This window comes from Camelus ferus, chromosome 16 (genome assembly GCF_009834535.1).
Source record: "Camelus ferus isolate YT-003-E chromosome 16, BCGSAC_Cfer_1.0, whole genome shotgun sequence".
Classification (NCBI taxonomy): Eukaryota; Metazoa; Chordata; class Mammalia; order Artiodactyla; family Camelidae; genus Camelus; species Camelus ferus.
This window is the reverse complement of record NC_045711.1, coordinates 27,308,801-27,380,889: the sequence shown is the minus strand read 5'-3', so window position 1 is coordinate 27,380,889 and position 72,089 is coordinate 27,308,801. Positions and strand designations below refer to the sequence as shown.

The 72,089-nt window shown below is 41.9% G+C and overlaps 2 long non-coding RNA genes across 3 annotated transcripts; one reads left to right on the top strand and one right to left on the bottom strand.

Moving 5' to 3' along the window:
* The first annotated feature begins 43,869 nt into the window (after nt 1–43,869).
* On the top strand, nt 43,870–69,781 carry LOC116656743. Its single transcript, XR_004311663.1, has 4 exons — nt 43,870–43,985; nt 45,916–46,018; nt 61,437–61,535; nt 69,529–69,781. It is a non-coding gene; the product is annotated as an uncharacterized LOC116656743 (long non-coding RNA).
* Nucleotides 52,337–67,890, bottom strand: LOC116656742. Of its 2 annotated transcripts, XR_004311662.1 has the most exons (5): nt 67,622–67,890; nt 54,217–54,328; nt 53,971–54,066; nt 53,359–53,463; nt 52,337–52,448 (listed from the first exon to the last, which is right to left on the bottom strand). It is a non-coding gene; the product is annotated as an uncharacterized LOC116656742 (long non-coding RNA). The 2 variants fall into 2 exon arrangements; XR_004311661.1 differs by lacking the exon at nt 53,971–54,066 and having other exon boundaries at nt 54,130–54,328; nt 67,622–67,889.
* Nucleotides 69,782–72,089: the final 2,308 nt, after the last annotated feature.

Below are 72,089 nucleotides of genomic sequence, written 5' to 3'. Positions count from 1 at the left end.
TCAGCATCTTGTAGAAACCTATGATGAAAAAGAATATGAAAACGAATATATGTACGTGTATATATGACTGAACTATTATGCTGTACACCAGAAATTGACACAACATTGGAAACTGACTATCCTTCAGTAAGTTTAAAACAAGAAAAAGAAAACATTCAACTCCATAACATAAGTTTACTAATTAGCCCTGGGGGATGAGGGTTGTGCTTGCTCTCAGCATCACACGTAAGAAGAGACTTCAAAGACCTGATTTGCTTCCCACCTCTCCCTGGTTGTAGGTTCCCTCCCTGAGCCCCATCTTCCTACTTTGAAAAAGGGGGATGGTAACAGTAACCTCACGGTGCGGACGATTAGATGAGTCAGTGATTGAAAAATGACTAGCACTTTACAGACCATCAATAAATATTAATTCCCTTGCTTCACCCCTGTTGATTGCATCAGATTAAGTGGTATTATCCATATTGGTCCTGATCCCCCAACAGGGGACTAGGTTTCTTCTTTCAAAAATGACCATAATTAGTTCCTAAAATGGTAGAAACTAACATGTTTTTAAAATCTACAATGAGAGAGAGAGAGATTCTACAGTCTCCCTTGGCCCATATTTCCTTCTGCTCTTCTCAAGCCCACTTGTTTTTATTCTGTCCTCAGCAACAGTGACACAACTCGTTCCTACTTTCTGCTCATAAATAATGCAGCCCTTGGCATTTTCTCCAGACTCTTCCCTCCATGTCACACGGATGGCGTTTGGGAGGCTGTTCACTGAACATATTTCTTTGCTGAAGTGTTGTTAGTGTTCATGCATTCACATCCTCCTGTCCAAGGTCATGCTATAAAAAGACTGGTTCACTGAGTCGCCATCACACATTCCTTCCCTCCACACTTTTACATCAGAAGGATGCCACGATGGCTTAATGAGGGAAATATGTCCCAAAGACTTTCACCTCTAGGCTTCTTTCTGGTGATCCCAGGCTGGGATGACAGAATGCCATTCCCATCTGATAACTGGTTTCTTGGCTTAGGTGAAACCAACGTCTAAGAGGCAGAACACCAAATTCTTGGTCAGGCCTTGGGCAGGCATTCCCTTCTGTTGTGTTCACTTGTCCAATAAACTTTCTTACTGGTGGGGTAGAGATGACTCTTGCTGGTGCCTACATCCCCAGAACAGGAACAGAAGCCTCCATAGACTTCTTTAAGCCCAGCAAGTCAAACATGCTCTGAATTCTCCCAGAACCACCAGAGATAGGAAAAAAAGTGAGTGGATGTTAAGGATTTCCTGGAGGACTCTGGAACTGGTGTGGGTTCCTTAGGTAAGATCTGCCATCAGTTTGGTTCTTGGTCTGACTCTGCTCCATCATCCGTGGGGCCTTCTCTGGGTCTTGGTTTCTTCTCCATGAAATGGAAAGGGCAGGATCCAATGATCTCCAGGGCCTAGTCAAGCTCTCAAGACCCTGTTTCCCCTTTCTCCTGTTTTCAATACTATGATGCTGCCTTTTTATCCCAGCTGGTGAATGGCACTGCAGCAGGACCTAGAAAAATATATTTTTGGTGTGTTATTAAATGTGTTTTATTTTTCAGTGCTAACTGTTCCCCTGTTTAAGTACTTCAGGCCAATTGAAGTCATTAGAAATAATGACTATTAGTCAGTCAGTGAGCGTTTATTAAGGGCCACTCTGGGCTGGATCCTTGGGCACAGGACAAAAGGCGGACAGATCCTCCCCATCCTAATGGGAGAAGACAGAAAGTAAACATGGAAATAAGAATGAGAATAAGAATAACATAATGAGTGCACTGGGGAAGACAAAATTGGGCGATCGGGAGGGCCCAATGCACTTAGAAGCACCAGCTTTTGAGAAGGAGCTTTATTGCAAGGTGGACCAGCCAGGAGACAAGACTCCCAAATCTGTCTCTGACATCCAGGTTTCATGGTGGAATTCAAGCTGACTGGCTAGTGTCGAATCAGTAATCAAGCTACTTGGGCTGCTGGAAGCCAGATTTTCCTATTGAACATTGACCTTCTCCCTTAGTAAAAAGCCATGGTGGCAACATTTCTATTCTTTGAGTTCCTTAAACTGAAGATTCTTGGTTCTAGGGTCATCCTGGAGACAGGCGTTTCAATCTTGCACATGCGCAGTGCTGTCTCTGTAAAATAACTCAAGGTTTGATTAATTAACAACCTATTTAAGGAGGCACAACCAATCCAAGCTGCTCAATGTTTTCCTGCTGGTTCCGTACCTTGGCTAGGTTGCGAGGAACAGAGAAAACTCCTCTAAGATGATGGCCTGTGAAGATTAGAGGGAAAGGAAGGTGTGTTCCAAGTAGAAGGAACGAAAGTGCTCAGACTTGCTGTGTTTGAAAGGCTAGAAGGAGTCCAGAAAGATTAGCAAGGGCCAGATCACTAAGGCTTTGTAGGCTGGGGTTAGATTTTTATTTTATGTTAATTTAATTAATTAAAAAAAATTTTTTTGGAGCAGAGAAAGATTTATTGCAGGGCCATACAAGGAGAATGTGGGGCTCATATGTAGAAGACCCAAACTCAGAAGATTCATTTAATTTGAAGGATTTTGTGATTAGACTACAGTGATGAACTGAGCTATTAAGTTCCAGAAGAACTGCATGCAATCCTAAGTATAGGTAAAGTAACATAATTTATACTCAGAGTTCAGCGGTAATCCACAGGAAGAGTGTGGCGGCTGTCAGCAGACGGAGGCCTCATTCCAGGTTAATTTGGCAAGTCGGCCTGGGAGGGCTGAGACTGGAGGAAGCGTCCCACTGAAGAAAGTCGGGGAGGTTGCTGAGCCAGAGTGGAGAATGCACCAGGCTCCAGGTCTGCCCGGGGAAAGGAGTGGGACAAGGGAGCACAGGAGGAGACAGGTAAATTTACCCGGGAGAACCTTGCAGAAATGATATGACTCTGGTAGAGACAAAGAGGGGAGTAGTCTGGGGACCCCTGGTTTCTGAAACAGAGGGTGAGAAGTTTGTGACGTGAGAGAACTTATGATCAACACAGGCCTCACCTCCCATCTTTTCCACTTCTCATGTAGACCTTACACATAGGAGGCGAGTTCGAAATTTGACAAGAGACTGGTTTCCCCTGGCCTTGCTTGTCAACCCTTTCCTCGTTAAAAGAGTCAACATATGTTTGTATTTTTTTCCTTGCCTCAACATATGTAATTTTCTAGTTATTCCCTACTGATTCTAATTTATATTAGAAAACACTTAGTGTTGACTGGTTATGAAAAATAATATTTAGAGTAATTGTTTAATCATTTTAGGGGAGGTAATTAGGTTTTTATTGACTTATGTATTCTTTTTTAATTTTTATTTTTTAATTTTTATTTTATTATTGTGATTATTTCACTAACATTATTTTTTAATGGAGGTACTGGGGAATTGAACCCAGGACCTTGTGTGTGCTACACATGTGCTGTGTCCTTCCCCGCCAAAATAATTTTTTTAACAATAGCAATAGTAAAGTCAATCTTACTCCTGTCAGTCTTAATATTTGATATATTTCTTAATAGTTTATATATTTTCTTCCAGTCCTTTTATGTCCATCTGCATACATTCATGTATTTTCTACTCATCACTAGAATAATAATGCATATTCTTTTCACTATGAACTTTTTCTATATGAATATACCTTAAACTTATTAATTTAATGGCTGATATTTCTTTGTTAAAGTCATACCAGTATTAATTTAACCATCCCTATTATTTCACCTTTAAAAAGTAGTTGGGATTTGATACATGTTACTACTATGTAACAGATCTTCTTTATAAAAAATTTACATGTACCATCACGTTGAATCTTCACGACAAGCTCTATAATTGGGTACTACTTTTAAATCCCCATTTTACAGATGAGGAGACTGAGGCTTAGTGAGGTTTGGTCACCTGCACGAAATCATCCCAGCTAGTAAGAAGTAGAGCCCAGGATATTATTACTTTAGGGAATATTCTCACCTTTACATATTTGTATCTGCAAAAAGTTTCCCGAGAGAGTCTCTCAGAAGTGGAATTTCTGGATCAAAGGGTGTAAACTTTGCTTTTTTTTTTTTAAGGTTTTAATGTATATTACCAAATTTCTTTAAAGTATCACCCTCAATCAACAGCATATGAAACTGTCCATGTCACGACATTCTTACTCCAAACACTGTGAGATGATTGTGGTTAATTTCGCTGTTCTCTGATTGCTTACCTAGTAAGGCTGAACTTCCATTTTTTTAAAACGTTGATTCCTTCATATTTTTCTTCATTGAACTGCCTATTCACACTCTCTGTCTATTGCCAACTAGAAGTTTTTCAATAAATTTGAAAGTTTTTCAATAAATTTTGCATCCTTATGGTATTATTCTTTGCTTTGGTATGTTTGTGTCCAGTGTTTCATTTTTTTTCCTGTTTGCCTTTTAATTGTGATTTTTTTTAATGTAGAGCAAGATTAGCGAAGTTTTTCTATAAAGTGCCAGATAGTAAATATTTTAGACTTTGTGGGTCCTATGTCCTCTATTCCAACTACTCAGCACTGCCATGGTAGCCGGAAAACAGGAATAGATGATGCATAAACTAATAGGCGTGGCCAGATTTGGTTCATGCGTTGTAATTTGCAGACCTCTGATGTAAAAAAAAAAAAAAATGTCTACTCTTACATTAGGAAATCCTCCAGTTGCTCCTCATTGAGATTTTTCTCCACTGCTTTTATAGTCATAACTCAGAGACTTGATCGGCACCTCTTGCCCTAAAGAGACTGCTGACAGCCCACGCAGACTCTGGTTTGGAAACTGGAAACAGCTCAACACCTTGCTCCTTCTAGACACTCCTTCTCCCGTTCCCCTCCACACACATGATGTCTTCCTTTGTTTTACTTCCTTTCGCTTCTTTTTTGTTCTCCCTTCTTTATTGGAGTATCAAGGAAACTCTTCTTGTCTCCCACAGAGCAGTGTTTTATTTCTCAGCCCCGGTTACTGTCCCCCTCCCTACTTCATGAACTTTCTCCAACAAATGAGTTCCATTCATAAGTGGAGTTGTGGTGAATAAAATTTTCCCCATCTCATTATACAGAGACGAACTAAACCAAGCTCAAGATCAGAGATATATCCATCTCTATTTTATTTTGGCTCCTTTTTGTGCATTTGACTATTTAGTCCTTTTGGTATTTATATGGTGGTGCATGTTTTGAGAAATGATGCCAACTTTATTTCAAATAGTTTACCACTTTTCCCAAAAATAGACTTTGGTATATATAGAAGAGTGAGTTTATGATTAGATCTGGCATTCAAAATTAGAGGAGAAAGAATCATGAAATAATGCTGGGACATCTTCTCTGTGCATTCTCTGCTGATCAGTTCTACCACCACCATGCTGTTTTGATTATAATCTATTATAATCGCTCTTAAAAAAATGTCTTGGCTACATGCACCATTTCTGCTTCCAGATATATGTTAGATTCACTTTTTCAAGGGTCCTTTTAGCCCATACTATTAGAATTTTTATTAAAATTTATTTAAATCACAATATAATATTGGGAGAATGTATATCTTGATACCATCTGATCTTCTGACCAGGAATATCTATTTAATCTCATTTTGTACCTTTTTAGGAAATTTTCTTTCTTTAGCATTTATCCTAATTAGTATAAAAAATTTTTAATGTCTTACTTGAATTGACAATTTTGGAAAATGTATTAACTAAGAATTAATGTTGTAGAAGCACAATTCACTAGCATTTTCACGTGTGATTTTTACATCAGTAATCATTCGTTAACAGATCTTTCATTTTCCATTCATAAAAAGTGTCTGTAATTCTTTAATGGGTCTTTGTTTTCTCTCCTGCGTATCAGTCATTTGCCTTTTTGGCTTTTCCTGCTCTCTTTAACCTTTTTCTCTTCATTTGGGGAGTTTTTCTTAAGTTTGTTCTGATCCTATGTTCTATAGTGTCAAGTCTACTACTTACCGTCTGCAGGATAGACATCTTTAACATTACAAGTTGTTTCTTTGCACTAATTCTATTTCTCTTCAAAATCCTTTACAGTCTCATACATGACTTTGTTTTACTGAGGATGAATAAATGACTTAGACTCCATGAAACAAAAGGAAAATAAGAACAGGAGGCAAGAACAGGTTGAACTGAAAAGACTGAGGACAAAGTCGGTTTTCTCTGTTTGTTTTTCTTGTTTTTAAGTCTATGTCCTACAGAAGGTGGTTTTCAGAGGTAGGCTTTTCTTTTACTTTTTAGGATAAAGCTCTGTTTTTTTTGTGTGTGCGTTGACTGCTTTTCCCCCCTGAGTGTGATGTTGCTATTCTCTCTCTCTCTCTCTCTCTCTCTCCCGACTTGTCCTAGAAGGAAGAGAGCTCTAGCCAAAAGCAATGCTTGCAAACAGCTTCTACATTTGGACTCTTCTGCTGTTCACTTCTGGGCTAAGTGAAACTGTATCTTACCTGGAGGGTAAGTTGAAAAAGTAAATGAATCCATAAGTCAGTGAACTGTAAAGGGGCAGGCTGGTGAAGACATTCCTCAAACCCCATATCCAGAAACAGGATGAAGATTCCTGCCAAGAAGTTCATAGCTGAGACCTCTACATCTAAGATCACGGAGTCCTGTCAGCTATGGATGGTGGCATTTGTTAAAACACTATTTCTGAGATGTCAAAGATTAGTTCCACAAGGCTTTGCAGCAGGAATGCAAGGAGCCATGGGAGCCTGCCAGAACTGTAGGAGGCAGATCCACTCTGCCCTACAAATCTCGTTTCCAGGCACCAACGATGCAAGCAGCGACTCAGCCTGTGACTCAGTGATTCCCAGCTGTGTGGGTGCTGAGCACATAACTCCCAAGGTTAGACATGGGCCACAGGGCATTGAGTATTGGTCTTGAACAGCACAGAAGCTTGGAAGAGGCCAAAGGACCCCTGAGAGGAGGTCCTGACTGTGTCTCTTTGGGATCTAGTGACAGGCATGGGAAGGTTAAGGTGGATGGGGGAGAATGAATAATGAAGCACCACACAGTTACTTTGATCCTCTTATCCAGCATTAAATTGTTCTTCCGAAGACCAGGATTACACTGTGGTGAAGAGCTCAAAGTCTGCCTCTGACGTCCTAACTTCTGTTAGTCAGCCATTTTGGTTCACCTTTGTATCAAGGTTGCTGCTAGGCAGGGTCATGTGACAAATCTGGGCCAATGAGCTGTGAGCAGAAGTGACGTATGTCATTTCCAGAATATAACTGCTGTTGAGAGACCCTTCAGCATTCTCTTCTCAGATGCCAGGGCAACCAGGAGGCAATGTCCCCAGATTATGACACTTCAAGATGGTGAAGCCTCCTTCAATGGGTCTCTGAGTAATTATATGAGCCTGTAGTATGCATGATGAATAAATGTTTGTTGCTTTAAGCCCTGAATTTGAGGGCTACTTGGCGGGCTTGGAGGCATGGTATAACCTTGATTATTTAGACAAATATATTCTCTTCTTAACTGAGTGTTCATGAGCAACTCTCTGAATCTCTCTGAGTATCTACTGATTTCCTCATCTATCAAAATGGAGAAAATCGCAGCACCTGCCTTATAAAAGAGATGAAAACAGATCCTGCTTGAAAGTGCTAACCAATGTCATATATCAAGTGTCTCACAAATGTTACCTCTTAGCTTTATTTGATTCTCCAGGAGCTAGAAAGTAAAACTAGCATTCTTCTGTCAAAGTATCTCAGTTTAGATGTGAAAAGAGAAAGAAGGAGAGAGCAAGAGAGAGCAAGGGGGAATCCTTTGGAAACAAATCTCATTTACAGACCAATTAATGGCATCCTCATCAAAACAACCAACACTTTTATTGCCAAAGTCACAATGCCAGTGTGTTCAAGGTCCCATGAGATCTGAGCCGCTTGAGCTATTCTGAGATAAGTATCTGAGGAGAATAAAGGTTCTAATTCCCCAAGACAACATTCCCACACGTGATTCCTCTTCCTCTTCATTATATCCTAGGATGGTGGCGGCAGACCTCTGGGAAAGCAGGATTGATTTCTAGAGGCTCTTATTTTCTCACAGCAAAGAGGGAAGCCAGCTCAGGGTGTGGTGTCCCCATCTGCCTCTCTACACACATTCTCCTTGGGGTGTCTCAGCATACCAGAGGTGTGGTTAGGTGAGTATCACTCCACCCAAGAGGTGTCTTCTTGGCCAAGCCGTATATGACCCAAACCCTCATAAACAGGGCTGTGCAGTGGGAGGAATGATGGAGATACATTTAGTGTTCTCCAATGTCTCCCTCAATAGACATGGATGTGTCTTCCAAGAGCAATCTACATTCAGTAAAACCACCTTTCTCTAAGTAATTCCATGAAGATCTCCTTCTCATATATCCCACTGGCCCAAGCAGGTTTCTTGGATGAGCACTGACACCATCACAATGCAGATATGATGGCAAAGGTCCACAAAACATTCCAGCACAAAGCTAGGGAAGGCCTCACACTGAGGCTGCAGGGTGCTTCCCAAGCATCACACCCAGGAGAGCCAGCTTCTCAACAGGTGCTGTTCAGGCTTGTCCCAAATATAATCACACAGTGGAGTCACCAATGTCCCAAGACTATCATGCAGTCCTTTGAGACTAGCGAGGTATAGCCAAGCTCAGAATCCAAGTCCTTTCTCTGGTGAGGGTAATATAACAAAGACCAGTTCTCTATAAACACATATGCAGCCCTCTATAAAAACACATGAATACATTCCCATCCAGGTTGGGCTGTCAACATCCTCCCCATCCTCTCCTGTACCAGTCTATTCTCACTGGATATGGTTCTGAAATTTTTTTCTAGTGAGTGAACATCCAAGGACGACTCACCTCAAAGAACAAAGAAAATAAAGCCTACTTGGCAGAGCTGGGAGCAAAGCCATACGCATATACATCTGACATTGGTGGACGCATTGGACATTGGTGACAGAGGGTGTGTGTGTGTGTGTGTGTGTGTGTGTGTGTGTGTGTGTGTATAGTGTGCACAGCCTCTATTTATAGGTCTTTCAAAGTGGCAGAGCCAAAAATGGAACTGTTGAATCCCAGGCAGTCTTTTCAACCTTACTTCGAAGGGAGGAACATTTTTTTAAGACTCTCCACCAAAAACTGGATAAATCATACTACTGTACCAATCATACTGATCCTATAAATACTGGTGCTGGAGGCTAACAAGAAGACACTGACCCCTCTACTACCAACTGTCTACACATTGTGATTCTTGTAGATAAGTGTCCCCTACTCCTGTCTCCTTTGTTAAGGATAGATAGAAAATGATGACTTTTGCCGGCAGTCTGGACCAAGTTAGAAAAACTTCATCAGTCCAGACTGGGAAGTCCCAGATGTGGAACCCTCTAGCCTGTAAGCCCAGTCCCAATAGGACAGTATATTGAGGGGCCTGAGAAGAAGAAGAGGAGGAAGGCTCATTGGATACTTGTGTATTTCTTCATGTCCTCTCAGGCTCTGAGTTGTTTTTCTTCCTCCACTGGAAGAATAGAGATTAACATGACATTAATTTGGAGACATCTAAAAGGATGCAGCTAAACCTGGTTTCTATTTTACAGACTCAGTCCTCCAGAACTATCCTGGGAAAGTGGAATCAGAAAGATCTACTTTTGTTTCTTTTCAAAATCCTCATTTTCTCACCTCACCCATAATGCTGCCTCCAAGAAGCTATAAAGATATAAAAGAGTAATTGATGGGCTCTAATTTCTCTTCTAGTTCTCAGAATCTATAACCCTGGATTTAAATGAAATTAGGATCATCTGTATCTAGAGGTCACAAACTGGCAATTAGCCATTTGACATTTCTCATTGGCCTCCCAAAAGCATATCTCAAAGATAAAAATAACTAGATTCTTCCTTGCTAATACTGTTTATCTAGGGTTAAAACTCCTGAAATGGGTTCCTATAATTCACTGAAGTCATTTAAAATTCCCAGGGAATCAGCTTCCATGGATCCCATATGGCCTTTCCACTGGTTGCCTCTATTGTCCAGAAGTCAGTAAGGAGTTCAATAATATTTCATTCCTGAACTTTCTGCTAGTTTTTACAGGTGGAGCCCCCATTACACACAATATCTCATGCTAAGAGAAGGCATTTCTATGTAGATACACTTTCAGCTACACTGAACTCTATCAGCCAAGGTGCATATTTCCAGAGGGAAAATCAGTCCTTGACTTGCAGAGCTGGTTCCCACCCACATTCGGATCCCCATATCACCCCATTCTACTGTGCTCAAAGAAGAATTTTGCTTTGTATAATTTACCTATAATACTTTAGCACTTCCTCTGTCTTCTATCCCCCCAAAGCCACTATTTTAAAAGGGAATATTGAAAAAAAAGAAAAAGCAAGCAAACAAAAGGCAAGCTTCCTGACTCTCCAAGCCCACTCGAGATCTTTAAAGTTGCAGGGAATTGTGCCATCAGTCTCTCTCGCCACCACCACCACCACCAAATTTCTGGGGATAATAAATCACTTATTTCCACCTGAAACTGCAACTGACAACTGCTGAGAGCATCTGCCAAGGGTGTGTCATAGCCAAAGGCAGTTACAGTCCCTACAGGAATCCCGTTCTCAGACTTGGGGACCCTGAGATACCACTGGAATTTGCCTTAAAGGCCAGGACCAATAATAACAGAGCTCCCAGTGAGGGAAAGCTCAGGATTTCCTACAGACTGATCCCTTAGCCTGCTTCTTACAGACGGATGCCACAGATGTCAATGAAGGGACCCTGGAAATGCTCTCTCTGCTACCAGCCAGAATCCACCATCCCCAATGGCAAGATGCTTACACTACTTCTCCCCCTTCTCGTGTTAAGGCTGAAGAACACATCTCTCTAGTCCACAACACTATTTGAAATAGTCCCTTTTAATATATATCCCCCATTTACTGAGGGTGTTTATTTACTGACACCCTACATTCTCTGTTTACTTTGACTTGACAGTCAATCTTCAGGAAAGGACACGGAAACCAAAAATATCACCATCACAGAACCCTAGGCAAGTTTTAAGACAGGAATACTTGATTTAACTTGGCATGTGACATCAATTTAACGGATGAGAAGCATGCCCCTTAGATGGAATTAACTGCAGAAAGAAATCAATCAGAGGATTGATGGAGAAAACAGATCGCCTTCCAAGTCCTTCCAAGTTAGTGGAGTCACCGATTGGCTTTGCTATTTGGAGTAAATCATCACTCCACTGGTAGAAAGATATAAAAAGATGATAACACTAAATAGAACCTATTTTTTTAAATAATCTGAAATTGTTTTTTATAATTTCAAGATGCAAATTGTCCAATTTGAGGGGATTTGGATCATTTTTACAAAAGGAAGAAGATTCATCTAGTGATACAAACAGACGATTAGTACTCCAGAGAGATGAGACACTGAAGATAAATCAGTGAAGGCTTTACAAAAGTTAACCAACTTAGCTAAAGTCTTAAAAGACAGTGGAGATGCTTGGAATCCATCCTAAACTCTCAGCCGACAAGAGTTAAGAACCAATACTCTACTGAGGTATTCAACAGGTTTAAGCATACAAATAGCATCTTTGCTTACCCAAGTGATGCTAGCTTTGACAGGGAAAGATAATAGAGTGAAATGCTAATTGTTTTAGTGAAATATAGAGTAAAATAGAATGTAAAATATATTAGTCACACTTACTTCTTACACCTGATTATCATTCATAGCTTGGCCAATATCTAAAAATGTTGTGTCCTCCGAGATTCCATTTTTAACCCACGTCTCTTCCTTACTTTTCACCAGAGTGTCTACAGATGATATGTACTTTTTAAAAAAAAAATGCATGGAGCAAACCAGGTGTAAAGAGAGGTGCCTCGTTGTTTATGTTGCAACCAAGAGTGATGCTATCATCTTGCACCACCTTTGAACACTTAAAAATGCCTGTCTTTGCAACATAACATGTGGGGCAGCTAGTCTGAGTCTCTGCTTCTATACACTCCTGCTAGGAAAATGTAGCCCTGTCCTCAGCACCGACTGTCATATGCTGTTGGTGGACAACTCTCAAATTCACTTTTCCAGTCACTGTGTCTCTGCAGAGTTCCAGGATTGCATCTGACCATCTGGTAAGCATCTCAATTTAGGGGTGTGACAAGTACCCAACTCAACATCTCTAAAGCCAAAATGAAGGATGCTTCTTAACAAGGGAAATAAGGACCCCAACACATATATACTAAGGGAAAGCCTGCAGTTTGAAAAACACCCAAATCCCTACCCTCTGCACCTGTGCTCTACAAGGTCCATTTTCATCTCCCACTCATTCTTCTCCAAGCATATGGCCCTTTCTGTTAGCTTGTCTATCACTCACTGGATCCCAAGTTGTGGTCTTCAATATCTAAACTTCTTATTCATTCTTTAAATTTTTATCCCCCTCTCCCACCATGTGAGTGGGGACATTGCCTGCCTTGGTCATTACTTCCCTGGGACAGCATTTGACACACAGTAGTCATTCACTAAATATTTGTCCAATAAATGACTGATTGACACCATGAATCATCATCCCTTACAGACCTGTTCTTCCCATCTTTTTCTCTTCCTTGAAAATGTCACTGCCATTTACCTAACTACTCAAACCAAAAAGCACCATCCTAGATCTTCCTTCCTTCTTAATCCTATTAAATTCACCAACAGAAAAAAAAATTACCTTGAGACATTTCTCACATCTAACTCCTCCTTACTGCCTCTGGGTGGCTACCCAAGTCGAGGGATTTCTCTTTGTTTACTACAACTATTACCCACCTAACTCAATACCCCAACTAAAAGAACCTTTCCCATTTACCACCTAGATCTCTCTCAAAGTGATCATATCACTGCCCTTCTCAACAATCCTTCAACAGCTTCTCATTATTCAAGGATAAAATGTAAAGTCCCTATTGCATCCTGTAACACATTTCATGAACTGGGTTCTGTTTGCAAGTCCAGCCTCATCTCCTACCATCATCTCTTGGTTTTTAACTTCAAGCATAGAGCACATGCTCTCCCTCCACCACCTGGTGGCTGTCATCAGGTGCTCTAGTCTGCCTAAAACGTCCATTACACATGCATGGACCTGCTGTGTAACCAATCAATCCCAACTAGTAAGGGTCTAGCTCAAGCACCTTTCAGCTTGCCTGGATACCTTTAGGCGCACCTCCTCCAATCTTACCTCCATTGTAGGATTTTTCACACTATCATAATATTCTTTTTTACATCTCTATTGTCTTCTTGTACGCAATGAGGTCTTTGAGGGGCTGTGTCTTCTTTATTTTCATATTCTAAGCACCTAGCATGATGCTGAGCACTTTGAACTTTTTGTCCTTGTTGAATTAGTAGGTAGAGAGATGTCAATAAATCCACAGAAGTAAATTTTGGTGGTGAGTTTTAATCAATTATCTGGAATTTCTTGTTGACATATTGGCTTCTGACTAGGAGCCATTATTCAAATGCTGAAAAGATTACAACTCCCCTAAGAGCATCTGTTTTAGCCTGGGAATGTGCAGAGGGCTCCAGTAATCCCTGCAGAATGTGAGACAGGGGGCCACACCCAAGCTCTGCTGGATGTGAGCCCTCCTCATTTTAACCGTTTGAAATACTATTTGAATGGGATCAGTTTTTCTAGTTTCTTATGTAACATAGGCATCCAGTCACTTTTTGCTTTTAAACAATGAAAGGAGACTCCTGCTTCAAGCCCAGATGGAGTATCTGGTATTAGAGTTGCTTTTCTCTATAAACAATAATAAAATTGGCCAAAATATATAAGGCACCTACTTGATTTCAGGCATTGGAAAATAGGTGGCCTCGGACTGAGATTCTTGAGATAAGGGAAATGAATGAGGTAAGCCCCGTGTTCACCTGGGCTCCCAACCATGGCACAGGGAGGTAGAACCCAAAGTACATGGCAGTCCTGCTGAGCTGAGGATGCAGAGATCAAAGTTTAGGAATACTAACACAAGTGGCAACTTCAGAGCAAGGTACTAGAAGCACGGGTCAGCAGGGAGTGAGGAATGATGTGAGGGGTCTGCAAGACCTTAGCCAAGGGCTGGGCTGTAAATATGCAAGATGAGACTCCATGAGGCCTGGCAGAACGAAGCTGCTTTAGGACTGAGGATGGAAGGGAGACTAAAGGTCACACAGAACTTGGAGACACTGGATTATTATCCCATCCAGAATAGAGAGACACTATTAACATCTCAGGCACACAGCTGGACACCAGCGAGGCCATTTGTTAGGAGTAAGGCCCATGATTGCGAACAGGGATCAGCAAACCATGGCCCATGCGCTTACCATATATTTTTTGTAAAAAAAAACTTCTGCTGAAAAACACAGTCACACCTATTTGCTTACCTATTTTGATGGCTGCTTTCACGCTGCAAGGGCAGAGCTGAATAGCTGCATCAGAGATGATATAAATCATGTGCCTAAAATGTTTATTACAGGCTTTTAAAGAAAACTCTGCCAACCCTTGCACTAGAGTAAGGAAGGCTGTCCTACTGAAGCCTAAAACCAAGCTCCAACAGGATCAAAGAGAACCTCTAGTGTACTATTTGCCTGCCAGGATATAACCTAACATGCTTTAAAGGAAGACAGTGTAATCCAGACTCCTTACAATGTATAATCTATAATATTCATCAGATGATAAAGAACTAAACATCCAAAGCAAGAAAATGTGACCCATAATCAGGAAAATAAAAGCAGACAATAGAAATAGATCCCAAGATGACCCCAATGTTGGAAACATCAGACAAGGGGCTTTCAAACGGATACTAAATATTTGTCCAAGAACTTAAAGGAAAATATAGCCTCAATGAGCAAATAGATGTAGTGTGTCAGCTATAAGCAAAAGAACAAATTTTGAGAATGCTAAAACTGCAAAAATTGTTTAAACGAAGAAACATAACAGCAGATTGAAATTAGCCAAAGGAAGAGTGAGTGAATTTGAATACAGGTAAATAATACCCCATGGGGGAGGGAAACAGCTCAGTGGCAGAGTGCATGCTCAGTATGCACGAGGCCTTGGGTTCAATCCCCAGTACCTCCATTAAAAAATAAATAATAATTTTAAAATAACCCAAACTGAAGAGCAGAAAGAAAAAACAAAAAGACTGAGCCTACGTGGTTTGTGGGAAAACGTCAAGGAGTTAACACATGTGTAAGTGTTATCCCAGAAGGAGAACATAAGTGTATGGGGCAAGGGGGGAAAAAAAAACCTGAACAAAAAATGGTCAAACATTTCCCCAATTTGATGAAAAACATCCATCTATATGCCCAAGAAGCTGAACAAACTCCAAAAAGGATAAATACAAAGCAAATTATAACCAGGCATATCGTAGTCAAACTGCTGAAAACCAAAGATAAGGAGGAATTCCTGAAAGCACATTACAGAGAGATGAACAACAGTACAAATGGGTGCTAACCTCTCATCCGAACAATGGAGGCCAGAGCACAGTGGAATGACATCTTCAAAGTCATGAAAGAAACAAAAAGCGTCATCCCACAATTCTCTATCCAGTGAAAATATTCTTCAAAAATGAGGGTGAAATAGGACATTCCGAAGAGAACATTACAAGAAATACTGAGGAATTTTTTCAGACTTAAGGTGAAATAATGCAAGGCGGAAACTTGTAGCTACAGGAAAGAAAGAAATGCACCCAAAATGGTAACTATCTGGTTACATAATAAAATTTCAGCTATTTGTCTAAAATTTTGTTGAAAGAGAAATCAGTTTTAAGACAAAAATAATATTCAATCTAGGGTTTGTAATAAATATAAGTAAAATAGGTCACAGAGGATGGGGGTTGTGAAATACAAAATTATTCTGCTTTAAGGTTCTTGCAGTGATGAATTTTATGTGTCAGTCTGACTACACCACAGGATGCTCAGATTAAACATTATTTCTAGGTGTGTCTGTGAGGGTGTTTCCAGATGAGATTGGCATTTGAACTGATGGATGCAGTAAAGTAGATTGTCTTCCACGATGTAGGTGGGCATCGCCCAACCCATTGGAGGTCTGAATATACTTGAAAAACAAGGCAAAGAAAGGAAGAGTTTTCCCCTTTTTCCCTCTTGCCTGCCTGTTTGAACTGGAACATAAGTCTTCTCCTGTCATGGGACTAGGATTTACACCACTGGCTCCCCTGGTTCTCAGGCCTTTGGACTGGAATTATATCACTGACTTTCCTGGGTCTCCATCCTGATAGATGGTACATGGTAGGACTTCTCAGACTTCGTAATTGCATTAGCCAATTTCTCATAATCAAGCTCTCTCTCTATCTATCTATCTATCTATATATATATATGTGTGTGTGTGTGTGTGTGTATTTATGTATACACACACACACACACACACAGGCACACACATACAGGCACATCTTGGAGATACTGTGGATTCAGTTTCAGGTTACCACAATAAAGAAAATACCACAATAAAGTGAGTCACACAATTGTTTTTTTTGGTTTCCCAGTGCATATAAAAGTTACATTTTCACTATACTGTGGTCTATTATGCATGCAATATCATTATGTCTAAAAAGCAATGTAGATACTTTAATTCAAAAATACTTCATTGCTAAGAAATGCTAACCACCGTCTGAGTCTTCTGCAAGTTGTAACCTTTCTGCAATAGCAACATCAAATATCACTGATCACAGATCACCGTGACAAATATAACGATACTGAAGAAGTCTGAAATATTGTAAGAATGACCAAAATGTGACATAGAGATGCAAAGTGAACAAATGCTGTTGCAAAAATGGCACCAGTATGCTTGCCTGACACAGGGTTGCCACAAAGCTTTAATTTGTGAAAAAAAAAAAAAAAAAAAAAAAAGGCAGTGTCTGCAAAGCATAATAAAATGAAGTGCAATACAATGCGGTTTGGTGTCTCTAGAGAACCCTGACTAATACAGTTCTTACATTTGTGTTGTACCATAAATGAAACACTAATACAACACTAATTCTAAGTGACTACAAAAAGCCAACGGAGGAAATGAAATAGAGGATAAAAATATTCAAGTACTGTTGTCCCCCCCAACAAAAGAAGGGAAAAGAACACATAAATAAAGAACATATGGGACAAATAGGACGTAAATAACAAGACAGTTGACTTACCTACCACCAAATCAATAATGACATAAAATAGGAATGGACTGAACCCTCCAATTAGAATATTTGTTAAACTGGATAGAAAAGCAAGACCCAACTATCTGCTATCTACAAGAAACTCATGTAGATCTCCTATATTTTAAATAAAAAAGTTTGAGTAAACACTGACAAAGAAATATATTCAGCATTTATATCTGTGAACACTTTTTAAATAACTGATTTGCTTGGTTTGTTTACGGCTTATATGAATAAAGAACTAAAGTATGCTACCTAAGCAATTAGATAGATGGACGGACAGATGATAGATAGATAGACAGACAGATAGACATATAGACAGATAGATCGATCATTTCCCCTAAACAGTAATGAGTGTACTATTTACGATCTCTGTCTATCTTCAAAATTCCAATAAATCTCTTGTGGCAGTACCCCCTTCTAACATATTATTTTTCTTTAATTGTATGTCTTATTTTCTCCCCTAGACTAAAAGCTCATTGAGAATTCAAACACTTAATAAATATTCACTGACTCCTCAGTAAATACGCCAGGCATTGAAGATACAGCTAGGAACCAGTTTCACCACTTACAGACTCATGATGGGAAATGACAAGTAAGCAGGCAATTATAATGAACTTAAGAGATATGATAGATATTTGATAGATAAATAGATAAGAGAATGAATGATTGGACACATTTCCCTAGTTTGGTAGTTTTAATTTCTAAATCAAGTCCAGTCACACTCTGAACAATCCCAGGGCATCTCTGTGCAGTGGCAGCTGGCAGAGAAGAAAGCAAAATATCAGGCAGGAACTAAAACCCCTTAATAGGATTTGCCCTGAAAACCTGGCATTTCATAAAGCAACAAAGTAAAGGCATTGTAGTCAAGTGGAGCACAGACAATATCTTTCCAATGCATCATATGAACCATAATGTCTTTGTTGTTCTTCAGCCTTAATTTAATTGTGAAGAAATATGGTATCACATTTTGTTCCATGAAGAGGAAAATAATCCATGTATTATGCCAGCCAATGAAAACAACTCAATATGACGTCTAAACTTCTGATTATCTTCATTTCCCCTAATGCTAGGTTTTTGTTTTGGGGGTTTTTTTTTTTTTGAGTATTTGGTGTTAAATCAAACTCAAGTCTTAGAGCAGTTCTTACGTAGCATGGCTACTATTGTTCATGTTAGTTAGTGTAGGTATCCAGCAAAAACTTGAAAGAACATCAGTTCATCACGATAGGCTTTGGTAATGACCAGATAGCAAGAATTCAAGGTCACTCCCTGTAACACAACCCAGGGAACCGACATCATAGTCTTATAAAGGAGAGACAGAGGCAATCAAATAAGGAATTTGGAATCCACTCACCTAAGCACACAGTCTTGAGTATTCCAGGGTTAATTAATTGACTTTAAGAAGCCAATTAGCCTTTGCCTTTTTTCGGCGTAACTGTTCATACCTCATCTCAATGAAACATTCTATAAGCCCCTTGTGTGGTACAGTAATCTGCAGGACAGGCATGGTCGTTTACTGATTGCCTTACCCAAGTACCTGCCCATCCACCACCTTTCCATGCCAGCCTGCCCTTATTTTGGTCAATTCTTCTTCCAACATGTAACTCAGAGGGGATGAATAGTAATTATTCCTATTCAATCTTGGTAATCCTTTTTCTCCTTGAGAGCGATTGGTTTGAAAAAGGACATATGACCCAACTCTTACCAATGAGATGTAGGAGAAGTCTGAAAAGGGGCAGGTTTCAAGGAAGGGTGTCTTTGTTACTTCCTTAAAAGAGCCATTCTGGCCATCATTTAAAAGTCCACTGACAATAAATGCTGGAGAGGCTGTGGAGAAAAGGGAGCCCTCCTACACTGCTGGTGGGAATGCAGTTTGGTGCAGCTATTATGAAGAACAGTACAGAGATTCCTTAAAAGACTGAAAATAGACTTACCATATGATCCAGCAATCCCACTCCTGGGCATATATCCAGAGGGAACCTTAATTCAAAAAGATACATGCACTGCAATGTTCATAGCAGCACTATTTACAATAGCCAAGACATGGAAACAACCTAAATGTCCATCAACAGATGACCGGACAAAGAAGCTGTGCAGTGGAGCTGCACAGTGGAATACTACTCAGCCATAAAAAGTAATAAAATAATGCCATTTGCAGCATTTGGATGGACCTGGAGAATGTCATTCTAAGTGAAGTAAGCCAGAAAGAGAAAGAAAAATACCATATGATATCACTTATATGTGGAATCTAAAAAAAAAAGAAGACAAATGAACTTATTTATAAAACAGAAACAGACTCAAACATAGAAAACAAACTTATGGTTACCAGGCGGAAGGAGGTGGGAAAGGATAAATTGGGAGTTTGAGATTTTCAGATACTAACTAATATATATAAAGTAGATAAACAGCAAGTTTATACTGTATAGCACAGGGAACTATATTCAATATCTTGTAGTAACTTATAGTGAAAAGGATATAAAAATGAATATATGTACGTTCCTGTATGACTGAAGCATTGTGCTGTACACCAGAAATTCACACATTGTAAACTGACTACACTGAAATAAAAATATACATAAATAATAAATAAAAATACATAAAAAGAGCCATTCTGCAAAGGCTCTTTCTACTCCATCAAAGGAAATTCTTTGAGAACTTTTACTCAGAGTAAAAGTTCCTAAAAGAATAACATCTAAGTTTACCAGTCTTTAAAATCTAATACTTTACTTACAGTTATTATAAAATATTTGCTATATTACCTATGTTGTATAATAATAACTATAAATGGAGTAAAACCTTTAAAAGTTGTGAATCACTATATATATCGTGCACCTGTAACATATAATATTATACATCAACTATATTTCAATTCAAAAAACTTAAAAAAGAGAATCTGATATTTCATCACAGTTTATCTTCAAACATTTTATTTTCTTTAAGATCTACTACTACTTGAGTTGGCGCTGAGAATGGAACTCAGAGCACCCTTCTGAGATCTAATCAGCCATGTTCTTCCAGGTTGGTCAAACCCACAGCACAGAGAAGAAAGTTGAAACCAAAAAAGAACTAGCCGTGGGCTTCAGGTTATGAGGAATAGTATGAGAGCTATCACAACGGGGACCAAACTAGTATATAGTTACCATCAAATGAATTAACAGCACAAATTAGCATCGTTTTTTTTTCTTCCTGAGTTCACAGCTCAGATGCTTGATTCTAGGACTGCATCAATTCACTACAGATCGACTTAAGAAAACCTGTTCCGGACAGCCACTGGCTTCAAATCAAACTCGGGGAGCAATTAGGAAGACAGCAAATGGAAGCATTTGGTTTTCAGGAAACAATTTTGGGTCTGTCCTATTTGCAAACACAGAGGCAGCAAAATTGAACCTTACAGAGACCTGACTCGGGGGTGTGGGGTGAGAGGTGGACGGGGGACCAGGAAAAGGCAGTCTGAGTATGAGACCCCCTGCGGTTGTTCAGATTCGACTGCTAAGTCTCAGGAAACCCTGAACTATTTCTCCTGGAAATTAAATTGAGATTTGAAACTAATGAGGGTCCATGGTATAGAGGAGTGTTGGATAGCATGTGCACCTAATTATTTCATCCAGAGGAGCCAAAGGGACCTTGAGACATTTCCATTCTGCCTATAAACAAGGGAAATTAATTCTAAAAACTTGAAGGGAAAAAAAAATTAGAATCCCAGCATAAAAGTACAGATATTAAATCTGCTGATAATTTCTCATCATCTTTCTGGGAGGTTACCTTAAGGCCAGGTGGAAATTTTCGTTTCCAATTAAGGTCAATCTGACTCCTTTGTGAAAATCTGGCTAGGAACAAAAGGATTGCTCTAACCTGGGCCAGTCCCAGACTACTGTAAATATTTTCATACAAGAATTCAGTGCTCTATGGGTGCAATTTTATTTTCATGGGGAAATTCTTTCCTAAGGAAGGGAAGGAAGTCAATGCATCTTATCAGAAACAGCGCTATCTAGTCAGTCAAGTAACTAGGTTTGGGCATCCCCTAGGTACAAAGTTCTGGCTCATAACCATGGAGATGGGGGAGCTTCGGGGGCTGGGAGGTAAAAGATTTTTTAAAAAATAGGGAAATCAGTTTCGCTGTCAAAGGGTTCCAAGCCAGGTGGTATCTACAATATCTATCCCTCTGAAAAGTATAAAGTAAAATAATTATCTTGGCCGACTGTTCCCAAGTCAGGCTGATTCTCAGCACTGCCAGTAGAACTTCAAAATGAAAGCCAAACAAGCAAAAGTTCTGAGTGCCATCCCCAGGCCCTACTTCATTAAGCCAGGGCATCTTTTAAGTTTCCCTGATAATACTGGTGAGCAGTCAGTTTTGTGAAATGTGTACCTAGTTTATAAAGCATCAAACATCTGGGGAAGTGGTAAAATTAGGAAGATTGAAAAAAAAAATGCCTTCTAGATAATCATTAACATGTAGAAAAGCCCAAATCTAGAGGGAGGAGACAAAGGCAGAGTCCACACAGGTGACAGTCTCATGAACACTTAGCAAATATAATTTTTAAGTGGAAGTTATTAATAGACTACATGGCACACGCTGAAAGGGCAGTCAGCACACATACACCTGGTGCAAAGAAGCAATCAGTAAATGCTGGTCATCACTGTCAGTACCATCAGCGCCAGTGGCATCGTTACGTGTGGACTTTTTAGGGCAGGCTATGGCAAGCTTTTTCTGTGAAGAGCCAAAGAGTAAATATTTGGGGCTGTACGGGCCATGATGTCACTGTCACAACTATTCAGCTCTGCTACTGGATCACAAAAGGAGCCGCAGACAGCACATACATGAATGAGCATGGCTGTGTTCCAATAAAACTTTACCCACAGTGACCGAAATTTGAATTTTATATAATTTTCACATGTCATAAAATATTATTTTTCTTTCCTTTTCAACCATGCAAAAATTGTTCTTAGCTTGTGGGCGATCCAAAACCAGGCTGTGGACAATACAGTACGGTTCACTGTAGACTCTCTGTTTGTGTAACAGATCTCTAAAACTTACGCATCTGGCACACCCAAAATTTTATCTCGACTGAGTCACTTCACTTAAACAGTCATTAAAAGGGTAGATCTCAAGGTAAGTGTTCTTAACCCCTAAATACAAAAACAAAACAAAACATCAAACACAGCAACACCACCAAAAAGATAACAGGAACACAATGGAACTTTTGGAAGTGATGGATGTATCTGTTACCTTGACTGTGGTGATGGTTCCACGAGAGTCTGCCTATGTCCAAGCTCATCAAACTGTGTTCAGGAAGACCTTGAAGGTGCTGGAGGGTTCGGTTCCAGACCACTGCAACAAGACAATACCACAATAAAGTGGTACACACGGACTTTTTGGTTTCCCAGTGTGTATAAAAGTGATGTTGACACTACAGTGTAGCCCATTAAGTATGCAATAACATTATAGCTATAAAAACAATACATAAACCTTAGTAAAAAAAATACTAACCATCATCTGAGCCTTCAGGGCTGGTGGAGTGTTTGAAATATTGTGTGAATTACCAAAATGTGACCCAGAGACATGAAGTGAGCAAATGCTGCTGGAAAAATGGTGCCAATATACTTGTTCAACACAGTGTTGTGCAGATCTTCCATTTGCAAAAAACCCAAAGTATTAAAGCATAATAAAGCAAAGCCCAATAAAATGAGGTACGCCTGGACTTTAAATATGTGATATTCTTTGTGTATCAATTATACCCCATTAAAGATGTTAAAAAGAAACAGACACGGTAGGCCCAGTTTGACCCACAGACTTTAGATCACCAGCCACTGTACTGGAGTCGAACTCCCCATTCATGGAGCAGTCTGCAAAAAAAAAGATCACACACCAGAATCTGCCATCTGTGAGTGGTTGGTCCCCCAGCAGCGTGCTGGGTGTGTACGCTTTAGGGATGCACCTGCCATTCAGAAAGAAAATTCTGCCATCTTTAAAGGTTTTTCTAACCTCTGATGCAAAGAACATCTGATTTTCAGAATGATGTAAATCCCAGTTTTGCCTGCCAGTAAATTCATGTACATCGTGTTAACATCAGGTTTATATTAAACATTTACATTAAGGATTGGATTGGAAGATCAAATTGTTTGCATACGTTCCAGCTGCAGAGGGAGCGGCCCCACCACTCTCTCTGCCAACGGCACTGCATCCGACCCTGACCCATCTGAAAGGTGGGGGAGGACACTAATGCATGGTCCTCGGTGAAGCTGGGCAGCCTCTGTCCACTCTGCCTGTGTCCTTAACAACTGCCAAGCAAGCTGTGAGCTCTACAGCCAGACCCCACCTGCAGAGGTTTATTTCATGACACCAAAGATAACAATTTACTCCCACATGAAGACTCAGAATTGATGTCTTTTCCCAAGCACTAGAATTTTCCTACCCACAAAAATTGCTGACTTTTTTGTTACTTTGGTTCAAATCAGTCAAACGGCAATGCTGGATGTTGTGGGGTTAAGATCAACATTTGATTATGCAGCTTCTATATTTTGCAAGAGATTGAATCGAGGAGACACCAACAGTGCTTCTAAGTTGGGTTCCGAAGGAACACTGTTGTCTTTTTACTTTGAAATCCACAAGGAACTGGGCTTTGCAGCCTCCCTGGGGCCAGATTTCCCTGCCATGAACCAAGAGTTGCCCAGGATACTCTAACAAGCAAATGGTCTGCAGAACAAATGTTTTTGTTGGGGGGAAAAAAAAAAACAACCACCACGGATGCCAAGTGAAGTGGCTGGAGAGGAGTGATGTTGTTAAAGTGTATGATTCATTAAGTCTTGTCTGAGTGTCAGATGTTCAGCATTCGATGCTATTGCCTCCAATTTAAATCATTTTTAAAGAAGTGCCGGAAAAGGTGCTGAAAGGCACCTCACTCTGTTCCCTCACTTGAAAAACACTGTCTGCTTGTGTGCTGTGGTAAAACTTTGCATTTTGGCTAGACACCCTGTGCGGAGCTACACTGGAGCTTGAGTTTTTTTTGTTTTTTTTTTTTTAAGTTTGTACAGTCACCCGAAGGCAGGAAGAGAACATAGTATTTCCACAAGCCAAAGAGTCCCTCCCGATGGCATCTGTAAAATTAAAAGAAAGTGCTAAATGGAACTTCCCCTCTGCAGGGAGGAACCCCAGTACAGCAGCCTCCAAGTCCACATGTGGTTGCCTCCTCCACGTCCAAATCGCAGAGGGCGTGTGCTTTCCCGCAGGGAGGGAGTCCTTGTCTCCTAGAATTCTTTTCAGAACCACCAGAAGGTCTGGAGCTTGGTTTATCACCACCAATTAGGAGTAAGGCTAATGTTGCCATCACATCCTGGATCCTGTCAGTACCCAGTGACGTCAACTGAACAGGTTGGTTCCTCGGTACCCACCAAATGTCCCTGAGGGTCATAGCTACCACTCTCGCCTGACACAAAAAGAGAGGATGCACACCGTGAACGATACCATGTTAAGTGAAATAAGCCAGTCACAACAGAACAAACATGTATGATTCCACTCACAGGAGGTACCTCTGAAGAGTGAAATGCAAAGAGACAGAAGGTAGAATGGTGATTGCCGGGGGCTGGAGGGGGCAAGCGGGTGGAGAGTTATTGCTCAATGGGAAGGAAGCTTCAGTTTTACAAGATGAAAAGAGTCCTAGAGATAGATTGGTGGTCATGGTTGCACAACAGTGTGGATGTAGTTAAGACCATTGAACCATATACTTAAAAATGGTTAAGATGGTAAATTTTACATCACGTGTATTTCACCACAATTTACAAGGATGATGTAGGCCAGAAAGTGGTTAGGAAAGTCTCAGTTAAGAGTCCAAGTTCTTCCCCAGATTAAGTGTGAGTGAGCGTCCTCAAATGAAATGTGGATTTCAGGGATATTCCTCTGAGTTGTGGGCCTCCACATTCTCAAGCATTTTTGACAGGGATGTTACCAGTTTTATTAGAAGTACAATTCTTGCTGATAGAAACTTCTCCAGTTCCTCAGAGTGTTGCCAACCGTGGCCTTCAGCAGCAGGCTAGAAGGTGTTTAAGACTTAGCTGAAGAGTTCCATCCGTGTGTTTCCTACAGCTCAAAGAGAACACTGCCGACAGCTGACTGGAGCTGGAGTTTGGTTGGTGAGTAGACAGACATAGGCAGGTAAAAAAACACCCAGACCATTTGAGCTATAACTGCACCAAGAAATAATAATGATTCCTACTTTGTTTGGCAATGTACAGATTTTCAAATATTCTCACAAATGTGAATCACATAGTCATTACAGCAAACCCATGATTAACTGTCACCACTGAAGACCTGCAATATACCAACTGTCATCTCCAGCCACTGCATTATTTCATCTTCAGCCTAGGTTAAGAGGTTTAGAGAGGCCACGATCATTTGGCCTAGTAAGTGGAAGAGACAGGACTGTAAGACAGGATTATTTGTTTGCTTGCTTGGGTAGTTCTTTTTTAAGCCGTGAATTCTGTACTTTGCCTTTTCCCCTAATTTAACAGTCAATGAGGAAAGGAAGAAGGATAGATTCCTGGGACTCTCTAGGTGATAGATGGATTTGAGGCCTTCAAACAATACGGAATAGCCTCTCACTGACAGCCATCTCTTGAAGGCTTTGGGAAATATCCTTTTGGTAAGAAAGCGTCACCAACACCAAAGCCCCCCCAACACCAAAGCCCCCAAATAAAGTACTCATGGCATTGAATACAACGATGCTCTAATTAGTCCCACTGTATTTTTTTTTAAGCAAGGTAACTGTTATGTTGAGCGGAAATAAATACAAAAATTAAAATTAAAAAATTTAGTACCCATTATCCTCACCATCGGATGGCCAACACTGGGATGGTTCATTCTTTAGGTCAACTGTGGTGTGGCATCGTCTGAAAAATTTAAACACGATGTTCCTCCCCTCTTCTCCTTCCTATCCTGAGTGCAGACGTCCACCTAAACTTCTCTCTCCTACAGAATGACTACAGACAGATATTCCCAAGTCACACTCACTAAGCTGGAAGGAGCCTAAAAACAGACCCCTGCAGGTCTGTTCTTAATCCTTTCCAGACAAATGAGATACAATTTCAAAAGATCTTCAGGAAATGCAAATCCCCTCCGACTCTGGTGACTAGTTTTGAAGCTTTACTCATATGATCAGAAAAACCTTCATTATCATTACCCTCCAGTCCACCCTGCTACAATTTCACCTTCTCAAACAAGTGGTGTGTCCAACTTCATGAAAACCTCTCCAACATAAAAATGAATCTGTAGAAGAAGTGACTGAGTAGTCGTGGATCACTTACCAAATGACACCATCGTCTACAAAAGGACACGGCATAGAGAATTTTTGCATCATGACTCATCCTAATATCTTTAGAATATGATTCAATATAGGAATATCTGTGATACAGAAAACTTCACAGAGACACAATTATTGAGTAAGGTTAAAGACCTTTGCCTGAATATATTCAGACAATGCTTTCTTGGTGTCAGTTTCAGGTACCCCCGATCCCATGCTTGCGTAAGCAAATAAAACTTCCTAGATGTGTCCACATGGATTGGAATTTGCTGGTCTACGCATTTGCATTTATCCATGAATGAGTCCATTTCAAGTGCATGTACATGTCTGTGTATGGGCAGAAAGATAAGCTTAGCAATTGTGTGATTTGTTTCTGCTTAGGCAGTAAGTTACTAATCTCCTGATTGGAACCAGATTTGTATGAATTAGGAGTTGAAATTGGAACAGTCACTGCTGTGTGCAGGATGTAAAGTGAATAAAATGAATGGGGTATTAACCTTCAACCACTGAATATTAATCAGCTTTTCATAAGAAAGAAAACACAGAGCTTGCCACACTAAATATTTTCAGCGTTTATTGACAGGATATGATTTCCTTTCTCCCTCAGCCCTGTTACTTCCAAGTCAAGGACTGAACACGGGACAATAGTCAACCTGACCCAGACTAATGGTTTGAAAAACCCCAGGTCCGTGGGTAGGTCAGACTCTGTGAATGTGTGGGATCTGACAAAATGATATGCCTTTATCAAAAGCAAGGTTGTCTTTCAATCACTCCTGCAAACATGGGCCAAACTTAGCCCAAAGGGAATTCAAAGAAAGACCATGGACAGGAAACCGTGATGACCACAAAATGAACATGTAAGAAGAATACATTTCCCATTGCCCTGGAAAGGACTTGCAATTGGGGAACGATTCCATTTGGTTATTTAGATGAGATCTACATCTACCCCAAGAAGGACTTAAAAAAAAAAAGAGTCATGTAATAATGGAATCTGGGTAAAAACAAAATCTGTAATACTCCTTTTTTTCTTATGCAATATTGCAATTTTTTCTGTTTGAGAATGCAAAGTCTTGTGTTAATGTCTATTTGATGACAACAGCGTATCTGTATCATTTTCTACATTTACCCGTATCTGTCTATCTCTATATCAATCCATATCTATATATATGGACAAACAGAAATACACGTGTGGTGTATGTTATGTCATCAAAGAAGACAATAAATTCTTATCTCCTGAAGATAATTTGGAAACGTATAATATTTAAACATTGTGTGTCTTTATCTATAAAACTACAGTACTATAAAGAACATATTTCATGTGGCTAGGCTTAGGGGGCAACTGGGCTCAATTTAAAAATCTAAGGAGGATGAAAAGGGAAAGGGTAGGATACCCAGCTCATGCAAATCTCTTCAAATTTTTTCTCAAATAGATGCTCAAATACTCAAACATTTTTTCATTTATTTTCCAAGCAATACTTCAAATGAGGGCAGTGTGTATTTCTATGACATTGTATTATTTATGAGTCAGTAGGTGCCTCTCAACCTGAAACGCATCAGAGTAGTGTTAAGTCAATTATTTTCCCCTTTGGTGATCTCTCTCGTTTTATTTATTTTTCCAGTAGGTGACCCTTTCTCTGTCTGTACCACCTAGCTTAGATTTTCACTGCCTTCATATGCTCTCTGCCAAAAAAATCCTAACCCTTGATCTCAAATCTTGAAGTAATCTCCTGCACAATGTCTATTTAGCACTTAAATAGCAAAAGGTGTTCTAGTCCCTTTAGCTGGTAGTGATACTAGAAATCCACCCATTGGGTTAATTCTGTAAAGGTGCTTATGATCGATAATAGCTTTGTCCCCCTCTAGGACAGTTTCTTAGGCCAAAATTCTAAAGATGCTTTCTCCCCACCCCCACAATGTCTGTGCCTTGGTTATTCAATCAAACGCTCCTCTACGTACTGCTGTGAAGTGACTTTGAAGAGAAAAATTGCAGTTGCTAATCAGCTGGCCTTAATGTAGGAAGAAGAGACCGGATTACCCAGATTGGCCCCATGTAATCACGAGAGTCCGTAAAGGTGAGGAAGGCAGGTCAGTCAAACAGGAAGGATGCGGGAGAAGAAGCAAGCACAAGAAAGGAAGCTAAGGAGGGGAAGGTCAAAACTTGACTTTTGACTTGACTTGCTCTGCTGGCTTTGAGGAAGGAGGAAGGGAGCCATGAGCCAAGGAATGCCGGTGACCCCATTGCTGACAGCCATCAAGGAAACAGGGCCTCTGTCCTGCATCTGCAAGGAACTGAATTAGACAAGAACTGCATTCTTCCCCAGAGCCTCCGGTAAGGAGTGCAGTCCTGCCAACACTTAGATTTTAGCCTGGTGAGACCCACGTTGGATTTTTGACCTATCGAAACTACGAGATAATAAATTCGTGTTGCCTTAAACCATTTCATTCATTGTAATTTGTTATGGCAAGAACAGAAAACTCGTACAGGCAATCACCAAAGACCCTTGAGAAAAAATCAGTCATACGTCTTAATGAATAAATCTCAGGTGAGCCCCAGAATAGCCTGGGAAGGGAGTAAGTGTTGGGGGGAGAAAAGATAACTGTAGACAGGGCATTCTTAAATCCCATCTCTAGTCAACCTGTATTTATAACTGCCTCTGAGAAACTATACCGAAACACAATATTATAAATCAACTATACTTCAATTAAAAAAAAAAGAAGAGACTCCAGCTCCTCACCTCAATATTCCTGACTGGAGTGTGGTTAACTCTTTAATAACATAATATTGGCAAAAAGAACTGTGCAAGCATGACCTAGAGGTCACAGAAATCAGCAGTGCCTTCCATTAGTTTCCCCACATGTTTGGTCATAGCATCTTAGCCAATCCAGTTCCCACTGGAGACCTCTGACCCTCAGAGAAGTTACGCAGCTTTACTAAGATCAGACGGCTGGTTAGTAGAAAATCAGAAACTTGAGTTCAAGTCCTCTAATGTCTTATCCTAAGTTCCCCGTATCATTTTCCCGAATCCCTACTTATTATGAAAACTGGCTGAAATTGTAAAAAGAACATTTAATAGGGCACAAGAAAGCATGTTGTGTTAGTACATGTAAACGGAACAGAGGCATTTACCTGGACCGTTTGCCGCCCAAGTTGTGTCACCAAAATGCAATGTTGGTTGTCTGACTCAATGATAACATGGACACACAAAAAAACAAAGATATCCAGATACTTGGGATAAGGAGGATTCAGTTTAGATGACCTAAATTGACACTTCAATAATTCTCTCTTGCACTTTTCCCAAGATCTCATGGCCACTCTCAACATGGAACAGTCCTGGTACTAACAAGCCTGCATTTGCCTTAGCAGATAATATCAATTTGTAAACCTGGAAGGCAAATCGAAAAGCCCTAGGAAGAAAATGGAATGACTCAGCATACATGTTGAGAATGGAATCCAGAAACTCAAGATGCAAATAGCCAGTTATTTGAAGGGAACCTTTTTTGGAGGATGTTAGTCCTTACCCCCTCCCCACCCATCTGAATTCCTTTGGCATTGCTAGCATCCGCCCTTTGGTCTATTGGGTTTTTCCCTTTCTGTCATTCTCAACCAACAGCCAAACACCTCCAACCCCAGAATCCTGAGGCAAATAACTGTTGCTGTCTGCTGGGTTTCAGGACCAGACCACAGCTCCATCCCTATTTCAAGTCACCTCATCAAAACATCCAGAGCTGGAGAAAGATTCAGGTGGTTTCTGGTGGAGCTGCTTATGAACCTCCTGGCTAAAAGCTATTCAGCACATGGAGGGAATCCTAAACAGAGGTGGGTGGGGTGGTTTATACGACATTTTGGCTGAGATCATAAATAAGTGGAATGCCCCTCCCTCCACCTTTTGGGATGAGATCCATAAAGAAGCAAAACGATCTGGAAAGCATCCTTCAAATTAAATGGATGTGAAATGTCCACTTTATTTCAGCTTTAGCCTAAGAACTGCATCTTAAGTCTATGAGAGCCTTAAATTCCTAGCTGAGATTAAGGTGAATCCTTAAGATGAGGAAGAAAAAGCTATGGCCTCATTGGAGATTCTTACAGGGAAGAGAGAATGCACATGGACAAAGAGAAGGAGTAGATGCAGACACATCTCTAATGCACTTCCCCCTACACCGTCCAAGTCTAATATCACTCACTATCCAAAAGAGCGGCTGATGGAGGGAGAAGAGGAGAAGGAAGAAGGGTGTCTTGATATTTTTGTCCAGAGGAAGCCACACAAGGCTACTGGGATGCCACCATCTGTCACCCTCTGGCCCTCTCTATATGATGATCAAATATTCTTTGGAACAGGAGTAAGAGCAAACCCTCAAGCAATGCGATGACATCGGCAGGCTTAGACCTCCAGCCCTCACTCCCTACCATAAACCACCCAGTAATGACCTCCAGTGCATTGCCACCATTCTTTCTGTCTTCAGAGACACACAGCTACATGAGTTGACGTGAATGGAAACAAAAACGTACAGCCTCTTGTTCCCTGTACTAACTCCCTTCTATGTCACTTTTACAGCAACATTTTTCAGTGGGTCTACAAGAGCACAGAAAGCTGCCAGCTTTGAAAGATACATGTTTACTCAAATTGGAAGTCTTCCTCCAAGTCCAGAAAGGTTATGGAGTGAGCACATTCTGTCCTTGGGAGCACAAGGGCTTAGGAAGGTGGGGAGGAAGTGAAGGTCAGGACACCTCTTCAACTGGTATACAATCCAGTTCCAAGACAGACCTAGGATGATTAAAATACTGTTTTTGCAGCTGTCACACAAACACTGTTTTAAAATTCCTATTCTGTATCCCAGGATTTAATGCAAATTGTCCACATAACGGAGGGTCAACATGATAATTTAGATGCAATTAGCCAGATGTGTTGGAATGAAATTTCTCCCACTCCCCCCCACCTCAAAATCATCTGAATAATTTACACACCCATAATCACCTTACTCCAGTGGGAAAATAGTATGCTCTTGTTTATTTCCCCCCAAAACCTAGAATTTTCTAACAGTTTTACACCCAGAAATTGCCAAGTCCAGAGAAGCAAGTAAGATAACTTTCTGAGGCCAAGCTGTCTCTCTTAAATGCAGACAGAATTAATTTGTTTTCATTAACTCCTTATCAAGTTACTTGACTTTGATTCCCAGCACAAAACGTATTTTGAAAAAAAGGGTGGGGGGGCAGGGTATGGTGGTAGATTTTCAGGAAATAGCAAGTTCTTTTTCTACTGAGATAGAAATCATTTGGCAAGCCATGGTGAAATACTTCTAGTTTCCAGTAGAAAGAGAGAGAGAAAAAAAATTTTTAGAAGATGCTAATGAACCACAAAAGAAAAAGAAGGAAGTTTTTTTTTTTTTAAATAAAACCTTACTTTTGAAAACAGCTCCGTTTGCAACCAATTTTTGTAGAAATGTCAAGGTGATTCCTTTGGGAGCTATGTCAGCGTGAAACTAGGTCTTAGGATGACTGCAGTAAAGCAGTGAGCAATTCAGGTGACGTTAATTAAATGGCCCAGCATCGTCAGAACTGACATTTCAGACAGAGCCTTTCATCTCCAAAAAGGATGAAGCTGGTAAGAGCCAGTGATATGGAACAAAGGGAGGGGCCTTAGAGCCTGAGTGCCAGACTGCATGGTGGGGCAACTGTGTGGGGGTGGGCCCTAAGGGGGTGGAGGCTGCTTCTTGGGGAGGCAATTTGTTTCTTAAAATTACATATCTGAAGGAAGGGAGATAACCTGCAAAGAATGAGACCCACAGATGGTTCACTCGCCCTCTTAACTGGGTGTCTTTAGAACCCCTTGACCCCCAAGATGATCATCTTCATCTCAGTCTCTAGGATTCAGATGCTAATATGAAAAGAGATGGTCAACAGGAAGGGCTGGGAAAGAGGTGAGAAAAAGGGGCACCCAAGAGACAGGTAATAATATCCCCACAGAGCGTCAGCCCTTGCCTGCAGCCACATTCACGCCAAGGGCAGCAAGGCCCCTTAGCTCTGCTCTGAAATGAAGACAATTCAGAGGCCAAGGCTGTTTACCAAACTGCCCGAGAAAGCAGCTCAGAGACCGTCCATGGAAGAAGTCATCAGCCCAGCACGTCTTCCGGAGAGAAAGCACGTCCCCAGCAGCTGGGAATAAGGTAGAAGGCAGAAAAGGAGAAGCAGAAGTCACAGGGTCTGGAAGGAAAATGGGTTTGTGGAATCTTATTGTCTGCATTTATTCAAATGGATGGGGATCCCAAACTTTCCTCCTTCCCTTCTGGGGAGGATTAAGACATCTGAGGGCCCCAAGAAGGGAAAAGATTACTGTCCTCTGTATTCCTCTGCCTATCTGTGTATAAAGATGTGATTGTCAGACTGTTCATTCCCCAATATACAGGCTTTTCTCCTTCAACGCTCATGGAGGAACTGCCAGTCCTTAACTCCCCGAAGTCAGGTATGCCAGGAGATTTGCTCTGGCCAATGGAATGGAAGCATAGGAGAAAGATACAGAGAGAAAGAAAAATACCGTTATGATATCGCCTATATATGGAATCTAAAAAAAGACACAAATGAACTTATTTACAAAATAGAAACAGAGTCACAGACATAGAAAACAGACTTACGGTTACCAGAGTGGGGAAGGGGATGGGAAGGAATAAACTGGAAGTTCGAGATTTGCAGATACTAATCTATATAAAATAGGTAAACAAGTTTATACTGTAGAGCACCAGGAACTGTATTCAATAGCTTGTAGTAACCTATAATGAAAAAGAACATGAAAAGGAATATGTATATATGTATGTGTATGACTGAAACACTAGGCTGTACACCAGAAACTGACACAACATTGTAAACTGACTATACTTCAGTTTTTAAAAATGCAACAAAAAAAAATGTCTAACTGCAAAAAGAAAAGAAAAAGAAAGATACTATCCGGTGGAAGACTGATTTTAAGAACCTACGGACAATGGCCCACACTGCCTCCAGCAGCCAGGGCTGCTCCAGTTGGTGGAAGTCCTTCCAGCCTGCTTCCCTGAGTGCAGACAAAGTGGCGCAGAATCCCCCCACCCCACCCCACCCCCGTCCCCGCTGGCTGACCCACAGTGACTGTGTAGTACAAATAAATAATAGGCCTTTGTTATTTTTAGCCACTGATATTTTGACACTGTCTTTTACTAAAGATACAAAACTATAAAAAGTCCAAAAGATTTCTGACTGTTTCCCTAATGACTGCTTTGATAATTTGGCATTTCCATGAAACCGAGCTTTCAAAAACGTCTCTCCTTCTCCTTATGCTTACGCTGTTACAGTGGTGCATTAAGCATGTGCCTCATCTCTGTTGGGAAATGAATTCTTCTTATCATGGGAACTTTGCCTGATGGTAAAGCACAGCGGATTGCAGAGACTATTTTAAATACTGGGCTAAGATTTCCCCACTGTCACTGACCAGCCACGTGTCCTTGGAAAATTTACTCAAACTCTCTAAATCTCAAACTTGCTTAGCTATAAAATTGGCGTTGTAATTTCTATCTTTCCAATTTATCGTGCCATGGTGGGGAAAGCACACAAATTGTAGCAACTCCCCTCCACTCGTCTCCACGGTGGGGCTGATACTGCCTACCTCCCCACCTACGGTCAGGAGAGCTCCGAGCAGGTATATGCCCTAATTACACAGCAGTGGATGTAATCCCTGTGATCATCACTAGAGTGATAAATTGTATAGAACCTAATGTGTACTCAATAAATCTCAGCTGCTTCCCCTGCCCTCAGAGAAAGGGCCCTTCCCGTTTCGAAACGGGTCATTCGGAATCGGACTATCAATAGGTCGATCAGCAGGGTGGCCAATGACCTACTAAGAAGAGAAAGGGGCTCAGGAAAAAAAAAAAAAGCCTCTGCTTTAGACCCATTTACAGTGATACATGTCTGGATCTCTAAGATGCCAGGTTTTTTTCCATTCTGCAAACACATGGCTCCCATTAGTTGACTGATACTGACACATCCAAGGCTTCCAAAGTGCTCTGGGCCTCTGATGAGTGAAAGGCTTGCATGCCCAACAAGGAAAGTCAGGCTCTGCAGGCATGAAAACGCTGCCAGGGGTGGGGCAGCAGAGGTGCTGAGTTTAGGTAGGAGACCAAATCTGGCTCTGTTTTTAATGACCATCCTGTCCACACCTGAAAATAAACCAGCCACACCTGGTGAGATTTCTAACGCTCTGGAGCTCCGAGGCTGATGTCACTGTGCATATATGGCTTCCATTAATCAGAGGGAGTGTTGTGTGGGTGCCGGCTAAACAGGGACTGGGGAATAGTGAATAATTTGCACCATCCCTGCTGAGCTTTCTAGTCCAAAGAAACCCAAGCTCCAGGGTTGTTCTCCTTTTATTTTGTGTTCTAAGGACATCATTGTTGGGTTGGCGTCTCAGAAACAGGCCTGAATTCTAATTAGTTTGCAGCTAGAGGCTGCGTAGTGGTAACTCAATCCTCACCTAACCTTTATCATCTGTTTCCCAGTCTTCAAACCTGCACGGTCCACTTTTGACCTGCGCAACAGTGATGTTAGAGACGTCGCTTTGTGTTTTGTGCCTCAGAGTAACAAATGCTATTGGCAAGAGGGGGAAAAGTGGGAGTGCATCACTGACCTGATGCATTTGGGATAATTCTTTTCTCTAATCATCCCCATGGGGATGATTCCAAGGAAATAAGGCTTTGTGTCCTTGATAACAGAGGGAACCTACTTAGGGTAGCCCCATTATCTCTCAAAATGTTTGCAGCTTCAGATTGTGTAGCAAGAGGGGAGCAAATAAAAGTGTGAGGAAGGAATCATGAGGGCACATTCAGTATTTGGAAGCTGACATGTTTTCATATATACCAAATTGCCTGGTTCTTTTAACAGCCCTGCAAGTTAGGTGAGCAGTTCCTATCAGCCCATTTTATAGGTAAGAAAAGTCAGACTGAAGGAGGACAGCCCACTTTGATTTGCATCACAGCTCCACCCAACTAACTCTTAAGCCCCAGGCTGGTTTCTCCATCTCTCTGTGTCTATGTGACCTCACCTGTGAGATGGGGGGCGGGGGGAAACAACGGTTGCTACTTCTTGAGTTGCTGTTAGGTTTAACAAGTTAATGTACGTCAAAGTGCTGAAGGGTCATCTGTGACACAGGAAAGTGTTCAATATATGTCGGCTATTGTGACGACTATGAGAAAAAGTATAAAGTTGAAAATTTGGGGACCCAAGAAGTTTAGGGCTGAAAAATGTCCATGGGAACAAGACTTGGGCTTGCTGTCATCATAGCACAGAGAAAACAAAACCAAAATGCATTTATGTATATAGCTGCTCAATACCTGACTCATCTGTATCACACATTCTATCCTGGAAGGGCCTCACAAAGAGATGACACAAGTCCTCACGGTTACCAGGAAGACTGTAACTAAATCTGGCAGCTGGTTAAGGAAAAGTTGTGTTCCCCTCTTGTTTTACAAAAGGACACTCAAAATGTATGGGATTAAAAATAAAGATAGTTTGATTCCTTCTAATTCATTGGCTAAAGTAACAATTTTTTGTGCCAGGTATCATGCCACACATTTTCTTACCTGCTTCTCATAAATAGTATGACATACTGTTCCAGTTTGTGCAGGCCTGAGGAGTTACCCAAATTCTGGACTTTTCAGTGCAAAAACTGGGAGAAGCCTAGGCAAGCAGGGACAGCTGGTCACCCTACGTAAGACAGGGACTCTGTGCCTCCCATTCTGCCAGGTGAAAGAACTGAAGCTTAAGGCGTCCCAAGGGCTCACAGCGAGCCAGTCTAGTTGGGATTTTTAAACTCTATGCTTTTAAACTATTGTAAGACACCGGCGAGAAAGAGCCTCTTCCTGTGAGGCAGTGCTGTGGCCCACCAGCAAACAAGTGAAGCTGGCTGTTGCTCTCCTTGTTAGAAAGGGCCTAATACCCTCCTAGACTGTGTTTCTCTGCTATGCATGTTGCTCTGTTTCTTTCTATTGCTGTTAAGATTTCCAAGCGATCTGGGGGCACAATCTGAAATGTTAGTGAGCAGACAGACTTTTGCTTTTTAACCCGTGTCATTCTGTCTCTGAGGAAAAGAAGAGTTGGCATTAGCATTGCCAACTTCAAGAGAATCAAAACTTGATTCCCTAAGAGGAAAAATATATACATACAATAGAATTCATCTATTTCCCCTTCCAGGGAGATCTTAGCCAGCAGTGACTTTCTGTGAATTATAATTTCAAAGCCACCAGTAACTCTCAAGAGGCATTATCTTAGCTCCCACACACTTTCCAAGTCCATTTCAAGGCTACATATCACCAACTATGCTCCTCTGTAAAACCGCCTCACACAGGGGGAACTGTGGGTTTGTGGGAACCAAACGAGTCATCATCTCAAGTTGTAAGGCGGCCCAGGAAGAAAGGTTCCACATTGAAAAAGGATTTTCCAATTTCCCAAATAATGGTCCATGAATGGATGTACATACGTAAGAGCTTAAGTGCATTTCAAAAGAAACCAGTGATCATAGCTGCAAGATGAACACTGCATAAATTTAAAGGCTACATGGGGACACTCTAAAAATCCAAGGCAAAACTGACTTTCTTGACTTGATAGAGAAATAGGGCCAACTGGGAAATTAGGCTGATTCTGTTTTTCATGAGTCATTTTGTCTGTGGACATGCCTCACAAATTAAAGCACACATTTAAAAAAAATCCCTAGGTGTGAGATGATTAAAGTTTCAAATCTGGTCAATTGAAAAATCACAAAAGTGTTGGATAAAAGCCATGCTGTTTTGAGGATTTTATTTTTCTTTTTAAAATCCCAGGAGTTGCTGAGCTTATAAAAATCCTTGATTCCAATAAAAAAAAAATGAGGGCTTTTGGAAAGAGTCATTCTCTTTGATATCAGATGTATTTTAGTCTATAATTTTCCACTCCGGCATATGTGAATGTCTAGGCTTGATTCCATCAACTTATTTAATCTCTGATTTCATTTCTTTTTTTTTAAGCATGTTTTCTGTTTATCTTTGTCCAAATTGAGTGAAATCTGTGCTTCTTAGTTCTTCTAACAATCCTAGCTTTCGAAATTTCGTATCAGAATGCCTGTGTGGCATAGGAAATCTATGCTTGTCTTGACAGACTGGAAACTGCATATTCATAGTGAGAAAATTGAGTTACTACTCTCAAAGACACCCACTTACCAAACTGTAATTGAAAAGTAGAACATCCTTTTAATTTACTGCAAGTAAGTGAGGGTGGAGGGGGAAGGGGAGTTAATACACACAAATGCCAAGCTACGAGTCTCAGAATTCACGGGGAAAGCTCTCTCCTAAACGTTTAATTTTCATATACAAGCTAGTTACTGAATTGGAGAAAAGTTAGCATTCAACACAAGATCATCTGAAACCAACCAAATCCAGAAACTTGAACTGAATTCACTTATTGTTACATACCTCTATTTCTCAAAGCTGAAAAGACTAATTGTATTTCAGGGAAAGTCTGTGGCCATTTGGTCACAGAGGCTGAACATTTTAATATCACATACCCTCCAAACCAACATACAGATGAGAACTCTGAGGATCATTTTTTGCTACTACTAATGATCCTTGTATTTTTCACAATTTGGTCATGAGTTTATAAAGACATATTTCACTTTATTGTATCCCATCATTACACCAAAGAGATGTCCAACATCCAATAAACAAAAATAATTTTATGGTCACAAGCATTTGCTTCCCAAAAATACTTGCAAAATTCTGTTCGTCGATTTCTCAATATATATTTAGGATCTGTCCTACCTCAAATCCTTAACACTTAGAAAACCAAGGCTGAAAAAAGGATGAATTATCTACCCCCAGACATCTACACATACATATACACACACACACATACACATCCACCCACGCACCCACCCACAGAGCAACAGCTTTTCCAAATGAGTACACTACTGAAGAAAACAAAGTACAGTCTACCGAAAATCATGAAACAGACTCACTTAAGTTCACTGCTCACGGGGAATAAAGTTTTTAAAAATAACCCGAAAGTTCAGATTAAAGGCAATACTTCTTCTTATTCATTTGTTTTTATTTCCAATTCCTCATCAGTTATATAACTTCGGTCTTTTTAAAAAGAATTTATTTGTAAATAAGAGTAATGAGTTGGCAGTTGAATTTGGGTCTGACGATTTTACCTGAGCAATGAAAAAACAAATGCCACAGAGGCCTGTAAAACTGTTTAACTCTCCGTTGGCAATCCTCTTGTGTCCCCCTGAGATTGTCTAATTACAGAGCAATGCTAGAAGTATTCTTCATTTGTAGATTAATTAGTTGATGCCTAGGCAGCTCTCTGAACATAAAAGGCAACATGTAAATCTAAGTATAATTATTCATCCTCAAGCTAATGATCATTTAATTAGTGTTTTCTGCTAGTTTAACGGCCCATAAAGAAAAAGGCAATTTGGGGAAGGGGCTTCTACCGTTGATATAAGCAAGGTTTAGTCCTGTAGATCTAACTAGAGTGAAAAATAATGTTTAATGTTCAAAGAAAAAGATTTTAAAATTGGAAATAAATTGGAAATTGACTCTCTCCTATCTTGATGCCTAAAAGCCCTAAGGGAACTGGAAATGAAGCACAGCTTTTGTCATCATTTGCATTTTTCCTGAATTAGGAATCATGGTTTGAATGGGGCTAATCTGATGTTTTGTGGCAAATGTAAAGGCCTACCTGAGATGAAGTTTATAGAGCAGAAAAGATGCTAACTCTGGGGTGTCCGTACATGTTATGAAGGTGCTTCTGTCCTCTTTGTAGAATAGGATACGAGTTTCCTAAATAGGAAATCATGGCCAAGTTAAAAGCCATCAGATAAAGCTAAGCATTTTGCAAAGCACCTGCATGGTTTTTTAAGTTAGTTCTCTCTATATTTCCCCTACTAGATTATACAGCCAAAGCCGTACATTATCTTTCTCTTCCTATTTCCAGCCTTATCCAGCCAATAGTAAGTATTCATTGAGTCAATCGATGAACAGTAACAAGAAATATACGCATACAACTCAGAGGAGCAAGTATGCCTCTGGGTGCATGAAGTATTCCTCTCAACTTGAAAAAAATACTATGTCAAAGATGTGAAAAAGCTCTGTCACGTGTTCTCCATTCAGAAGTCCCTGTTCTGATGCTGGGTCGTTAAGACAAACATCATTACACGGAGACTGTCCAGACAACATTCTCAAGCAGCCCGGCACTAGAAGCAGCTGCCCTGGTTTATCTAATCAATGTCCGCATCGGGTGACTTCTTTCAGCCACCGTTTTCTCAGCTATGCAATGGGGCAGTTGTCACGGTTAAATGGAATGATCGTAAATCATACAGAATTAAATTATTCAATAAATGTCAGCCATAGCCACATCAGCTGTTTTCTTTTTATAGGAACTTTGATTCAAGAAAGAAAAAAAAAATTTTTAACTTTGCTGAAAATTAAGTGTAGCTTTACCCTCCACGGACAAGAATTTTCTTTGCCAACCGATAATTCAAGTGGCATAAAGGCAATATTAGAGATCATAATACCAGTATCACGTGATCGTAAGAGGCATGCCTGACACCTAAGCATCAGGGAATGCTGTAAAAATGAAACATTCAAAAAGAGGTTTAAAAAAGAAAAAGGCAAAAGCAATTATGAAGTTATGTCACAGGAGCTTTTTATCAAAAGGAGAAAAATACAAAGACTGCAAAGAATTTAACAGTGAAGTAAACTACAGGGTCATTGGGAACATAATAATAATGTTATTTGAAGTTTTACTTAAAAAAAGAGGCACGTAAATAATAAGTGGGAGTTGAGTGTCTTAAAGTACCCAAAAGTCTACCTTGTTTTTCAGAAGGATGTTTCTCATCTTCCTTTTAAACTCATGGAGAAATTTCTAAATTTAATTTCCTCAAAAATCTCCACATCTACACCAAACACTATAGAAGCGTCAAGCATTCCTCACTCAATAAGCTGTAATACAGCAGCATTTGACCAGGTTACAGAACATGCTTCTCAAGAAACTCTGTTGGATAGGTCCTTGCAAAGGTTGGGCACCCAGAATCTATACTGGCATTGGACCCACAGGCAAGGCATAGGATTCACAAAACACTTTCTCCTGGGACTTCTGTGACAAGGGTGTTGCGTGGCTTAGCCTCCAACACCTCTTATTTCTTGACCACTATTATCACCAACTTCTACAGTGTATGAAAGATCTTGGTCTCTGCCTCTGAAATCATATGGGAGAACAGTAGAAAATATATTTCAATCTGAGTAAAATACCAGTTTTTAGAAAGCCTGAATCTGTTTAGAACAAGGCTGGAGAAAACAGATATTGGTAATGCCAATAACTTAAAATTTACACCCAGAAAAAAGCCTCCACTTAATAAATAATATATTCAATGAATCTGAAAAGTGTTGTCTAAAATTTTTCCTTGGCTCCTGTTCTGAATATAAATGCTTTCTGTATTTGCTCAAGACGATGAGGATTAAAAAAATAATAATAATCCAAAAACAGAACAAAATTTTCATCACTGATGATTTCATGGAAACATGAAAATAATGTACAGCCAACAAACAAACCTAAACAAGAGGCACTGAGATTCTGCGTCATCAACTTTAAAGATTAATTGGTGAAACCAGATTAAAACATGGGAGTGCCAGTTTATAGAAATGACAGGCATTGTGAAATGCAACAGAGTCCCCTTTTAACATAGGAAGCCCAGGGAAATAGAGTGAAAACCTGAGGAGATCGGACTCAAATAATTAAAGTACAATGTATTTCGCTGAAGACTCCGATTCCAGACAGCTGCCCTCACTGTCCTCCTCCCCCTTTTATTGGAGTCTCCAAAACCATTTTGCTTTGGGGGAGAAAGTAGATTTTTAGTAGAGTGGGAAAAATGCCAAACATCCATGGCAACTTAGAATTTTTCCACTTTCTTTACATGTTCAATTGAGACCTTCATAAAATTATAAATGAAAGGACACATTATGAGCACTTTCTTTGAAGGGGAAGAAAAAAAAAAGGGGGTCTTGCCTGGAAGTAAAATTTTGGAGTCTATACCCTTCTTCTCTGGAGAACACTTGGGAGATTTTTCTGCCAACAGCAGGGCCCCTAAAAGAGCTTGTCTTTGCCTTCAGAATTCAAAAAGGTAGAACCACCAATTGTTCCCCTGACTGTGGGTGAGACGGTGAGCACCAGGAGGGGACTGGAAAGTTCTGGGCTCCGTGTTGGTGTGTCTCAGGGGCTGAGGTCAGTGTGTCTTGGCGTCTGCTTTCCAGCTCCCTCCCCTCTTCCTTCTTCCCTTCTTCCCTCCCCCCTCACCAGGGATTCACTCCTGTTTACTTTGGGGAGACTGCAACTTCTGTTTCTTAACGTTTAAAAGAAGTTTAAAAGCTTATAAAAAGGCTCTTAAGATTTCTTGGACACTGAATGCCTCTTACAGAACAATATTTTGATGAGTTAAGTGTAAATGAATCAGAAACCTACGTATTAAATTTCTCTTGACATACACATCAGTTTAAAAAATTAATGGAAAAAGTGCCCGGGGCTCAAAGTGTTTTGGGGTTTTCTCAAACCCAAAATGCTTGAACGCGCAGAGTGGAATTCCATTTGAGTCAGCCAGGTTTGCTGAACACCTCCCCCACACCCCAAAACCCCTAGTTATAGTGGAGGGAGTAGCATTTCCGGACAGTGACCGACTGGCTAGGGACATGTCACATTCCTGGTCATTACGCCTGGGACGCAGCAGAAGCCAAAGCCTGGGCTGATGCTGTGGAGATGCCCAGCCTCTGTTTACTGAAGGCTGACCCTAAATGCTGTTGTTTTTTTTTTTTTTAAGATGAAGGAAACTAAATAAACAATCACCAAAGATCATAAATCACTGACAAAGATATTTAGATTTGAAACTGGCCTCCAAAACAGAATGTGCCATGATTTGTCCCTCAAAGATTAACTCTGTTCTGGGTCCTATAATTGTGGAGCCCATGACTTCTGATGATAAATGAATGGCACAAGGGTCAAAACTTGAGAACCAGTATAGTTTTGGTGGGTTTTTGTTTGTTTGGGTTTAATACTTATGGTGGGTCCAAGAAAATACCCATGGAAACACAACCAACCCAAAATCCTGAAAACCCAGACTTGATCTCTAAAATCATCACTCTTCCCATTTTTTTTTTTTTTTAGTTTTCCGTTTCTTTTGCTTTTATTCTGTGAGTGGATGACCACACTAGGTGAGCAGCTGACTCGGAAGACTGAGCCAGGTAAATAAGATTTCACTGCCGTCCTTCTGCGATCTGCTCATCTGGGGATGCGTGTCATAGATATTAGAACTGGGAGCGGTTGCTAACTTTCTGTGTGTCCAGCAGACCACAAACACAGTTGTGCTGCCAAGGAAGCAGGAGGCCTGCCTTAGGCATCTTTATCCCCAGCACTAACCTCAGGGGCCAACAGGGAGGGATCATGGCTTTGAGCTCACGCCTGACAGATCCTCAAGCTAATACTCCTTTGGCTAAAGCATGGGAAAGCTTTCTTGTGAACCACGATGAGCTATCTCCACATAAGCTGTTTCTACTGTTATTTTCAAAATTCACACCCTCCAACTCCATCAGATTATGTAATCCCCAGGATTCTCGAGGAGGCCTGTGATAATCTCTAGCTCAGGAAGCCTGGAGATGCAGGGGAGAGTTTTCTTAGGACAGATCAGTGTCTTGCTCTTCCTTTCTCAAAGAAGCACGCTCTCAAAAGCCCCAAGGGCCTTGAGGGAAGGGGAGGTGATCTTAAGAGAAATACAGCTTTTAAAGACAATGTTTAGCCCTATTCCACCATAAGCATGTGCTGCACCCATGTTTGTTGAATGAGTAAGTGAGTGACTGAGTGCAGATCATAGCCCTTTCACAGGAACGTTGCAAGGATGATGACAAGTTAAAAGATGGTCAGAGACAAGCATAACACAGATTCCCTCCACCTCAAATAGCCGTCCCCTCACCACAAACCCCTCCTCCACACAAGAGATGATTACTGGGTTTCGTTACAGCTAAGAGAAAACGCTATCACCATCAAAGCCCATTAACAACAGAACCTGGGTAATAAAACAGAAGTCTAACCTTTTAGCACTTCCGACCTGAGTTTCTAGAGGAAAACTGTTGGGCAACACCTCAATTCAAGATGGCAGGGGGTGGGGAGTGTGCAGAGAGGCTGCGCAGGGAGACTCGAGCAGAGCAGCTACGCCTACCCCGCGAGACGTCGAGCCCTTCCAAGAGAACTCCTGCCTTTCCCGCGAGAACTCTGCCCCTTCCCGCGAGAACTCTGCCCCTTCCCGCGAGAACTCTGCCCCTTCCCGCGAGAACCCTGCCCCTTCCCGCAAGAACCCTGCCTCTTCCCTCGAGAATTGCATCCCGTCTCTAGGATCAGGAACCCTATAAAGCAGCCCTACCCCTCTGAGCCTGTCCAGGGACCCTGAGCATAAAAGCGTGAGCTTCCGTCTCTCCATCCTTCCATCAAAGAATAAAGCTTTCCTTTGCTTCTGGCTCCAAGGACACCGGGCAGGAGGACGCCTGTTGAGGGCCTGACTCAGAAGGGTAGGTAACAAGGCTGTCTAGCGTTGAATCACCCCCAAAAAGAGCAAACTAAAGATTCCTTTGTTTTTTTCTGTACACCTTTCTGGGGGCACCAGCTCTTAAAAGCTCCTAACCCTTATTGCAGGAAATATAAGAAAGAGGGAAAGCAACAGTAGTAACAGCTTTATGGGAACCGGCCGACAGGAAAAACCCGGGAAAATACGGAGGTGCTAGGACAACAGATAAAATGCTTTGTTTCCTCTCAGTGCGATCTGGGGGCTGGGGAAATATGATCATTAAGGAATAGGACAGATATCAGAAATGAGTAATTCCAACACATTCTGTCACCCTCCTTTCCCAGGCAAACCTCAAGAATGTGCAGATATGGGTAGGAGTTCCTACCACAAAGGGATCTCTTTCCATCCTGAGGAACTGAGAGCAAATAATGTCCCGCCTGGCAGAGTTTCTCTCGTTCCACCAGAAAATTCAGGATGAAGATGCTTGTCTGTCTTACAAGGTTGGCTCTGGTAAACGAAGGGGCTAGAAACAAAAAGCACGCAGTCTCTGGTGTTACCAACCGTCCCTTGATGACGTGCAAATTTGGAGGCTTCTCCTTTATCCAGAGAAAAGCTTTAATGCTGACTCCTGGAATTTTCTCCCAAGCCTTTACCTTCTGTGTTCAGGGAGTGAAACTCATGTTAATGCTGGTTAAGACCCACCTCTCCCCTACGGCAAGTCTATGCAGGTGGAAAGCTAACCGAATAAAACAAAAGTTACGTTTCAAGACCTAGAAGATAACCCTGCTGGATACCGCCAGCCCCTCCCAGTCGTTCAGCCCTCCCCTGTACCAACTGTAGCAGACGGAGCCGGATTGTATTTTGATTTGCATGTTTGCTTGGAGGAAGAGCCACAGAAATGAGCTCTAGAAACTCAGCTCGTGTTGGAAATCTTTGGGGCTTGGACTGCCCCCTTCCCGCCGCCACCTCCTCCATCCCTCCCAGTCCAGGTCCTGAGGTGAGGTTGCACAGACTTGATCCTTCTCACTTTGATATGGAACCTGTGCCTACGCCGGGCTCTCGGTGTTAAAGAAAACAGGCAGCCCTTTCGCATCGGATTTGCCTCCTGCTCTGGTTGCTGTTATTCTGTAACAGCCGCTGTCGCAATATTGCTGCCTTCAGAGTCGATGTCACCGGGGGCGAATGGCAGGGGTCCTTTCTTCTTTGGGTTTGATACATCCTTCCTTCCGCTGCTCCTTGCAGTCAACCGCTAGGAGAAGGAGGGAAGCAGGCAGGAGGGAGAGCGGGAGACTTCCGGAAATCTCATTCCCCCTGGCCTGCACAGTTTGCCCGATAATGACCCCGGAGGCTTCCACCTGCCCCCGCGAAGGGATTGGTTACTCTCCCGCAGCCCTCCCAGGCATCGCCCCCTTGCTCACTTCCTCCTCTTCCTGCCCCCAACCTCTACCCCTCCAGCCTCCTGTGGCTTCACAGCCGAGTGCCCCATCTCAGGAAGCCCGAGATGGAGCTCTGTTAACAGTGAGCCTTCCATGCTTCACTCTACCTTACCCTCATCTCCAAACGCACAGACTTGAGCAACTGCTTTCCTGGAATCATTTGTGATTCTCGAAGTATGAGGGGTCAGGGTGGTTTTAAAGAGAGCAGGTAGCTTATTCTTCTTTCTGTTTATAAATAATATCCAGGTGTGCTGGGGGAAGGGGCTTCTTGATGTGCATTTTAAAACTAATTTAGAATTTGTTTTTTAATATACAGTCTCTCTATCTTGCCTTGGAGTCAAACAATCTAAACTTCAAACTTGGGGTTTCTGCAGTTTTTGAATACAGTGCTGGGGGACCCTCCACCCCAGGGACTCACCCACTCTCTGACTCCCCCCACTCACCAGTTTTGCCAGCACTGGGTAATATGGCTTGTTTCCTCTTTGCCAATCCCTGCAGACTGAAAGCAAAGGCTGGTGATCATTCTCGCTTCTCAGCTGACGTGCACACCTCTACCTGCAGCCTGTGGCTGGTGAGAGACACGCCCCAAGCAAAAGCACTGGTATGTAGAAAAAAAATTGTTTCTTCCCTTCTGCTGCTTTTATTGGAAGAATTATTATGGCTGGGAGGCAGGTACACACCTGTGGCAGTTGGGGTCTTTCATTAAGAATACATGCTTCCGATGCTTATTTTTGTGGAATCAACCCCCTTGTGGCCAATTAATTTCAGTCTGTTTCAGGGTCACAGATCATACCTCTAATCCTGGCCAGTTGTCTCGCGAGTATGTGTCGTAACGGGCCTGGGGCAAAAACATAGATGGCCCAGCATAACCACTACTTCTGTTGGAGAAAAACAACTCAAAGGGCATGTCCCACATAGGGAGACCACAGTTAGAGGCAGGCATAATTGAAGTCACTAAATTAGCATGCGTCTCTCAGCCGGGGCCTAATATAAGCCAGACCTCATTGAATGCCAGGCCACTGAGTACATCACAACTGCAATTAAAAAGAGAAGAGAAAAATCACCCTTGCGTCCCAAACGTTTATTTTTAACGTGGCAGGTAGTTAGTAATAATACAAGATCCTAAGGCATCTGTAATAAGCAAGAAAGGTAATTTGGGTTAATCATCGTTGAAAGACCAAGGGATTTTAAGTATGTCTCCAGGGCCAAGCTCTTTGCAATGCTCCCATTTCTCTCCTCACGTCAGCCACATCCATCGCACCTCTATTACTACATCTTCTTGCTACCTGAGATCTCCAGTCATGCAGGGTCCCACTGTATCTACTGCTTCACCTGGAGCCTCCTGGAGCTGACATCCTCAACGTGGTCTGCCTAAGCTGTCCAGTTCCCCCCGACAGGCCACAGTCCTTGGACCTTCTGCGTTTGGTCTCTTTTCCTTTCAGGTTCTGTTAATGCTCGTAAGGCCCTGCGATTCTAGACTATACACTAACCCTTAGTCCTTAAAGCTCACTTCTACCTGAAGGCAGAAACGAAGTCTAGAAATCCATAACAGATGTGCTTTCTCAGTAGTAGGGTTCTGAGTGATTTTTTTTTACCCCCTACAATGAATGTGTATTAATTTTGCATTCAAAAATCTTTTTCTTTTTTTGGTCCACTTTCAAAACCCAGTATACAAACACACCAAACTTTGCATCTCTTGACTTTTGAAACTCAATTTCTCATCCCACAACCCTGGAATTCACTAGTGCAATTTGTCTTTGAGTTTGCCACTTGGGTTTTTTAAATTAAAGCGGGTATCAGAGACTCATTGTGTCTCTGTGGATCAAATCATGGTAGTGTTGCCAAGAATTTATCTGTATGGGTGAATGGGAGGTCTATTTTTCACAGTTTTTTTTTTGTTGTTGTCGGGAGCTACTGCCTTGATAAAACTTAGGCCTTTTCCTGGTTAGGACCTGGTGACCCCTCCAGCCATATTACAGTTAAGTTTGAAAAACTTGGCCAAACAATGGGCTCTCCTGGAATTTTATGTTCTTTAAATTTTGGAATAAATAGGCTGTTAGCAGGACTGTGGATAACTTTTGATCACACATAGAAACACATGGTAATAGGATTTTTTCTTTCTGTGTTAATACAATGATTTAATAAAGACATTTGGCACATAAGTAAGAGTCTCGTAGACCAAGCATTTTGAACAACGAGAGGATTAAGATCAGCCTATAGGGGATATTAGTAAAAGTGTCTTTTTCCTAGCTTTGGTAAAACATCTATCTGTTTGGAGATAAATTCATTATTCTTAACTAAAAACCCTCCTGAAATAGATGTGGTGAGAAATGTTCTGCCCCTGTTATGAGACTCTCCAAACAAGCTTAAAATTGCTTAGAAACAAAAGGCAGGAGGAAAAAGAAAGGACTGTGTCTCCAGGTAATGAGGTTCTGCCTTTGTGTTTTATCTGCAAAACAGCGTGGTTTGAAAAGTCTGGATCCCATTTCATTGGAACTGAACCTAAATGTAGTGCCTGGAATTCTCCCAAATGAATAAATTCTTTGCCGATAATTTTTAAGTGAAGAAAGATCAACAGGATAGGGGCATGAGGGAGGATTATAAACTGCAGGGTGTATGTGTGCGTTTCTGTATGTGTGTATGTATGGACATGCGTGTGCGCACACAGGCGGTTGAAGTTGTGGGTAATAGAATATAAATGAAAGAGCACAAACCCTCAGCAAATGTGCCCATCGATGTGGGAATCGAAAAAAACAAGACGGGCACACGTGTCTTTGCATTTAGCGGGACAACTGGGGGAGTTGTAGACACGGTTCTTTCTTTTTCTTTTCGATGTGCCATGCTGAATTCCATCTCTCTTTCTTGGAAAACTCCAGTGGATTTATTTCCTTTAAAAGAGTTCCTGCTGACTCTTTGCTCTTATTAATTCCTGCTCAGTTTTCCTATCCCCGTCCTAAGGACAGCAACATGACAAACCTCCCTTCCTTCCATCACCGTCTGATCTTCTTTCTCTGTTTCCATAGGCTGGCTTTTCTCTGCTGGATAGTGGCCAAAATGATGCCAGTTTATGGCAGTAAGAGAATACACAGCAGACCATTTCTCTCTTGAACTTTCCTCCATTTTGTGAGGTCTTGCTGAGCAGTCTGCAACTTCTATAAGGAAGGAGAGGACAAGAAAGCTGTAGGATCATCACTGTCACTCTCAGGATCAAGGTTACCAAGGAGGCACTGAGTAATTTGTTTATATAAATCTCTCCACCAAGTCTTGAAAAGGCCTGCAATGAACACAATTCTTTTGGGGGACTTAAGGTTCTCATTTAGCTCCTTTGTTTGAAAAATGAAGGAAAAAGAAAAGATAATTGAGTCTCCTTCTTCTTTGACCACTGGAAGAAAGGTAGAGAAAAAAGAAAAAAGAAGAAGTTAAAGAGAGGACATACGTCTCTCCTCTTTCCTTCCCCTCTCCCCATCCATAGGTAAAATCTAATAAAGATGATTAAATTACATGTCTTTTCCTCCCATTGAAATCCACTGCATACTAGTCAAATATTAGAACTCAGGAAATAAGGCAGGACAAGGTCCCCCATGAAACCTTAGAAGGCAGCACAGGGGTCTGAGCGGGAGGTCTGCCTGGCTGGGCGGCTCTAATTAAGAAATCACCCTGCTGAGCAGAACTTAATCTAAATAAAATATAAAAAGGAATTTAGTGAAAACCATTACCTCCTCCCTACACACCTCAGGTCCAGAGCCTTCATCCATCCCCCTCGGCCCTAGAAACTCTCCCTCCCAGTCCTGGGGAGTTCTGTGTGCCCACGGTACCACCAAGTATAAAGACTCAGCTCTTGAAGAGGAAGCTGGGTCTTGTGCTGGCCTCTTGCTGTTTGGCCAGGCATTCTCAGGGCCAGAGGCAGATTTCGTCAATGTTGTTCTGGTTTGGAGGGGGATAGAGGATGAGATTTGATCAAGCATTGGTTAAAGGTTTAGGTATCTAGCCGACTCTTCCCACTTTAACACAGTGAGCTGGGAACTCACAGCCTCTCTGTAGGGTGGCTGGGGTTTTCTTGCCTACCCATCGGCTGCTTTTGATGGAGTGGTCCTTTGAGAGCCAAGACCAAGTCTGTTTCACTGAGTTGTGTTCAACGTCCTTGTCCTAGTTAGTCCTTTAAAACTGTACTGAGTCAGTCTCAGACCTCTTTTCCATCCAGGTCCTGGGGGATCCCTCTGACATTGGGTGACGTTCATTTAGCCTCATTTCCATCCACACTCCGTAGAAACGTAGGTTATACTCTTGCTGTTGACTCCTGTAAGTGTATTATTCTCCTTTACACATCTGTGGCTTTGCACAGGCTGCCATGTCTGCCCACAATAGTGATTCTTAAACTGTTAAGAACCCATTGGAAGACATAGACCCTCTCCCTAGGAGGGAAAAAAAAATGCACATATGCATATAAACACAGGTTTTGGCAAACAATTTCAGGGAGCATCTGAGCCCTCTAAGGAGTCCATGGTCACCAATTTAAGGACCCTTGAAAGGTTGTCCTTTCTCTCTTTTCTCCTCTGACAAGGATGCAAAGACTCTCTTCTTTGACCATGCTTAAGTCCTAAGCCCTCTTTCTGACTAGGCCCTGTCCCTGGATTATTTAGTCTAGTTTTAGCAAGAATATTGCTGAATCTGTTTTGCAGAAATCCCCCACCCTTCATATCTGATCAAATTTCTCCTCTTGCACCCTGGATATCTTACCACCCTGACCAGCCTTCAGCAAAAATCCTGTCAAGTTGGTTTAGCCCAAATCCTGCTATTCTTGCTGTTTCATCTTAGTAATTTTCCACCAACCGACCCCACCTTGCTGCTGGGCTATAAATCTCCATTAATCCTTATTGTGTTTGGAGTTGAGCCCAATCTCTCGCCCCTACTACGAAACCTCATCGTAGTAGTAGTCTCTCTTGAGTAAAGTCTTCCTTACCATCTTTAACAAGTGCCATGAATAACTTTTCTTTAACACCTCCCATTTCAGGGAAACCCCTACTTATCCTCAAGGGGACCTCCACAAAGCCTTCGCTGACCAACCCAGAAATAGTAATGAACAGAAGTCCCACCCCTGTGCTCCCTGTGGCCCTTGTCTGCGAGTCTAGTAGGTCACATATCACAATGCGGTGATTACTTGTTTGCATGTCACTCTTCCACTAGACCAGGAGTGGGCAAATTTTCTCTGAGAGGTCCAGATAGTAAATATTTTAGGCTCTGTGGGCTGTATGTTCTCTGTAGCATCTACTCAACATTGCAGTTGCAGTAGAAGCAGCCATAGACAAATGTAAATCAATGGCCATGGCTGTGTTCCAATAAAACTTTATAAAGCACTGCAATTTGTATTCTGTATCATTTTTGTGCATCACAAAATAGTCTCCTCCTTTGCTTTTTCAAACATTAAGAAATGTAAAAAAGACCATCCTTATCTCATGAGCTAAACAGAGGAGGGAAAGGACAGACTTAACACCCAGGACATAGTTTGCTGACCCCTAGTCTAGACCAAGGAGAGACCCTCAAAGGTAAATCTCGTTCATTTTTGAGTTTCACTAGCTAGTATTATCTGATGCATAAAATGAGTGAATAAGCAGCTAAATGACCAGTGCTCTGCAAAAAATTTCCTTGAGACAGATACTGAATAGAACAAGTAAATGTGACTTGTGGGACACTGTTGAGGGCCTATGTTTCTTCATGTTTGGGGACATACTGTCTCAGCTGTTAGCTACCAAAGCTGTAGTCGCTGTTCTGTAAGCTTAGGATTATCCCACAAATCACTAGGTAGATGCCAGAAACTTTCTAGAGCAGTCCAGTATCAGACTGGCCAGAAAATACCTCTTCTTAAAGATAAGATTTCTTATACCACTCCCTGTTTTGACAGAATCACGGCTTCTTTGAGCCTCTCTTTTTAACAATCCCTTAGCCTTTACGAGGTTGGCAGCTTCTGACTTGGCTCCCAGTGATCCCCCTTCCTGGTAGTCAAGCCCATGTGTCATCCTCTCTTCTTGAGAGCGGCCTGGACCTAATGACTCATTTTTAATCAATTGAATGCACAAAAGTGATGAGGTGTCACTTCCAAAAGTGGTTTATACAAGATGGTATAAACCATCTGCTTTTGTCAGCAGACTCCCTATTGCCTTCTCAGCTTGCACACTTCGATGGCAAGCTGCCATGTTGGAAAGGCTCATATGGCAAGGAACTGAGGCTAGCCTTCAGCCAACAGCTGGTAAGAAACTGAGAGCCTCAGTCCAACAACCATCAAGGAACTGAGTCCTTCCAATGACCACGTGGATGAGCTAAGAAGAGAATCTTTCTCTACTTGAGGTTTCAGATAAGACCACAGACCCTAGACCAACACTTCGATTGCAGTTGTGCCAGAAAACTTAAAGCAGAGGACCCAGAGAAGTCATGCCCATGTTCCTGACTTACAGAAACTCTGCAGTGATAGACAGTGGTATTAGCTTAAGCCACTAAATTTGGGGGTAATTTGTTATGCAGCGATGGATAAATAATACATATAATTACGAATTGGATATATATTAACTTATCTTCCCCAACAAAATGTTGAATTCCTCCAGGGCAGGAGTTGGTTACATCATACTCATCTTGCCCCATAATACATGTTTAACAAATGTTTGTTAAATTGACTTGTATTTTGAGCTTCACTGAGTTCAGTTAATTTAAATAACAATAATAATAATATTTAAATAAGCACCAGTGGTAGGAAGCTGACAGCTGGTTAGGGCTGAAAGTTTTTGAAAATTGTGAGAGGGAAAAATATTATTCAGGATTTATAACCTACTGTGCCCAGCTTATGTTTCATGGACTTTGGGGGCAGGGGGCATCATTCATTTTCAAAAGACTTCAAAGTTGGTGCCTTCTAACCGCAGTAAAGAGATACTTGCCTTTCTTGACCCGGACACACCAACCTTCCCACTGGATAGTCAGTCTAATCATTTAGGCAATTCTCCTCCCTTCTCTTGCTTCACATTTCACATGGTCAATGAGAAATACTACAAGGAGAGAGAAAAAATTGGAAAGAGAACTTTGAAAAAGTTGAAAAATAATGGAGAAGAGGAAAGAAAAAAGAGCAGAGGAAAGAGAAGTGGTCAGAACCCTCAAGCCAGATGCAGAGAAATGATTCGAAAGAAAATGTCTGATTTTCCCAACTTTAGTCATAAATATTTTGACAAGGAGTTTGGCATTTATCAAGAAGGAAAACAAGAAAAAACAAAGTTGTCTTCCAGAGGGCCCAACAATGTTGGAATTCAGTGATCTAATTCTGTATAAGGTTGTGGTGAGAGATTGCCTCTCTTGTGTGAGTCTCCTGGCATTGGGACCTCTATTTCCTCAACAGCACATGCCACGCCACTGTCAGAGATCAGGACTAAAAACAGAGGATGCGAGGGAAAGTCTGGATACTATGCTTAGGAAACAAAATTTTAAATCACAGTAGATTCTCATTCTTTATCTTACTGGTTGCTTATCTTAGCAGTTAAGGCAACTTTTCATTACTTTTGTAGACATTATATAATATCTTCTTCCCCTGCCCCAGCCACCAGCTGTTAGCCAGTCTCATCTCAGAATGGGATGGGGGTTGGATCAGCCTCAGCTGACATTTGAGAGAGCCAATTCCCAGCGACTGAAGAAATCTAAATTTTCTGCAATTACTATAGAGGCAAATCGACCTCAAGAAAAATCTATTTCTCATTCTCTATGAGACATAAGCATGATTCATGGGAAGGTAAGCTGGTACAAACTTTCTGTAGGATAACATGTCTCTAATTTTTAGCCTTTTTGGTAATAAATAAGACAGAGATTACAAAAAAAAGCAGTGACTATTAACCATCAAAATGATCTCATCCACTTTTGCTCTAGAAATATCTTAACACTTATTAAAACTTAATAATATTTAATACTTACCTGTGCCTCCCATGGCATCAGAACTCAGTAAGTGGTGTTTAAATCTTAATATAGGCAATGTGATTGGTTGAAAAAAAAACAGATGAATAAAACTCTGGGTTTGCCCTAAAAAAAAAAAAAGAGAGAGAAGGAAATCTTAAAGAGTTAAAGGTCAAAACAATTTGTTAGAATTTTTTGGTTACATTAAGCGTAAATGTTCTCATTTAAGAAAGTGAGGACAATAATTTTATGTATCTCATAGGGTTATCTTGAAGGTTAAATATGCGTGTTAAAGCCTCATTCTGCAGCAAGGCTGATCAGCTTTAATACTATTGACATTTCAGGTGGGATAAATTTTTATTGTGAAGCCTATCCTACGCACTGTAGGATGTTTACCAGTATCCTAGCTTCTACCTACTAAATCCCAGTAGCCCCCCCCCATCAGCCACATGTCAACCCCCCCCCCCCCGCCCCAACCACTATCACAATCACAAATATCTCCAAATATTTACAAATGTCCCCAGGGGAGCAAAATCACCCCTGGTTGAGAACCACTATCCTAGGGCTTAGCAGATAGTCATTGTTCTATAAATATTAGGTGTTATTTTTATTATCATTAAAGTTATTACTCACAGCAACATCACCCTGCTATGATGAAAGTTTCTTTCTCTCAGAAACTTGTTCTTTTTTAAATAGTACTGCATTTCTGCATCCTTTCAATAGAAAGAGCTAAAAAGGAAAAAAAAAAAAGGCAAGGTCATTCATTTGAAAGCAATCCAATAGGAAACCTACTATCTCCTATGATGTCTCCTTTCATGGAAGGACAAAGGGCTGCCATTCGGTTCAGCTCTAGGAATTGGGTACATTTCACAGGCTCACAGTTCGTGAGATGCTACAAATTCCTCCACTGGCATAAATTTTCAAGCTGTAGGCACTCCTGGTTTGGTTGACTCTTGAATCCGCTTGTGGAGATTTCCAAGAGTACTGCTACCTGAGAAAGAAAGGAAAGAGATGTTCAGAAGGACTCTTCCACAAGACTTAGTCCCTCTGCTATTTTTAGTGGTTTTGTGCTTATTTGGGTTTACAAGTATGGGTTTTTGTTTTTTGGATTCTTTTTGCCCAAATTGTTCATGCATATTCTAACAGTGTTTGCTTTAGCTGTTTTGATACCAGGCTGTTTTGAAGGTACTAATGTTTTTCATGGCATGTCTTGTGTTCGGTGTGCAGATGGAGTTGGTGACTGAATACAGTGCCGTATTCCTCAAAGTCTTTAACCAAATAATTGCTACTAGCAGAGAAAACTGAAAAGAGTTCTGGGGATCTGGGAGTGGCCAGCTGAAAATACGAAATTCCTCCCCACCTCTCGGTTTTATTTTTGAATGCATGCACATTTTACTTTCTGAGCTAAAATATTTTTTTTTTGTTTCAAAATGTGGAAATGAGCTCTGCATATTGGGCCCTGTGCATCTGGTGGCTTTTCCTGCTTGCCTTTTGAAAGCTTGCACCATGCACTTGCAAAGGAAAGATCGCAGCCTTGAAACCTGATAGACCGAAACAAAATTTTGTTTTAACAATAAAAAAAAAAAATCAGTGTCAGCCTAGCAAGCACTTAGAGCCCACATTTATCCTTTCTTCTTCTTACTTATTTATTTTACTGGAGGTACTGGGAATTGAACCCAGGACCTTGTGCATGCTAAGCATATGCTCTACCACTATCCCTTCTTTACCACAAAGCCTGACTCTTCCCAGCATGTTGAGTGTTTTTCTGTCCCCACTCCCAGCACCCACCACTATGCCAACTTCCTTACACCCCTTCTATACTCTGCTCAAACCTGGAGGTCCCCCCCTAACCTTCCTAGAGGCCTGTCTCTCTGTGACTCAAGTTCTTCAAAAGCTGTCTTGAATCCAAACTACCTATGAGAGTTTCCCTGATGAATTCTACCCCATGACAGTCACCCTTGCTGCACATTTGACATACCTTGTCAACATAAAGAAATGCTTTAAAAAAAAAATTCACTTTAGAGTCAAACTTTCTTCCCTCTTACTCTAAATTTTTTAATCTAAGGATGGCTAGGAAAAAGTGATGTCTGTCTGAATTTGCATTTCACAAATCACATATTTCCGAGTAAATAACAGACTCCATATTTACAGTTTGCAATAAAAATACAAGCAGGAGCTACTTCTCATTTCTCCTAATGGCCTAATTACGATTTTCTTGAGGGCAGGAAACCTCTCTGTTTTCCATTCTGTTTTGCTCTTAGTGTTTTAACTCAAAGATACGGACATTTAAGACCTTCAAGAATATATGCTGAATGAACCTAAGAATGAATGAGTGATTGTGTTTTTAAATTAATTTCTTTGAGCTTTAGTTGATCTGCATATTTTGGCAAAAGCACATATTTATGACACCTTGTCAGTATCAGGTTTGTAAAGTCTGCTTGTCGCCTTGTAATTGGTGGCTAGTTCTGGGCATGGTCATTGAGCCTCCCTTGTTGACTTCATCCATGTCCTTCAAAGCCCCAAGCATAGAGATTTGCCTGTAGTAGTTACGTTAGAAACGTTACGGGATGAATGTCATTTACAGCATAATACAAAGAGCATAGGCAAAATAATTTGGAGAAAAGGTAAGCAGTTAAAGTAAATAACAGCCAACTTGTCCCCAAAGTATGTATGAGGGTAGATTCCATGTTCATAGAGGGAGGGAAAACCATCTGATGAAGAATGATGAGCAAATCTGGGGACTAAGATACCAGGATCGAGACTTTCTCTGCAAATACTGTCATCTCTTCCTACTTTCCACGGGGCTGAATTGATGTCTTCAGGAGCTAGAACTGGAGTATATTTTTTCTAGATATTTGTGCTTCATTAACACCTATCTTCCAGGCAAGGGGAAGATCTGCCTTTTATGAGGAGGTTGTGGTCTTCTGAGTTGTCAAGAGCCTAATTAAAAATCATACCTTGAATCTGATGCAGCCATTATGGAAAACAGTGTGGAGATTCCTCAAAAAACTAAAACAGAGACTTACCCTATGATCTAGCAATCCCACTCCTGGGCATGTATCCAGAGGGAACTCTAATTCAAAGAGATACACGTACCCAAATGTTCATAGCAGCACTATATACAATAGCCAAGACATGGAAGCAACCTAAATGTCCATAGACAGATAGATGACTGGATAAAGAAGTTGTGGTATATTTACACAATGGAATACTACTCAGCGATAAAAAAGAATAAAATAATGCCATTTGCAGCAACATGGATGGACCTGGAGATTGTCAATCTAAGTCAAGTATGCCAGAAAGAGAAATGAAAATACCATATATCATTCATATGTGGAATCTACAAAAAAAAAAAAAGGAATGAAAAAAGAGGACACTAACAAGCTCATTGACAAAACAAAAACAGACTCGTAGACATAGTAAACAATCTTACGGTTACTGGTGGAAAGGGATAAATTTGGGAGTTAGAGATTTGCAAATGTTAATCACTATATAAAAATAGATAGGAAACAAATTTCTTCTGTATAGCACAGGGAACTATATTCAATGTCTTGTAATAACCTTTAATGAAAAAGAATATGGAAATGAATATATGTATATATATGCATGACTGGGACATTATCTTGTGCACCAGAAGTTGACACATTGTGACTGACTACTTCAATTTTAAAAACATCAGACCTTGTATTGATGAATGTAGCCTGTGGATATTTTCACTTAGAGATGCTATTGGGACTTTCGGAATGAAGACAAGCCAGCAGTCCCAATTAGAAGTGACAGCATCAACTGAGGGCAGAGTGTGCTGGCTGACAGAAGAAACAATGGAAACTGGGACCGTGATGGGGACCTAGTCATCAATAGAACCTGGAATTATGGCTTTTTGCTTAGACTTAGTCAAATACCAAGGACTTTGAGCACTTCTGGGCACTCACGTCTAACTGGGAAGTTGGAAAGCAACACGTACATCTTGTATGCTGGACATTACAGGAATAAAAGTTCCTATGAAGCGTTGTTTCATGGATCTCTGGACACACTCTTAACTAGTCTCAAGTGATCTACTTGTGACATCTTAAAGTCCAGTGTGAGTCAAGTGGGGGCCACATTTAACAGTCTGTCTTCTGACCAGTTGAAGACACATGTGGTCCTCCATGTCACCAGAACCCATCCAGCTATAACAGAAAGACCACAGCTGTAGGGTGGGGTGTGCGTTACTCTGAATAAACAGCAGTAAGACTGCATCACCCATATCTCAACAGAACTCAGTTACAAATATGTGATGAATGACTCTGAAAAATATCTTCCAGTGGACCTCTCAATTTCAGGTATGATCAAGTTTTCCAGAAAGACTGAAACAAAGCTGCCGTTAGGTGGACAAGGACTCGAGAGAAAAGTTCTTCTATTAGTGAGATTTAGTGTAAAGAAAGATACAGCACAGGAGGCATTCCAGGCTGACCTCGTCTGGTGGTTGTAGTCAAGCTAGCACATAACCTGGCGACTGTAAAGCAGGTCCAGTGATCCCTAACACACGGTGTTGCTGTAATGGCTGAATGATAAAATGCATGCAGTGTGACCGGTGCAGTCCCTGGTGTGCGGTAAGCATTTACAAATGCTTGACCCCGGAGAAAGACTAACACCAAACCATATACCCAATTCAGACCTACACTCAGTCTCAATTTCCACCGTTGGCTCTGACGAAACAGTGCTAACCAAGAGGGCCACGCCTGCAGAAGGACAATGGGGAACATTCTTGCAAAGCCCATCTACAGCTCATGGAAGGTGATGAACTACAACTTTGCCTTGTGAGTCTGAGTGATGGGGCAGGGCATGCTCCCTGGAGGACTTATTAAATAGCTGTGATTTGCCCACTGCATCATCCCCAGGACTGAAGTTGCTTGCTTCCCTTATAGTAGCCATCCAGTAGGTAGCTTGTGGCCAGTAGGCTAAGAAGCAGAAGGCAGTTGGTGTCAGCCTCCTGAGATGCCAAGTGGAGAAATTTTTCTCAGGTTTCTGGGTGGGTTTTTAAGCCAACACCCTTGAAAGAAAGCGGAGCCTGCATGCCACAGGCATCTGGGGCACAAGGCCTACACAGTATTTTTGAAAAGTCAGTATCGCTCGCTGACGATAAAGGGGCATTCACTGCGGGCAAAGGCACTCCACGGGAGTGGGTGGAGTTGGGGCTGCCAGGCGGTCCTTGGACTGAGTTTGCAGCCAATTTTCTTTTTCCACCATCTCTAGAGTTGAGTGGGTGCCAATACAGCTAAAAGCTTTGGGAGACACCCATAGACACAGATAGTAAGCCCCCCACTCTCCCAACCCCTGTCTTTTCCATGGAACTTAGCAGCCGCGACCAGGGGCGTCATCACACAGCATTAATTTTTTCCCTTGCCTGGTTTCCCACATTCTGTGACCACCTCAGAGTGTGCCAGGGAAAATATTGAGAGCCTAGGTAAACGAAGGGGAACCCAACATTCACCAGTCTGGCCTTAAAATAGCCAGTGGAACGCCCCCATCCCGGAGAGTACACAGGCGGTGACTGTTAGCTAGTGTGCTCAGAGCACCCGCCCACCCCACCCCAGCAGCTCACCCCGATCCCCGTGAAAGCCTATCTCAGACAGAGGACAAAGAACTAGCCTTTGCTGCCTCGGTCCCTTTTGCCCCCACCCCCCACCCCATGACTTCAGTGAGTATTAATGAACACAGAGTAGCCTGATTGATGCAAACCAGTGCACCCCAGTCTGGGTGGGGTGGAGGGTTGGACAGAGCAACCAAGGAGAGTCAAGAGGAAGAGTGTTCCTGGAGGAGAGTGGAGGCTTCGGGAGTTTCAGGACACTCCCCAGAGCTGAGCACCTGGGAAGAAAGAAAAAGGTCTCCATACAGATTGTTGGACACCCTGGGAGGGACATAGCTCTAGAGCTCACTGCTTGTCACAAGACTATGTATTCTGGATGGAATGCACGCAGTGGGGAGGGGGGCTCAATGGGAAGAGATGTCAAGAAAGTAGAAAGAAGGAGGGAAGATAATTGGGGGTGAGGCTAAGGAAGAGTGTATGGTACGTACTGCACCAGCATAATGTTTTCCAAGCGCTCTACATGTGAAGTTGCCAGATTTAGCAAATAAAAATGCAGGATGCCTGGTTAAATTTGAATTTCAGATTGACCGCAAATACATTTTTAGGATAAGTATGTCCCCTGCAAATATTTGGATATACTTATATTTTTGAAAAAATCATTTTTTATTGGAAATTGAACATCCAGTTAAATTTGTTTTAGATAAACAAATGATTTTTAGTATAAACACGTCTCATGCAATGTTTGAGACATAATTTAGATAAAAACAAACAAACGAAACTTAATATTCATGTGGAATTCAAATGTAACTGGGTGTTCTGTGTTTATCAGCAACCCAATTGCCATGTCTTGGCCCTTGACCAGAATGAAGATCCTCAAGGGCAGAGACTGTTTCAGCCAGATCCTCTCTGCAAAACCTAATGTTGCCTATTCCATATGTTACTTTGCCATGAAATGCAGTACACAAAGGCATAAGAACTATGATAAGTGTGCACGCTCTGCAGTCTGACTGTCCTGCCTTCACCTGAAAGGAGCCATGCGATCTTAGGCACGTACCTTAACCACTGTTTCCTCGATTTTATCATCTGATAAATGGCAAAAACGATAATTGCCTGCCTTAGAGAGCTGTTGTAAGGAAACAACATAGGGAAAGCATTTAGGCTCATGGAAAGTACTCAGTAAATGTCAGCCATGGTTATCACTATTATGTTATTGTTATGGGACACTTGCTGAATAAGGGGGTGTGAGAGAAAGAAACCAGCTCGAGGCTGTTAGAGACCTGCCTACGCTGACCCCTGAGCTTCTTCCACCAGCTCTGCGACCTTCAGAGAGACTTTGTCTTTCTGAGGGTCTTTTCCTTGGGGTTCCAAGATACCTTCCAATTTGAAAATCTTATAATTTAAGTAGGTTGAATGGATGAGAACCAAATGGAACAGAAACCATGTCAATGGAAATGGGTAAGGGGGTTAAAGAAAAGAAGGGCAGTGGGGGGAGGGGTGTTTCTCTTGTAGACAAATTAAAAGGATTATTCCAAAGTGTAGGACTCCAGCCTTCTCAGTGTTCTGATCTTATGGAGGCTAGGTTTTAGAGACTCAGACAAAAGAAAACCAACACGAGAGCAGAATGTTCTGCTTCAGCTTGGATTGGCACCAAGAGGAGCCTGGTATAAGGCTGAGTGGGGAGCCTTCCCAGTGGGCAGTCAATAAATTCACAGCATCCCAGGGCCAACACATCAGAGAAGCCATGGTCCCCCCAATCCGTGAGGTCTTTTGGAGCCCAGAGTTGGTCTTTGGCGATTTGCAACATTTCCAGATAATTTTAGATCTCACTAGTGACCTTTAGAGCTACTTCTCACCGCCCCCGAGAAATTATCACTTAGCCACAAAGAAAATATTTGTCCCTCTTGTGTTATTCTGAGGGGAGAGTATGGGCACCAGGAATCCAGGGGTAGGCAGATATCCTTCCAGCAATGGTTTCCTCCCACGTCTTTCCTCTACCAGATGATGAAGCAGATGAAGAAGAGGCTCCATCAGTAATTCTACCAACAATATGAACTCACTTCTCATTGGCTTCTGAAGCCTTTGGGGAGTGATGCAATAATGAGGAGGTACAGTCCCCTACCCCAGAGTATTCCCCATACACCTGGAGGGTAAAATCATTCTTCAGCATAGCAGTGACTTGGGAGGCTGAGCATAGCAACACGTGGGTGCAAATAAATATAGGCAAATGGAGTTCATTTGTGCTAAAACGACAGAGAATGAGCCACATGGCCCTAACCAAGATGTGAGCTTTCAATGGGTACATGGAGAGTTGGGGAAGAAGGGGAGAAACTTGAAAGAATAAAGAACATTCTATGCAAAGATAAGAAGGTTTCAAGAGCATGCCAGAAAACTAGCACGAAGCGGAGCCTGGTTAAGGAACCAGGTCAAAGTCTTCGGCAAGTAGATGCCTTAAATTCACTCACAGACCAAGTTGCAACTAAATAATTGGATTCCTTATACTTTTTTATTTCCTGTTGTGCTGTGATTTAAGGAGATTGGCCAAAACATTGAATGGTCCACCAATTTAAAAACATTTCCTCCACCAACTGGAAATTCCATCCACTGAATCACTTTGATTATACGTCACTAGGTGAGTATAAATCAGTTCCCTGTCTCTTGAAGGCAACTAGTCAGTAGCTTGAGAAATTACAAATCATGCTCTTTTTCAGTAGCAATTCGACTGTCAGGTATTTGTCCCACAGGTGTACTTGAACACGAAGCAGGTTATTTATTCCTGCATTGTTTATTAAGCCCCAAATATTGAAGCAACCTAAATACCCATCACAAGGGGACTAGTTAAAATCAGATATACTGTTAATACATTCGTAGGATAAATGCAAGTTAATAATGAATGTGTCAGCTCTTTAAGTACCAATATAGTACAATCTCTGAAATCTGTTGTTTTAAAAAATGGTGAGACACAGGAAAGTCCGGAGAGGATGCTGCCAAATTGTTAGAAATTAAAGGAACTTCAAGGGGGTAAAACATAACTCCCTACCCATTCAGTGTGGGTTGAACTTAGTGCCATTATTGCAAAGGGTTACAGCGTAGAAGGGAGAAGGAGTAACTTTACAGTGTGGAGGCCTAGCAGACACCACTTCAGCCAAGTGAGCAGGTTCACATCATCACTGGGAAGTCCGTGGGTACCAGGTACCTTGGATACAGTGATGAGAAGGGCATTTCATCTCTCAGGTCATCCTGCACAAATCCCATAACCCTGGCAAACCATGAGAAAAATAACAGCCAAACTCAAACTGAGGAACATTCTACAAAATATTAGCCAAATGCAAATTGAGGAGCATTCTTCAAAACTGTCAAGGTTATCAAAAGAAGGTATGTCTAGAAACTGCCACAGACCAGAGGAAGCTGAGGAGACATGACAAGGTGGTATCCTGGATGAGATCCTGGACCAGAGATGGGACATTGGGATGAAACTAGTAAAATCTGATAAATTATAGAATTTAGTTATTGATAATATACCAATGTTGGTTCCTTAGCTGTGACAAACATACCAGCTTGTGTAGAAATACAAGATGTTAACGAAAGGGGGAACTGAGTGATGGCATATATAGGAAGTCTGCAACAGCTTTGCAACTTTAAATTTAAAACTTTTCTGAAATAAAACGCAGTAAAAATAGAAGGGAGTAGAGATTATATGATGGCTCACATGTTCATAAATCATCTTTGGAAGAATAGACCATAAACTAATAATTTGTGTTGCCTCCAAAGAAAGACCTGAATTATTGGAGGAGAAGCTTCCACTATTATGCATTTTTATATTTTGAATTATGAATCGTGCAAATTTACCACCATTTAAAAAAATAAAATTTAAATTTAAAAAAAAATTTAAATCCAAGTTGTTTCTAAAAGATGTAAGTTTTGAGATTCACTTTTTTGAGTAACCCTTTAAACTAGAAGCCCCCAAAGAATTAATTTGGATTAATTTCTCCTATAAATAAGTTGGATGGCCCGAAAGTACCAGGCTTTGAGGACAGTGGTGTTGGGAATATGGGAATATGGAGGAGAAAGAAAGCATTCAGTAATGGCCTGAAGGTTTGGTATTATTACCAAGAAAATTCTGAGCACCGAAGTGACAAAATAAAGGTATGTGGTACCAAAGAAATGCTGGAAAATGGAGAGAGAAGATTAGCTCTCCATCTGTTTCCCTGTAGATTATCCCAGTTCTTTTTTTTTTTTTTTTTTTTTTGAATTTTAATTGAAGTACTGTCAGTTACAGTGTGTCTGTCTCCGGTGCACAGCACATCCCAGTCATGCGTATACATACATGTATTCAGCTATCCCAGTTCTGAGATGAGCCTTCCTCCACTTTTGGCCCTTAACCAAGAAAAATGGATTAAACAGTTGGACCTCTGAGGAACAGTCTGGACCATCAGAGAACTGATTCTGGAGACATTTCCTTCCCTCCCTGACCCATCACCCTTCTGTTTCAGCCACTTCTTGGCCAAAACCAACAAGAGTGGTGACAGTGAGGTGACTTCAAACTGGACTCCAGGAAGAGAAACCAGGCCCTTCAGGCAGAGCCACAAGCCTGAGAGAAAGGACACAGGATTAACAGGTCGTTGAGCCAGCCGGGGGCCAGGAGCCAGAAGGACACCCACCAAGAGAGGCAGGGAAACGGTTAACAACTCAAGGTGACAAGTTAAGCCAGCTCCTCCGCGGGGGCTTCAGTTTGGCTGATTGCAAAGTCAAAACAGAACTGTCGGAAACTGGGAAGGCGCTGTCACTTTTACTGTACTTTTCCACACTTTTTTTTTTAATTTGGAAATGTACGCGGGGAGCTGGAAAACGCAGGCTGGGGAACTCCCGGGGTCTGAGCGGGAGAAGCTGTCTCTGCTTGGCTCTCTGTCTGATTCAGATCAGAGCCTCCCAAGGGCATTGGCTGCCACCAGGGGCAGCTAGCTAGGCCAGCCCTGCCACCCGCCCTGTGGAGCACCCTCACCTCCTCTCGTTTTCCCTGCCCTCCGATGCCAGCGTGCAACCCCTGCCAAATTACACTCACGGCACACTCGGTCCATCAGCCATGCCGGCCTTCTTGTTACTAAACCCAGCAGCTGCTTAACAGGGAGCAGATGGAGAGAGAGGAGCCTTAGCCCTGATGTGGGCACTGCGGACTCCCAGGGCAGAGAGGCAGAGGAGAAGTAAAATCCTCAGCGCTTATCCCAGCTGAGCCATCGGCACGGACCCTGCTGTCATGATGCCTGGTGTTTGAACTGCTGGCCCGTGGAAATTCACGAAAAACAAAACGGTGAGCTCAGGATGTTTGACATGATAATTGTGCCCCATTTTGGGGAGAGTATAGGAAATCAGCACACACTGTGATGGACGTCCTGGGGAGGTTTACCTGCCCTTTGGATCTCATAAATCTTGGCTTCTGGTTCTGAACTTCTAGGCATAAGTATTTACTAAGCACTTTCCAAATTATAAGGAGCATCCTCGTCACGACTGGACATTTAAATAACACTTTCCACATCAGAGGTCGTGTCCCCATCACAGATAACCTTGTAGATTGTTTTAACTCCTTAGAGCAGACACCTTGACGTTAACATTAAGGATATACACATCCGTCAACTCCCTTACATACATACACACACACCCTCTCCTCCCCTCTCTCTCTTCCATCAAACCTTGCACTTGCTTCTACAATCCCCTCAAAGGGCACTGGATCTGCCAACTTTGAAACAGCTGCTGTTCAAATGACTCGGCTGTTGGTATCTCCCTATAATTCGGCCAACGCCGTATCGCCCAGACCTCGGGTTCCTTCACGATGGCTCAGGGCTAATGCCCAGTGGGTCATCCATCGCAGACCTTATCCACCCTGTCCCCTGATCTATCTCATGGAATAGTGCAGAAACACAATTCCTCTGTTGTTCTCTGACTTGGGGGTTGAGGGAGAGGGGAATGTGCATGCACACAAAACTCCCCTCAAAAAGATTAGTGCAGTTATTAGCCAACAGTAACGGCCACAAGCCAATCTGCTCTCAAATCTTCCCAAGCACCAGGTCACCTCAGAGCCTCTCAAAGCCCCAAACACAAGACTATGTGTTTTGTGTTCTGCATTTTGCAATGTTTTTCAGAAGGTAGCTGGGCCAGTGCTTAATGTCGCCCTTACCCACAAGTCTAATAAGCAGAGAAAAAAAAATACAGTGAATAATGCATGTGTCTGAGCCCTGGGTCCCCATACCCCCGTAAGTCTGTATGCGGGAGATGTCTGGGGCCAGACACCTTTGGTAAGCGCTTCACCCAGTGTCATTTGGGCAAAGTGCTTATTGGAACACTGCTGCAGATTGTGCTTCATGTTCGCTGTAGAGCTCTCCACAGTGATGTCCTCCCCCCCCCTTTCACCTTATCTGAATCATAATCGTTGACTTCTGTGCCACCACTCTCCTGGCCATTCTAGGCGCCCATCGGAAATTATGGGTACGTATTCGAGAAGCAATTAAATTGTTCCACAGCTTAGTACACACATACTCATACTGCAGGCATATTTCAAATCGTAGTCTCAAAAAAAGTGAGGTCTTAATATTAACCTGCCCAATGTATGTTGATTAAATAGAGATGATGTTGGGCGACGTACAAAGAAGGAAACTTGGAGGATGGAAAGATGGGCGATATATTTACCTAATTCCAAAGCAATCAACCGATGAACTGAATTTAAGTTACTGATGAACTAAATGAGACATTAAAAGAATTTGCCAATTGAGTCCAGACTGCTGGTCCAATAACTCTGTAAATATTCTACTCCAGAGAGTACATGCATGCATAAATAAATATAGGGGTAGCCATTACCTACAGTTCAGGAACTATTATTCGATCGTTCCTTTATTCTTCAGACAGTTACTGATTCCCTACTATGTCGGTCAGCTTTCTCTTGGAGCAGCCATATGAAACATCCTGGTATTTCCAGAGAAATCAGTGCTGCTTGAAAAACTCAAGCCTGGGAAAGAAAGCCTCAATGCTGAACAAATAAAGAGGACATTTTCTGTGCGATGGCAAATTGGGAAAGCTTTCAAGCATCTGTGGTTCATCGTTGAGAAGACCTAAGGGTGGTAAACTTTGCACATGTCTGTGAAATACATCTACGAAGTATTAGATATAACCCCGTTCGTACGAATTACTACCGTGTCTTTGCAGCGTCCAGCCTCATTTATCATGCATCAGGCAGTCACAGGCACCTCTGCTGAAGGATCTAAAGCCTGCATCCGAATTACCGAGGCACAATGACTCTATTCTCCAGCACAGTAATTTTATACTCACATACACACACCTGAACAGAACAAGCAATATAGCACTGTTTGTATATGACGCTCATAGTGTGTGTTCTCTCTCTCTGTCATCTGTCTCTGTCTCTCTCTCACACACACACACACACACACACACACACACACACACACACACACACACACACACACACACACAGAGTCTTGCCCATCTGTGAAGTCGAAGTTTTAGTTAAACTCCAGAAAGCCTTCTTTTGTAACAACTGGGATACAACTGGAATCCCTGATGAATCCATTTCTCAGTCGACTCGCAAAATGGAAGTTAAAAGTAATTAATAATAAACGGATTATTCGGAAAGCACCTAAAGTCCTGAGGCTAAATGCATAAACAGAAGAGAGACTAATCATACAGAATGTATACACTGAAGCACTATACACTGAAGTATTATCCACTAATGACAAGACAGATGCAAATACACAGCTGCCAGAACAATTTCCTCCTTACGATGCCTGGAACTAGACGCCTGATATTATTACACTGTCTGTAAGCAAGACAGGCGTTTTCGAGGCTTTGTAAAGTGAACCTTTGAAGTGTGCACAGCACGTTCAGTTGTTCCTGTCCACGCACAAGCATAGGCACAAACCCATCCAAGCCTTATACTTCTCTCTGCAAAACTGATATAATTTCATCGTGTTTCATTCCTAGATTATATTCCCAGCAGTGGTGGTTGTGATCCAGGAAAAGGAGAACAAATAGCAAAGAATGGCTAGGCTCTGATGAGGCACAGAGACCCCCCCCCAAAACCATGGGGTCCCCTCATTCATCTTTAGTTACTTGTCAACCCAGAGGTCCAGCCTATCGGAGCCCAGCTCACCAGCACCTGCATGTGGATGAACTTTGTACACAAGGGCACACACTGGGTACCAGCTCGTGGGAGGAAACCAGATCCGGAGCTGATGCCTGCTGTTCCCCGATGCCCAAGCTACTTGTCTTTGAAACCAGACAGGGCCAAGAATTCCCTTGTTCACTGATGGTGAATCTTGCAAATTGAAAGCCAAGGAGAATTACAGAGGAGGTGAAGGCAGGCAGAAGAGGCTCAGGCAGGACTCAACGCAAGAAGAAAGCTCGCTTGTCAGGAGAAGAATCATTTCTACCTCTCTCCAAACACTCATGGCTGATTATCCCCCCAGATCCAGCGAGCCCACCCAGCTCATCCGCACACATGAACACAATTCCCTGGCAATCTGGCCTGCTCCTCCTGCGGCAGGCAGCCAGGCAGGCCTCAGCTGGGAGACGGCTGTCGCCGGCAGTGCCTACACCGTGGCAAAGGGAGGAGAAAAAAGAGTCACGACTGGATCATCTGTCAAAGCAGCTGTGGGGGAGGAAAAAGTCAGATTCGACTGACAAACAGCTTTTTTAACTCAGGTAGCTACTCACCTGGATCTGGCCTGAGGATTGACAAAGTCAGGGCAAACTCCAAAATCCAAATGAGCAACATCCAAGGGGAATCTATCCTGCCATGTTCTCGGTGGTCGGGGGCGGGTTAGCTGACCAAGGACACGGGCCCCGATCAATTCAGCCGGGGTGGAGAGAGGGTGCAGGGGGTCCCGCCTAATCCCGCCTCGGTCTGGAACCTGTTCCCGAGGCCGAAAGCACCAACGGTGGTGTGTAGATTGAATGAGCCCACAGAATACCTCGATCTGATCTTTTATAGTGCTTTGTTTATTACCCGTGTGCCCTTATTTCATAAGGGAACTGAGAGAGAGAGAGAGAGTGTGTGCAGGAATGATGAAGATGACTATTAGCAGCAATCCAAAGACAGCTTTTCTTAAGCTCCATTCATAGCAGCAAACAACCTCACAATTGTTCTCTCAAATGTCACCTTCCCGTACGGGCCATGGTGCCGATAAAAAGCTCTCTGGTCTCTTGCTCCCCTCGTGCCCCTCCCCTCCAAATTGCTGCATTATCCTCCAAATATCTCCGCAGAAATGGAGCCGACAAGAAAAGCTTTTCTTCTTCTCCCAACGCCCCCCCAATCCCACCCCCCCCCATCCGTTTTTTCTTTCTTCATGCGGCTTTGAACAATTTGGCTCTGTTCTGGGTGCATTCCTGTGGCCCATTCTCTCCTAGTCCCCTGCGCAGGGCTGAGGACGGTGGACCCGGAGAACACAGGCCCACATTCAGAGCCAGGACGGTGCTCGGAGCGGGGGGTGGGGGTAGGGGGGTGGAGGCAGTGAGAAAAGTGAACTGAATATACCTCCAATTGTTGCGCCACCAACTTAATACCTGGGCAGAGAGAGAGACAAAGGCTCTTTAGAAAAAGCCTGGGCTGCGGGGTAACCTGCTCCCCCACCCGCTCCCAGAGTTCAAAAGATAACAGCAGCTGAAAATAAAGCCCTCACGTAATTTAAGTTCTCCAAGTCATTTCAGGAGCTATTACGAACGATGACAGAGAACTCGCAGCTGACTCTTTGGGAGGAACAGCCTCTTCTCAGGTGTGAGGAGAGGCTTTCTCTCCTCGCTTCTGTGGGCGTGCACGTGAGTGTATGTACAGGTGTACGTGCAGCCATTCCTGAGCAACGTGACCGATGCTCTCCAAGCTCTCCACCTTCTCACACAAGCAGAGGTGTCACTGAGGCTTGGAAAGTCTCCAATTTGAGGGGAGTCTACAAAATGAGGAGTACACTCTACAGACTTCCCTGTCTCTCACCATTTTTTAAAACAACATATTTCAGAGATTGTCCTATATTGTTACTTAAAGATCTTCCACATTCATTATTAACTTGCATTTATCCTACAAATGTATTAATAGTATATCTGATTTTAACTAGTCCCCTTGTGATGGGCATTTATTCTTAACAAAGGGTAAGTGGGTAATTTATAACTTTTATTCATGTATTTAGGTCTCTGCTTGGGATCCACAATTTGCACTTGCCCGTGGAAGAGGGTGCAAGTCTCAGGAATAGGTTCTAAGGGTAAAGGAAGCAGGGTTCCTGCAGTCCGAACAAATCGCAAGGTGTTTACCACGTCTTCTCTAGATGGGGAGGGTGCCAGACCCGTTAAAGTCAGAAGTCAGAGCCCAGCTTGGAGACAGCACCTCATGGTCCTTAGTGCCACAGTCTTACCCTAAATTCTTCCTTGAGAGAAGGATTTTGTTTTTAAGCTGGGAGCCTGGAAAGCAAAGACAGAAAAAGCCAAACCTAGAACATAACTGGAAAATGGTGGGACAGATCGGCACTTGAACGCCAAACAGAAATTTTTGATCTTGTAATTAAAAAAAAAAAAAAAAAACATGCACTTAGAAAACGGCTCTAAATCACTGCTCTATTTATTTGTTTTTCCAGAAGATGGGAAGCTCCATGAGGACGGGGATGGTAGCACTGAATCCCCAGCATCTAGCCCAATAACTCTTTTTGAATGTTGAAAAATTCCAAATTCACAAGAAGAGAAAAACAAATATGCAGGGCCGGGCTGGAGCCAGCCTGTCCTCACTCGTGGGGGCTGACCATGCAGTCTACCAGAGTTCTGCAAGCCAGTTTTTAAGCACGGCCACTACTAGAAGTTAAATTCTATAAACTTACACTTAAATAAATCATATCAAAAACAAAGCTGACGAGGAATATCACGTCCTTATTATTTTGCAACATTTTACTATTGTCTGTACCCTTGAGGTTATTTACATCGCTTGTGTCCATTTGGTAGAAATACCATATGATGGTTGATGACTACACATCTCTCCCCCATTCTGTGTTCAGTGTTGTTACATTTTTAGCTTAGTCATGGTGGTAACATTAATGCCGTGGAAATCCAAAAATACTACAAATCAGGATTTGATCTATGGTTTTGTAGGTTTCTAGACTAAGAGCAATGGAGAAAATAACGCAAATGAAACATAGAAGTATATCATGTCTATAGTGTTACCTCGTGAGTAGCCAACAGATAATAGATCCAGGACATATTCTCCTAGTATTCAAAAACGATTCTCTGATCTAATGAAGGAATCATATCATGGTCTTTGAAGTGAGGTTCCAGCATTCGTCTTCATTCTTTCATCTTATTCTTTGACAAAAATGAAAATTATCAACCAGCCTTCATGTCGGAATTATACTCTTTCCTCAACTGCCAAAGAAAAGTCAGTGAAATGTTAATTTTGAGAGTCAATTCGCTGTGCAGAATTTACAGTGAAGGATATTGCACATTTTAGAATTATTAGCAAATGTCATCCTTTATGTCAGTATGACTTACAATCTACTTATGTGTGTATAAATATAAATGCATTTTCTTCAGAGAGCTGGTTGCTAAACATTTACTGGCACATTACTGTTCAAAAGCATAACTACAAGTAAGGAAAGCAGGTCACTTTAATGGCTTAGATGGTGATAATTAAATAGAAGTGCACATATATGTGTGTGTTTGCACGTGTGTCACTTAACTAGGGTTTAGTGGAGGCAGATCATAAAACAGTGAAAGAAGGCTATTGCTAGAAAAATGACACAGTACGAGCTGTTCCTACCTGCCCTACTGTTTCGTGAGGGTCACCAGGAACAAGGTTCATCAAAGGACAGGCAAGGGAGGCAAGAGCCCACCCTTAAAATTGTCATCCATCTGAGTAGTACTTAATAGTTTCCAAAAGGACTTTTGTGCAAACTGTATCATGTGAGCGTCTTAAGGGCTTTGAGAAAAAGGCAAGATAGAGAGTGTTCCCACCTACTCGAGAGGCTTATGTAGCTTGTCCAGTGTCACACGGCTGTGGGTGGCTAAGACTAGAACACAGCTCTTCCAAAGCCCATCCTAGTGTTTCTCAAGGGAGGATCAAACAACGCACTTTGGAGTAGCTCTTCTACTAAGCCCCATCGCTCAGGAACCTGAGTTTAAGCGAGGAGGCAGTGCAGTGGGAAAAGAAGGCGCTTAGGCACCTGAATGTCCAGCTGTCACCTCAGTCACACTTCCTAACTGTATCTCTTCAGGCCAGGAACCCAGATGTCAGAGCCCAGGTTTGGCCTGGTCCACCAGCCCACTTACAGCCACTGCTCCAAAGTCCGCAGCCACCAGGCCAGAGAACCAGACTCAGCGGACGAATATCTGTGCAGGATCTGGGTCCTGGCCCTATGGCTCTGTTCAGTTGAGCACTTGTTTTCACAGAATCCTTTTCAGTCTTTCAAGCAAAATCCTATATGAAATAGCAAAATATAACTCAGACCAAAAGGCAAATTTCTATGGACAGAGTGGGAGACGGTGGCCAGTTATAACCAGCTGTCTGCTCATGGGAACCCTTGAAGTATCACCAAAGAACCCTAGTCTTGAGGAGCTTAAAAATGTCCACATCAACATTTAATGTTAATGAGGGCAGTGTATGTGTTTGTGTGTGGCTCTGTGTGTCTGTGTATGCTGTGTGTCTGTGTGTGTGTGCGTATACAGGGGGCATTCGGCACCATATTCTTCCCTGTAGGTCTCCTCCTGAAGCTTGGCTAGATACCTTGAAATCTCCTGCCACCAGCAACAAAAGGGCAAAATGAAGGAGTGAGGGCCCCTTGGTAGAACTAGATGGGAAAAAAATAGAACTCCCATCGTACATCAGAGTATGGAAGAGCCAGCAGGTGAATCTATAGTCATGATCATGGCTAGGAGTGCTTCTTAGGTACCAGGCACTGCTCTGACCACTTCAAGTGCACGATCACCTTAAAGGTTTTACAACATCCCTTTGAGATAAGTGCTTTCATCTTCACGACTTTGTAGATGAAGAAATTCCTGCTTCAAGAGGCCAAGTAACATTCTGAAGCTTTTTCTGCTTGTAAGTCATGAAGCTGATCAGGGCTGGCTTCCTGGGCATGCAACCAGTGCAGTCAGCCAGGGACATCCCCAAGGCCCATGCTCAGGTTTTAATGCTCTGCGGATGCTGTCTTAA